The 72,089-nt window shown below is 37.7% G+C and overlaps 1 protein-coding gene across 1 annotated transcript; it reads left to right on the forward strand.

Annotated features, from left to right (window-relative positions):
• Window positions 1-632: 632 nt before the first annotated feature.
• On the forward strand, window positions 633-40,597 carry LOC128224835 (lysosomal thioesterase PPT2-like). The gene is made up of 9 exons (XM_052934914.1): window positions 633-819; window positions 2,332-2,485; window positions 13,690-13,782; window positions 14,263-14,317; window positions 19,231-19,283; window positions 21,042-21,125; window positions 21,300-21,384; window positions 28,877-28,931; window positions 40,120-40,597. Exons 1-9 carry the CDS (start codon window positions 658-660, stop codon window positions 40,261-40,263), a joined length of 885 nt encoding a protein of 294 aa, XP_052790874.1. The 5' UTR covers window positions 633-657; the 3' UTR covers window positions 40,264-40,597.
• Window positions 40,598-72,089: the final 31,492 nt, after the last annotated feature.

A 72,089-nucleotide genomic window follows, 5' to 3' on the forward strand; every position in this document is an offset into this window, starting at 1 on the left:
ATTTTAAAACAAAAAATATGTTTCCTATTTTACAAAAAATAAATGAAAATGTATATGTGCGTGTATGATCATGTGAATCGAAGGCAAGCTATCAGTTATACTATCAGCCGTGATGACCGTATTTGAAATAAATGAAATCACTGATAACAACATTCACAATTGATTACTGTATACTGCTAGTCAATAAAAACGCAACTCTTAAATACAACGTATTAGTGACATGAGGTTATTATATCCTAATTTACCTTGATAAAATTGAAAATGAACATAGTTTAAAGCTAATTTGATATACGCTCGACTACGTTTCCAGTGTAGTTAAAGGACAATACAAGGGCAATAAGAAGGTTTTCCAGGTGAGTGTTTAAACTGTGACCTGAGCGGCGGACCGTTTAACATCATCGCGCGTCACGTTCTAGTTCATACATGACTTCAAAATGCACCAACAGTCATGGTGTATGATAAATCTATAGTCCACTGTTAATATATCAGATACTGAATGTAATTTTGCCAACTTAAACGAAGCCCGCCAATAACTGACCAGGCCTTTAAATTGTGGTGCGTTACATTGACCTGTCGGTTTACATATCGCTGTTCATTATTGTGAATCTTAGCTTGATAGTGGTGTAGCCTGAACTCATATTTATTCATTATTTATTAATGAACATGTATTCATTCACTCTTCTGGTACGCGTGCTTTTCATTGCAACGTTGTTATTTCACATACCATCAACGTGTCACGCATACAAGCCGATACTTTACATGCATGGAATACTTGCCACCTCTTCTGAAGGCGACATGCTTAAAGGCTGGATTGTACAGGTAGGCGTATATATGTGTGCACATATATAATAAATATACTGTGTATAAGTGTGAACAAATAGTATGTGCTTGTTAAATACTTCGTAACTGTACATGAAAAAGGAATATAGGTTTCCTTACCAACCCTTCAAATAAAAATGGTATTATGACGTTGGCGTCTTCTTTGCATTCATCGATATGTGCAAAATATTTGGAAATCAAATAGAAAAGTAGTTCAGTTTAAGAAATAACCTTATAAGAACGTTCTATTTTCACCTAATTAAACAAGATCAATGAACATAAACTGCACCTGTATAAAATAAAACGGTTTCGAGAAATTCAACTTTTCCTATCATGCTAACGTTTTAGATAATCGGGTCCAAAAGTCAGTTTGTGCTTAGTATACATTTCAAATCTAAATATTTATGTACCTAAAAGAAACAATATTTCGGTACCTTATCATCGTCGAATACCCCCGATACACTACTGCGCCATGCGTCGTTGCGTACAGTGGGCGATTTGGCTAGAGAATTCGCGTAATCACAAATCAAGCAGTTTTATCGGTTCCGTAATGAAATGACATGAAATGAAACCTCTCCGGAAATTTAAATGAGCACAGAAACTCATTCTCATGTTTCCCTTTAAGTGTAATCTGGCGAAAGCTCGAATTAAAGTCGCTCCGCCTGAAAACTACAAATATTAAACAAGCTACTTAGACCCCTCGCCTGCAGATACAAATAACAGTACAGGATTATTGGAGTGTATTTAATTGTAACATGCGATTTCATTGACAGGAGAGCTGTATCCCCTTCCTCATGGTTATGCATATAGATAATATTTTGTCAGTCATTTTTAACAGAAGAAAGTACCGTGGTTGCCGATCATAGTACCGTAATATACTTCTTGAAATAGTTTAAGGACCACAGTTTGTTATCTGTATATCTTATATAGTGCCAAAAGCAATCAATTCGTTTCAGTAAAATTATATAGAATTAATGTTCACTTTTAAAATTCAGAAAAACCGCTAGTATAGAGACTTCCGCGACAAAGACTTTGATGATAATGTTGACATCATGATGGATGATGATGTATGATGATGATGATGATGATGATGATGACGATGACGATGACGATGACGACGACGACGACGACGACGATGACGATGACGATGACGATGATGACGATGACGACGACGACGACGACGACGACGATGACGATGATGTATGATGATGATGATGATGATGTATGATGATGATGATGATGACGACGATGACGATGACGATGACGATGACGACGACGACGACGACGACGACGATGATGATGTATGATGATGTATGATGATGATGATGATGATGATGATGATGATGTATGATGATGATGATGATGATGATGATGATGATGATGATGATGATGATGATGATGATGAGTGGTAGATAGAAATCATGACATGGTATATGTTTATTTTATATATTTACAATTATGATATATGAATTTACCTTTAATAACGTAACGTTTGTCGTCATACATTTTCAGGACCAGCCTGGCACGGAAGTGTTGAGCATAAACGCGTACAATGGCGCGGACAGCGTGGTCAATATTATGGAGCAGATTCAGGTTGTAGGCCGCCAGATGAAGACATTCATGGACAAACATTCGGGAGGCGTCAACATGATCTGCTTCTCACAAGGCACGATATCTTTTCCTTATGGTTTGGTTTGATTCCTGTTAAAGTGACCCGATATGCATCTACGAGCATATCCACAATAAACCTCCCAGCCACAGTTATAACACCTGATGTGGTGATTATGTAGTCATGTCTACTAGTTTAATCTCAAAATTACAAATAATAATAACAACACATATGAGATGTGGCCCCTCATTGCTACCGTTTAAAACACTCAGACAAGAGCAATGTTTTCCTACTTTATTCTACTGTTTCCAAAACTCGGACGGAAGGTGTTATTCCCTACATAATTTTGCCCTCTTAAGTGCGCCGATGAGTGGTTTGTCTCCACATGCTTTTTTCACCGTTTAAAAAACGCGGCTATATATGTCTCCCCCTTCAATTCCAATCGTTAAAGTACTCGAACGAGAAAAATGTTTTCCTACATAATTTAGAAGTTTACAATTCCAAAATGGGAATTATGTCTCCCTTTGTTATTTTCCCTATAAAGTACGCAGATGGGAAGTATGTCTCTGCCTATAATTGTACTGTTTCAATAACTCAGAAGGAAGGTATGTCTGTCCCTATTATTTTACCGTTTCATTAACTCAGAGGGGAGGTGTGTCTCTCCCTTTTATTGTACCGTTTCATTAACTCGGAGAGGAGGTGTGTCTCTCCCTATTATTGTACCGTTTCATTAACTCGGAAGGGAGGTATGTCTCTCCCTATAATTGTACCGTTTCATTAACTCGGAGGGGAGGTATGTCTGTCCCTATTATTGTACCGTTTCATTAACTCGGAGGGGAGGTGTGTCTGTCCCTATTATTGTACCGTTTCATTAACTCGGAGGGGAGGTATGTCTGTCCCTATTATTGTACCGTTTCATTAACTCGGAGGGGAGGTGTGTCTCTCCCTATTATTGTACCGTTTCATTAACTCGGAGGGGAGGTGTGTCTGTCCCTATTATTGTACCGTTTCATTAACTCGGAGGGGAGGTGTGTCTCTCCCTATTATTATACCGTTTCATTAACTCGGAGGGGAGGTGTGTCTGTCCCTATTATTGTACCGTTTCATTAACTCGGAGGGGAAGTATGTCTGTCCCTATTATTACACCGTTTCATTAACTCGGAGGGGAGGTATGTCTGTCCCTATTATTGTACCGTTTCATTAACTCGGAGGGGAGGTATGTCTGTCCCTATTATTATACCGTTTCATTAACTCGGAGGGGAGGTATGTCTGTCCCTATTATTATACCGTTTCATTAACTCGGAGGGGAGGTATGTCTGTCCCTATTATTATACCGTTTCATTAACTCGGAGGGGAGGTGTGTCTCTCCGTGATATTGTACCGTTTCATTAACTCGGAGAGGAGGTGTGTCTCTCCGTATTATTGTACCGTTTCATTAACTCGGAGGGGAGGTGTGTCTCTCCCTATTATTGTACCGTTTCATTAACTCGGAGGGGAGGTGTGTCCCTCCCTATTATTGAACTCGGAGGGGAGGTGTGTCTGTCCCTATTATTGTACCGTTTCATTAACTCGCAGGGGAGGTGTGTCTCTCCCTATTATTATACTGTTTCATTAAATCGGAGGGGAGGTATGTCTCTCCCTATTATTGTACCGTTTCATTAACTCGGAGGGGAGGTGTGTCTCTCCGTATTATTGTACCGTTTTATTAACTCGGAGGGGAGGTGTGTCTCTCCCTATTATTGTACCGTTTCATTAACTCGGAGGGGAGGTGTGTCTCTCCCTATTATTGTACCGTTTCATTAACTCGGAGGGGAGGTGTGTCTCTCCGTATTATTGTACCGTATATTAACTCGGAGGGGAGGTGTGTCTCTCCCTATGATTGTGCCGTTCAAGTAACTCGGAGGGGAGGTATGTCCTCTCTATTATTTTACTGTTTCAATAACTCGGAGGGGAGGTATGTCTCTCCCTATTATTGTACCGTTTCATTAACTCGGAGGGGAGGTATGTCTCTCCCTATTATTATATCTCTCCCTATTATTTTACCGTTTTATTAAGTCGGAAGGGGGGTGTGTCTCTGCCTATTATTGTACCGTTTCATTAACTCGGAGGGGAGGTGTGTCTCTCCCTATTATTGTACCGTTTCATTATCTCGGAGGGGAGGTGTGTCTCTCCCTATTATTGTACCGTTTCATTAACTCGGAGGGGAGGTGTGTCTCCCTATTATTTTATCGTTTCAATAATCGAAGCGGAGGTATGTCTCTCCCTATGAATGTGCCGTTCAAGTAACTCAGAGAGGAGGTATTTCTCTCCCTTATATTTTACCGTTTCAATAACTAGAAGGGGAAGTATGTGTCTCCCGTAACTCGGAGGGGAAGTATGTCTCTTCCTAAAATTGTATCGTTTTATTAACTCGGAGGGGAGGTATTCCTCTCCCTACTATTGCACCGTTTCATTAACACGGAGGGGAGTTATGTCTCTCTCTATTATTGTATCGTTTTGTAACTCGGATGAGAGGTATTTCTCTCCCAATATTTTCCCTTTTCATTAACTCGGAGGGGAGGTATGTCTCTCCCTATTATTGTACCGTTTCATTAACTCGGAGGGGAGGTATGTCTCTCCCTATTATTGTACCGTTTGATTAAGTCGGAGGGGAGGTGTGTCTCTCCCTATTATTGAAACGTTTCATTAAGTTGGAGGTGAGGTATGTCTATCCCTATTATTGTACCGTTTCATTAAGTCGGAGGGGAGGTATGTCTCTCCCTATTATTGAACCGTTTCATTAACTCGGAGGGGAGGTATGTCTCTCTCTATTATTGTACCGTTTCATTAACTCGGAGGGGAGGTATGTCTCTCCCTATTATTGTACCGTTTTATTAAGTCGGAGAGGAGGTATATCTCTCCCTATTATTATACCGTTTCATTAACTCGGAGGGGAGGTGTGTCTCTCCCTATTATTGAAACGTTTCATTAAGTCGGAGGGGAGGTATGTCTCTCCCTATTATTGTACCGTTTCATTAAGTCTGAGGGGAGGTATGTCTCTCCCTATTATTGTACCGTTTCATTAAGTCGGAGGGGGGGGGGGAGGTTGCCTCTCCCTATTATTGTACCGTTTCATTAAGTTGGAGGGGAGGTATGTCTCTCCCTATTATTGTACTGTTTCATTAACTTGGAGGGGAGGTATGTTTCTCCCTATTATTGTACCGTTTCATTAACTCGGAGGGGAGGTATGTCTCTCCCTATTATTGTACCGTTTCATTAAGTCGGAAGGGGGGTGTGTCTCTGCCTATTATTGTACCGTTTCATTAACTCGGAGGGGAGGTGTGTCTCTCCCTATTATTGTACCGTTACATTAACTCGGAGGGGAGGTGTGTCTCTCCCTATTATTGTACCGTTTCATTAACTCGGAGGGGAGGTGTGTCTCTCACTATTATTGTACCGTTTCATTAAGTCGGAGGGGAGGTATGTCTCTCCCTATTATTTTACCGTTTCATTAAGTCGGAGGGGAGGTATGTCTCTCCCTATTATTGTACCGTTTCATTAAGTCGGAGGGGGGATGTCTCTTCCTATTATTTTACCGTTTCATTAAGTCGGAGGGGAGGTATGTCTCTCCCTATTAATGTACCGTTTCATTAAGTCGGAGGGGAGGTATGTCTCTCCCTATTATTGTACCGTTTCATTAAGTCGGAGGGGAGGTGTGTCTCTCCATATTATTGTACTGTTTTGTAACTCGGATGAGAGGTATGTGTCTCCCAATTTTGTACCTTTTCGTGAACTCGGAGGGGAGGTATGTCTCTCCCTATTATTGAAACGTTTCATTAACTCGGAGGGGAGGTATGTCTCTCCCTATTATTGTACCGTTTCATTAAGTCGGAAGGGAGGTGTGTCTCTGCCTATTATTGTACCGTTTCATTAACTCGGAGGGGAGGTGTGTCTCTCCCTATTATTGTACCGTTTCATTAACTCGGAGGGGAGGTGTGTCTCTCCCTATTATTGTCCCGTTTCATTAACTCGGAGGGGAGGTGTGTCTCTCACTATTATTTTACCGTTTCATTAACTCGGAGGGGAGGTATGTCTCTCCCTATTATTTTACCGTTTCATTAACTCGGAGGGGAGGTATGTTTCTCACTATTATTTTACCGTTTCATTAAGTCGGAGGGGAGGTATGTCTCTCCCTATTATTTTACCGTTTCATTAAGTCGGAGGGGAGGTATGTCTCTCCCTATTATTGTACCGTTTCATTAAGTCGGAGGGGGGATGACTCTCCCTATTATTTTACCGTTTCATTAAGTCGGAGGGGAGGTATTCTCTCCCTATTATTTTACCGTTTCATTAACTCGGAGGGGAGGTATGACTCTCCCTATTATTTTACCGTTTCATTAACTCGGAGGGGAGGTATATCTCTCACTATTATTTTACCGTTTCATTAAATCGGAGGGGAGGTATGTCTCTCCCTATTATTGTACCGTTTCATTAACTCGGATGGGAGGTATTTCTCTTCCTATTATTGTACCGTTTCATTAACTCGGAGGGGAGGTATATCTCTCCCTATTATTTTACCGTTTCATTAACTCGGAGGGGAGGTGTGTCTCTCCCTATTATTGAAATGTTTCATTAAGTCGGAGGGGAGGTATGTCTCTCCCTATTATTGTACCGTTTCATTAAGTCTGAGGGGAGTTATGTCTCTCCCTATTATTATACCGTTTCATTAAGTCGGAGGGGGGGGGGAGGTTGCCTCTCCCTATTATTGTACCGTTTCATTAAGTTGGAGGGGAGGTATGTCTCTCCCTATTATTGTACTGTTTCATTAACTTGGAGGGGAGGTATGTCTCTCCCTATTATTGTACCGTTTCATTAACTCGGAGGGGAGGTATGTCTCTCCCTATTATTGTACCGTTTCATTCAGTCGGAAGGGGGGTGTGTCTCTGCCTATTATTGTACCGTTTCATTATCTCGGAGGGGAGGTGTGTCTCTCCCTATTATTGTACCGTTTCATTAACTCGGAGGGGAGGTGTGTTTCTCCCTATTATTGTACCGTTTCATTAACTCGGAGGGGAGGTGTGTCTCTCACTATTATTTTACCGTTTCATTATCTCGGAGGGGAGGTATGTCTGTCCCTATAATTGCACCGTTTCATTAACTCGGAGGGGAGGTATGTCTCTCACTATTATTTTACCGTTTCATTAAGTCGGAGGGGAGGTATGTCTCTCCCTATTATTTTACCGTTTCATTAAGTCGGAGGGGAGGTATGTCTCTCCCTATTATTGTACCGTTTCATTAAGTCGGAGGGGGGATGTCTCTTCCTATTATTTTACCGTTTCATTAAGTCGGAGGGGAGGTATGTCTCTCCCTATTATTGTACCGTTTCATTAAGTCGGAGGGGAGGTATGTCTCTCCCTATTATTGTACCGTTTCATTAAGTCGGAGGGGAGGTGTTTCTCTCCCTATTATTGTACTGTTTTGTAACTCGGATGAGAGGTATGTGTCTCCCAATTTTGTACCTTTTCTTGAACTCGGAGGGGAGGTATGTCTCTCCCTATTATTGTACCGTTTCATTAACTCGGAGGGGAGGTATGTCTCTCCCTATTATTGTACCGTTTCATTAAGTCGGAAGGGAGGTGTGTCTCTGCCTATTATTGTACTGTTTCATTAACTCGGAGGGGAGGTGTGTCTCTCCCTATTATTGTACCGTTTCATTAAGTCGGAGTGGAGGTGTGTCTCTCCTTATTATTGTACCGTTTCATTAACTCGGAGGGGAAGTGTGTCTCTCACTATTATTTTACCATTTCATTAACTCGGGGGGGGGGTTGTCTCTCCCTAGTATTTGACCGTTTCATTAACTCGGAGGGGAGGTATGTCTCTCACTATTATTTTACCGTTTCATTAAGTCGGAGGGGAGGTATGTCTCTCCCTATTATTTTACCGTTTCATTAAGTCGGAGGGGAGGTATGTCTCTCCCTATTATTGTACCGTTTCATTAAGTCGGAGGGGGGATGACTCTCCCTATTATTTTACCGTTTCATTAAGTCGGAGGGGAGGTATGTCTCTCCCTATTATTGTACCGTTTCATTAAGTCGGAGGGGGGATGTCTCTTCCTATTATTTTACCGTTTCATTAAGTCGGAGGGGAGGTATGTCTCTCCCTATTATTGTACCGTTTCATTAAGTCGGAGGGGAGGTATGTCTCTCCCTATTATTGTACCGTTTCATTAACTCGGAGGGGAGGTATGTCTCTCACTATTATTTTACCGTTTCATTAAGTCGGAGGGGAGGTATGTCTCTCCCTATTATTGTACCGTTTCATTAACTCGGATGGGAGGTATTTCTCTTCCTATTATTGTACCGTTTCATTAACTCGGAGGGGAGGTATGTCTCTCCCTATTATTTTACCGTTTCATTAAGTCGGAGGAGAGGTGTGTCTCTCCCTATTATTGAAACGTTTCATTAAGTCGGAGGGGAGGTATGTCTCTCCCTATTATTGTACCGTTTCATTAACTCGGAGGGGAGGTGTGTCTCTCCCTATTATTGTACCGTTTCATTAACTCGGAGGGGAGGTGTGTCTCTCCCTATTATTGTACCGTTTCATTAACTCGGAGGGGAGGTGTGTCTCTCCCTATTATTGTACCGTTTCAATTACTCGGAGGGGAGGTATGTCTCTCCCTATTATTGTACCGTTTCAATTACTCGGAGGGGAGGTATGTCTCTCCCTATTATTGTACCGTTTCAATTACTCGGAGGGGAGGTGTGTCTCTCCCTATTATTGAAGCGTTTCATTAAGTCGGAGGGGTGGTATGTCTCTCCCTATTATTGTACCGTTTCATTAACTCGGAGGGGAGGTGTGTCTCTCCCTATTATTTTACCGTTTCATTAACTCGGAGGGGAGGTGTGTCTCTCCCTATTATTGTACAGTTTTATTAACTCGGAGGGGAGGTGTGTCCCTCCCTATTATTGAAACATTTCATTAAGTCGGAGGGGAGGTATGTCTCTCACTATTATTTTACCGTTTCATTAACTCGACGCGGAGGTATGTCTCTGCCTATGATTGTGCCGTTGAAGTAACTCGGAGGGGAGGTATGTCCTCTCTATTATTTTACCGTTTCAATAACTAGGAGGGGAGGCATGTGTCTCCCTATTATTTTATCGTTTCAATAATCGAAGGGGAGGTATGTCTCTCCCTATGATTGTGCCGTTCAAGTAACTCGGAGAGGAGGTATTTCTCTCCCTTATATTTTACCGTTTCAATAACTACGAGGGGAAGTATGTGTCTCCCGTAACTCGGAGGGGAAGTATGTCTCTTCCTAAAATTGTACCGTTTTATTCACTCGGAGGGGAGGTATTTCTCTCCCTACTATTGTACCGTTTCATTAACACGGAGGGGAGTTATGTCTCTCCCTATTATTGTACAGTGTTGTAACTCGGATGAGAGGTATGGCTCTCCCAATTTTTTACCTTTTCATTAACTCGGAGGGGAGGTATGTCTCTCCCTATTATTGTACCGTTCCATTAAGTCGGAGGGGAGGTATGTCTCTCCCTATTATTGTACCGTTTCATTAAGTCGGAGGGGGGAGGGTTGTCTCTCCCTATTATTTTACCGTTTCGTTAAGTCGGAGGGGAGGTATGTCTCTCCCTATTATTGTACCGTTTGATTAAGTCGGATGGGAGGTATGTCTCTCCCTATTATTTTACCGTTTCATTAACTCGGAGGGGAAGTATGTCTCTTTCTATTATTGTACCGTTTGATTAAGTCGGAGGGGAGGTATGTCTCTCCCTATTATTGTACCGTTTCATTAAGTCGGAGGGGTGGTATGTCTCTCCCTATTATTGTACCGTTTCATTAAGTCGGAGTCGAGTTGTGTCTCTCCCTATTATTTTACCGTTTCATTAACTCGGAGGGGAGGTGTCTCTCCCTATTATTGTACCGTTTCATTAACTCGGAGGGGAGGTGTGTCTCTCCCTATTATTGTACCGTTTCGATTACTCGGAGGGGAGGTATGTCTCTCCCTATTATTGTACCGTTTCATTAACTCGGAGGGGAGGTATGTCTCTCCCTTTTATTGTACCGTTTCATTAACTCGGAGGGGAGGTGTGTCTTTCCCTATTATTGAAACGTTTCATTAAGTTGGAGGTGAGGTATGTCTATCCCTATTATTGTACCGTTTCATTAAGTCGGAGGGGAGGTATGTCTCTCCCTATTATTGTACCGTTTCATTAACTCGGAGGGGGGGGGGTATGTCTCTCCCTATTATTGTACCGTTTCATTAACTCGGAGGGGAGGTATGTCTCTCCCTATTATTGTACCGTTTCATTAACTCGGAGGGGAGGTGTGTCTCTCCCTATTATTGAAACGTTTCATTAAGTCGGAGGGGAGGTATGTCTCTCCCTATAATTGTACCGTTTCATTAACTCGGAGGGGAGGTATGTCTGTCCCTATTGTTGTACCGTTTCATTAACTCGGAGGGGAGGTATGTCTCTCCCTATTATTGTACCGTTTCATTAACTCGGAGGGGAGGTGTGTCTGTCCCTATTATTGTACCGTTTCATTAACTCGGAGGGGAGGTATGTCTCTCCCTATTATTGTACCGTTTCATTAACTCGGAGGGGAGGTGTGTCTCTCCCAATTATTGTACCGTTTCCTTAACTCGGAGGGGAGGTGTGTCTCTCCCTATTATTGTACCGTTTCATTAACTCGGAGGGGAGGTGTGTCTCTCCCTATTATTGTACCGTTTCAATTACTCGGTTGGGAGGTATGTCTCTCCCTATTATTGTACCGTTTCAATTACTCGGAGGGGAGGTGTGTCTCTCCCTATTATTGAAGCGTTTCATTAAGTCGGAGGGGTGGTATGTCTCTCCCTATTATTGTACGGTTATATACCGTTTCATTAACTCGGAGGGGAGGTGTGTCTCTCCCTATTATTGTACAGTTTTATTAACTCGGAGGGGAGGTGTGTCCCTCCCTATTATTGAAACATTTCATTAAGTCGGAGGGGAGGTATGTCTCTCACTATTATTTTACCGTTTCATTAACTCGACGCGGAGGTATGTCTCTGCCTATGATTGTGCCGTTGAAGTAACTCGGAGGGGAGGTATGTCCTCTCTATTATTTTACCGTTTCAATAACTAGGAGGGGAGGCATGTGTCTCCCTATTATTTTATCGTTTCAATAATCGAAGGGGATGTATGTCTCTCCCTATGATTGTGCCGTTCAAGTAACTCGGAGAGGAGGTATTTCTCTCCCTTATATTTTACCGTTTCAATAACTAGGAGGGGAAGTATGTGCCTCCCGTTACTCGGAGGGGAAGTATGTCTCTTCCTAAAATTGTACCGTTTTATTCACTCGGAGGGGAGGTATTTCTCTCCCTACTATTGTACCGTTTCATTAACACGGAGGGGAGTTATGTCTCTCCCTATTATTGTACAGTGTTGTAACTCGGATGAGAGGTATGGCTCTCCCAATTTTTTACCTTTTCATTAACTCGGAGGGGAGGTATGTCTCTCCCTATTATTGTACCGTTCCATTAAGTCGGAGGGGAGGTATGTCTCTCCCTATTATTGTACCGTTTCATTAAGTCGGAGGGGGGAGGGTTGTCTCTCCCTATTATTTTACCGTTTCGTTAAGTCGGAGGGGAGGTATGTCTCTCCCTATTATTGTACCGTTTGATTAAGTCGGATGGGAGGTATGTCTCTCCCTATTATTTTACCGTTTCATTAACTCGGAGGGGAGGTGTGTCTCTCCCTATTATTGTACCGTTTGATTAAGTCGGAGGGGAGGTATGTCTCTCCCTATTATTGTACCGTTTCATTAAGTCGGAGGGGAGGTATGTCTCTCCCTATTATTGTACCGTTTCATTAAGTCGGAGTCGAGTTGTGTCTCTCCCTATTATTTTACCGTTTCATTAACTCGGAGGGGAGGTGTGTCTCTCCCTATTATTGTACCGTGTCATTAACTCGGAGGGGAGGTGTGTCTCTCCCTATTATTGTACCGTTTCAATTACTCGGAGGGGAGGTATGTCTCTCCCTATTATTGTACCGTTTCATTAACTCGGAGGGGAGGTATGTCTCTCCCTTTTATTGTACCGTTTCATTAACTCGGAGGGGAGGTGTGTCTCTCCCTATTATTGAAACGTTTCATTAAGTTGGAGGTGAGGTATGTCTATCCCTATTATTGTACCGTTTCATTAAGTCGGAGGGGAGGTATGCCTCTCCCTATTATTGTACCGTTTCATTAACTCGGACGGGGGGTATGTCTCTCCCTATTATTGTACCGTTTCATTAACTCGGAGGGGAGGTATGTCTCTCCCTATTATTGTAACGTTTCATTAACTCGGAGGGGAGGTATATCTCTCCCTATTATTTTACCGTTTCATTAACTCGGAGGGGAGGTGTGTCTCTCCCTATTATTGAAACGTTTCATTAAGTCGGAGGGGAGGTGTGTCTCTCCCTATTATTGTACCGTTTCATTAACTCGGAGGGGAGGTATGTCTCTTCCTATTATTGTACCGTTTCATTAACTCGGAGGGGAGGTGTGTCTCTCCCTATTATTGAAACGTTTCATTAAGTCGGAGGGGAGGTATGTCTCTCCCTATTATAGTACCGTTTCAATTACTCAGAGGGGAGGTATGTCTCTCCCCATTATTGTACCGTTTCAGTAACTCGGAGGGGATGTATGTCTCTCCCTATTATTGTACCGTTTAAGAAACTCAGAGGGGGGGGGGGGGTTGTCTCTCCCTAGTATTTTACCGTTTAAGTAACTCGAATGGGAGGTATGTCTCTCCCCATTATTGTACCGTTTAAATAACTCGGAGGGTAGGTATGTGTCTCGCTATGATTGTGCCGGTTTAGTAACTCGGAGGGGAGGTATGTCTCTCCCTTTTATTATACTGTTCTCTTTTATTATACTGTTTCTCGTTTCATTCTACCGTTTAAAATACTGGGATGGGAAGTATGTCTCGCTACATATTTCTGTCGTTTAAAGTAATGGGATGGGAGGAATGTCTCGCCCTATTCTTATGATTTCACCACTCAAAATTCCTCACATAAATCACTTAGAGTGGTGGTATTTCCACCAGTTGCCTGCATATTTAGGTAACCGGAGAGGAAGTACCTCGTTCACAAGGGAATGTTGGTATATATGGCACCTCTAGTTAATTATTCCTCAGATTGCAAATTCATACTGGGTAGTGTGCCATGTATTGCATCATTTTCACGTTTAGGAGATTGAAGTGGTAAGTCTATTGACTATAACTACTTTCCCGTTACTGGTTCCAGGCGGTGTGATATGTCGCGGCGTTTTGGAGCAGCTGGTCCATAACGTTGATACGTTCATCTCCGTCAGTTCACCGCAGGCCGGCCAGTTTGGAGGTAGGAGTTTTAGTCAACACTTCGGTGGCATACAGGTTACATACGTGTTATTTTTATTTCGTTAAAACTTAGTAACCCGTTTAAACCACGTACGTATCTCAGAATCGAATATCAAAAATCGTTGGTGCCTCAGATCAGCCGTCCTGCGTCTAAGTTTGTTTATGTACCATTTCTAGGCGCTTCTGATTAACCCTTTAAGATAAAGAATAACACCTATGTTGCCACTGTACAACACTGTGTACAGGAACTATCAAGCCAATAGCTAAAAAAGGCGATTTTTTGACGTGGAATTAAGAGTTAATAATGTAAGTTATTTGACCACAACGTACGATATCACATGGAACTCAACCTTTTTTACGTAAATCAAGACGTACGGTATCTAAAATTTTATGATTTTATCTAAAAGTGGTCCTCTTCCCCTTTTTAACAGAGGTTCTGAATACAGTTTGACATCTTGAATGAATATTATCTCGATTGCAGATACCACATACCTGAAATATCTATTTCCACATCTTTTACGGGACGAAGTTTATAAGTAAGTTTGATTTTTGATTATTCAAACATTATATAAGAATAAAGGAATTCATTGTCCTTTTCTCAATAGGTTCATTATGAAATTTAAAGCAATTAAGTCTTATTCGTCTTTAAGGTGCAATGTTGAAATATTTCCCAAGGAGGCATTGTTTTCATTTAGAGGCAGACATTAACACGGTCATTGTTAGATCTCCAGACACAGATCGCTTGGGCTTAGCGCAAAACGGTTGTAACTGATTTTTTTGGTAAAAGTGATATTTTCATATTTATAACATATTTTACAAGCTTCCATAATATCCCAAACAAATAGCTTTGTTATCTAAGGATAAATGTATATAAAGCCATATTTGTCAAAAGGTTGTATCTGAAAATGGCAATTTATTTTTGTGCAAAACGGTTGTAACTGCACTTACAACTGTTTTGCACAGAAAACTTTCAGTCAATAAACCATTGAGATGGGATGTTACTCCAATATCATGATTACATCATGATTATTTAACATTGTTTTTGAGACGAGACACTCAAATTGATGAAAAATGGTTTCTTTTTAAAAAACACTTCCAATAAAATGAAAAAAATGCATGTTTTAACATCACTATTACGAACAATATCTGATAATTTATTCCTTTAGTCCTATTTATTCATCTTTATTAATAATTTTATGATATACCTTCCATAAGTTAAAAAAGCAATATATTTAGGAAAAAGAATTGAAAATTTGATTAGGAAAGTGAATTTAAGTTTAAAACTTTAAAATTAAATATCCCTTCTAAGAATATAGTTTTCCATGTAAAGTTCGGACATGATTTTAAAACAGGAAAAGAATGTTTTTTTTACAAGAATAGTGTTTCTCTTCGAAATTTTTATTTGTTAATATTTATTATTTATTAATATTTCATGGGCATTTCATGGTAAAATGAGTTTGCATGTTGAAATTTCATATTTTGGCAATATTGACATGTTTCGTACACAGAATCATAACTTTTATAAACTTATGAAAAACAAAGGCAATTGATCTAATGATTATTATATAGGTACGTCATGAATGGTGAAAACACAAATTAATTCCCCTACCATTTCAAGAAAAATGTTATATACTTTAACTGAATATTTTGTATCCTATAACATGCTTTATTTCCAGCGGAAAACTTTATCCAATGGAAGCTATTAAAAACTTATTAAAACCGATTTATTACTTTTCTTAACACTCTCCTAGACAAAAATAAATTTCTTCTTTCCTTTTGTTCATGTGCTATTCATGAGCTTTCGCTTGGTTGAATGATCTTCAACTTCAAAAAAGTATATCTATTGAAGTCATTTCGACATTCATGAGCTCTGAAGTTTGAATTTGTGCTGATGTGAACTAAATCTCATGGATGAAATTCTGATGTTCATGAGCTATATAGTTTAAAGCCATTGTGGTGTTTATGACTAGCGAAGATCTAGTGAAGTCATTTTGATTTTCAACAACTCTTGTGTACGAAGTCATGCTGATGATTTTGACTAGTAAGAAATAGATCTTTTGATCATTTGGATTTTGATGAACTCTGTAGTCGAGTTCATGCTGATGTTTATAAATTTCTGAGAAGTAGCCAGTTGTATGTAAAGTAATTCTGATATTCATGAGCTATACAGTTTGAAGTCATGCTGGTGTGTTTATGACTAGCGAAGAAGTAACTCAGTTTAAGTCATTTTGGTATTCATAAGCTATGTCAGTTAAGCCATGCTGGTGTTTTTGACTGGCTAGGCAGTGTGAATAGTTGCAAGTCCTAGAAAGCAGGTGGTGTCATCATTGTCATGCTGGTTACTACTGGTCACTTCTACAAGTCCTAGAAAGCAGGTGGTGTCATCATTGTCATGCTGGTTACTACTGGTCACTACTACAAGTCCTAGAAAGCAGGTGGTGTCATCATTGTCATGCTGGTTACTACTGGTCACTACTACACGTAACTACTGGATAAGAAATAGATAGAAATCAGATAAGGTGGAAATCATTCTAATATTCATGAGCTAAGTAAAAGGAAATCATGCTGGGGTAAATGATTTGTTTATAGTAGATGGAAAGTATTCTGATATTCATGAGCCAAGTAGATGGAAACCATGCTGGTGTTAATGATTTGTTTAAGAGTAGATGAAAAGTATTCTGATATGCATATGCAAAGTAGATGGAAATCATGCTGGGGTTCATGATTTGTTTAAGAGTAGATGAAAAGTATTCTGATATTCATGAGACTAGTAGTTGGAAATCATGCTCGGGTTCATGAGTTGTTTAAGAGTAGATAGAAGACATTTTGATATTCCTGAGCCTAGTATATGGAAATTATTCTGATATTCATGAGCCAAGTAGATGGAAAACATGCTGGGGTTAATGATTTGTTTATTATAAGTAGATGATAATTGTTCTGATATTCATGGGCCAAGTAGATGGAATATATGCAGCGGTTATTTTTTGTTTAAAATAGATGGAAAGTATTCTGATATTTATGAGCCAAGTAGATGGAAATCAGGCCGGGGTTAATGATTTGTTTCGAGAAGATAGAAGAAATTTTGATATTCGTGAGCCAGGTAGAATGTAAATGTGTTGGGGGTTAATAATTTGTTTAAGAGTAGATGGAAGTTATTCTGATATTCATGAGCCAAGAAGATGAAATCATTCTAACGTTAATAATTTGTTTAGAGTAGATGTAAATCATACTGGGGTTAATGACTTAATTAGAGGAGATGAAAGGCATTCTGATTATCATGAGCCAAGATGATGGAAATTGTACTAGGGTTAACGCTTTGTTTAGAGTACTAGATGGAAGTCATTCTGATATTCATGAGCTGACATTCAAATTGTGCTGGGGTTGATGATTTGTTTAAGAGTAGATGGAAAGTAATCTGATATTCATAAGCCAAGTAGATATAAATCTTGCTAGGGTTAATAATTTCTTTTGAGTAGATGGAAGTAATTCTGATATTCATGAGCCATGTCAATGGATATCATGTTGGTGTTAATGGTTTGTTTAAAGTAGATTGAAGTCATTCTGATTATCATGAGCCAAGTAGAAGGAAGTCATGCTGGTGTGAACGGCTTGTTATGTGAAGATCAATAAAAGTCGTTATTATACTTATGAGCCAAATAGATGGAAATCATGCAGGTTAATGATGTTTAGTGAAGATGGAACGTATTCTGATATTCATGAGCCAAAGTTGATGGAAATCAGGCTGGGATTAAGGATTTGTTAAGAGTAGATGAAAAGTTTCTGATATTCATGGGCGAAGGAGATGGAATTTGTGCTGAGTAAAAGAGTACTGGAAGATGGAAGTCCGATATTTCTGAGCTTAAGAAATATCTTTCCCCTTAAATGATTTCATCGCGATACGATTTTTTGTTACCGAATTTGGTCATTGTCAATTTTAAAATAGCTTTCATTTACTATCTATAATTTTGCTAAATAATTATTTAAATTTCAAGTTCTTGTATATTTTGTACACTATGGTGGTCATTATAAGAGCTGATGTCAATAGTATGCTATGGTGATTTGTAAAAATGTTTCTTGACATCATTTTAACTTAAAAACTAGAAATAGGAACTATACATACATATCTTAATTAATAAGTTAATGAAATTGCTATTCACTTCACCATTGTAATAACAAAATTCTGTTATTCATCATTTACAGTTTGAAATTAAGGCTATTATTAACTTAAAATATGATGTTCAAGATAATTGCCGTATATATTGTTGTTGTTTAAATAAAATAATCATTTAATTGTTTTTCATATACAATAATTCAATTGTTTTTCATATATAATAAATATGATATTAAACTAAAATTGTACCCAAACCCCTGGTTGTGTTTAGTATATTAACAAAACTATACATAGAATAAATAAGAACAACTCAATTAAAAAAAAAAAAAAAAAAAAAAAATCATGGCTTTTATCATCAGTTGATGTATTTAAGTATAATTTACATGGCAAGTAATAAGTGGTGTTTAAAAGTCAATTATATTAAAGCTATCAAAGAAATTTTAATAAAAAAGATTCAATTACAACCATTTTGCGCAAAATGTATTTAGAAATATCTTTAATTTTTTAGGCAAAACAGTTGTAACTGACTGTTACAACCCTTTTGCGCAAAAATAAATTTAGAAAATTCCTCATTTTTTTTGTGCAAAATGGTTGTAACTGACTGTTTTACAAATATCTCTTTAGAAATTGACTGCAAGGTGTTATTGTGATTTATTGATGAAAAGTACACAAAATTAAAACTTTAGTTAAAAAACAAAGTGAAAATGATAGGAACTTGGAAAATAAATCAGTTTTTATGCTCTCCTGAACAATTTTTTTTAAATGTCAGTTACAACAGTTTTGCGCTAAGCCCGCGATGTCGTCGTGATACATATAGTTATATATATGAACATGTCACGTATCTAAACTTAAAAAATATAATATAATAAAATTTAATGAAGGCAAAAAATTTATATAAATTGAATACAAAATAATAATTATGTTTATTATGCTCATCATGTGCTATATGCTTTTCGGTAGTTTATAGAGATTTATCAGTGAGATACAATTTATATTTTACTATATTAAACAGTGAACACATTCATTTGCCATTGCCGAGTAACTGTATTTAATTTTTTGCCTGCGAGCGGAATTTCAACATCATAACGTTACCTTTGCTGGTCGTTTCTAAGAAATACAATTTACTATTACTCTATAATATATTTTTTAACCTAATATAATGAAACTTTTTTGTTTGTTTCAGTAGCAATATATTTCATCTCCTGATAAACGTATCTTACACTCTCGGAATATACTTACAATCTTAGAGAAAAGAGAGTCCGTAAATCTTCAACTTCCACATTATTTACATACTATGTTTATTATTAACCAACTTTGTATACGAACTTCTGCTTACAGAGTGGCCTACTCGAACTTCGGACAAAACATATCAGTTGGAAATTACTGGAATGGTAATTATTCTTTTTGGAGCATAAAAGTGTTTGTAAATTTTCTTTGTCTATATCGTTGAACATGACATTTTCCATATAATAGACTTGTATTTGATGCACTTTGGTTTGCCTCACATGCGAAAAGGCCCTTGAGGCCAAGAAAACCTAAAACATTTTAGACATAACAATCGTAGACACTGTAATTGAAAAAACCTTAACAATTGCCTCCATGTGTTTCCTTTCCCTTTAATGAGTACGTGTTATTTATCCGTTTCGAAGTTCTCACCGCCAAACTCCATGTCCCCTTTCCCTCCAACGAGTATGTGTTATTTACCCGTTACGAAGTTTTCATCGCCACCCTCCATGTGTCTCCTTTCCCTTCAATGAATACGAGTTATTTACCCGCTACGAAGTTCTCACCACCACCTCCATGTGTCTCATTTTCCTTCAATGAGTATATGTTATATACCCGTTATGAAGTTCTCACCGCCAACATCCATTTGTCTCCATTCCCTCCCATGAGTATGTGTTATTTACCCTTACGCAGTTCTCACCGCCACCTCTGTGTGTCTCCTTTTCCTTCAATGAAAAAGTGTTATTTACCTGTTACAAATTTCTCACCGCCATCTCAATGTCTCTCTTTTCCACCGACAACATCTATGTGTCCCCTTTCCCTTCAAAGAATATGTGTTATTTACCCGCTACGAAGTTCTCACCGCCACCACGAAGTTCTAACCGCATCCTCTATGTCTCTCTTTTCCATCGACAACCCCCATATGTCCCCTTTCCCTTCAAAGAGTATGCGTTATTTACCCGTTACGAAGTTCTAACCGCATCCTCCATGTCTCTCTTTTCCACCGACAACCTCCATATGTCCCCCTTTCCTTCAAAGAGTATGCGTTATTTACCCGTTACGAAGTTCTAACCGCATCCTCCATGTCTCTCTTTTCCATCGACAACCTCCATATGTCCCCCTTCCCTTCAAAGAGTATGCGTTATTAAACCCGTTACGAAGTTCTAACCGCATCCTCCATGGCTCTCTTTTCCACCGACAACCTCCATATGTCCCCCTTCCCTTCAAAGAGTATGCGTTATTTACCCGTTACGATGTTCTCACCGCCACCTCCCTGTCTCTCTTTTCCACCGACAACCTACAGGTGTCTCCTTTTCCTTCAGTGAGTATGTGTTCTTTACCCGTTACCAAGTTCTCACCGCCATCATCCATTTGTCCCTTTTCTCTTCAGAGTAATTATTTCTTACCCGTTATGAAGTTTTCCCCGCCACCTATATGTTTCTCGGTTCCCTTCAATGAGTTCTCACCGCCACAGGTGAACACATCCTAGTGTGCATATTTTAGCCTCCTTGTTTTCCTCTTCCATATCAAGGTGCGCTTTCCCTGAATATCCATATTATATTTACAAATAGTAACTCGTATATTGGCGTTTGACGTTGTGTTTATATTTGTTGCCCTTTATAGTTTCTAATTAAACCTTCGTTCACTCATTATAATATCGTTTTGCTGCAGTTTACTTTTAATGGTTTGTTTTTATTTTGCTTTTAAATCAAACTAATACAATAGTAATACACATAGTAATGCTAACAATAGTCCGATGCAGAATGCGCCGGTATGTTGGACTTTGCTTGAACTAGCGTTAGCTAGTTATTTAGACCCGAAAATATATTCTGCAATTATTCCTTGATTTATGCACTAGCATGATGTAGGTTTGCGAATATATTCCGACATAACCTCTTCGTCAAACTATAATTGGCTTATTTCAGACCCGCGACACCAGGACATGTACCTAGAGTGGAGCAGATTTCTCGCTGTCGTTAACAATCAGTCAGTTAACCCACTAAGTCAAGGTCAGTAAAAAAAGCGCTCCTTGACCTTTTAATTAAGCTAGTATTGTTTAAAAAAATACATACACATCTTTTTCAAACAGCATTTTCAATTAATATTTGTTTTTATTCTGCAGTAAAAAATGCAGCATTAAGATGGTTGGAAACAATAATTTCATATACATGCGATTATTTCAGACTTTAAGAGCAATTTTCTCCGCCTAAATCGGTTGGTAATGATAGGAGGTCCAGATGATGGAGTTATCACGCCTTGGCAGTCCAGGTGAGGTACATTACGTCGAAATGTTATTTTACGCCATGACAGTACAGGTGATATATCTGTGGACCCAATGACAGCGTCAACACACAGTGGCTGTCCATGTGAATTAATAAGGTTAACATGACGAGGTTATCGAGCAATGGCAGTCCAAGCGAATTATAAGTAGTCGATATGATGGAAGTGTATCCCACTCATGATAAAAAGATCCAAATATTGGACCATGCTAGAAATCATTATCTTGCTCGCGGGCAAAGGAAAAATGACCTGAATGAAACTTTTCTCATTTCATTTCAAGCGATGAGTACATTTCTACCTCGTTTCCGCCTAAAATCCTGAACTTTGTTCATGAAATATACTTGTTATCGCGCATTGGCAGTCCAAATGAAATAACGCAGGTCATAACAATGAGGTATCACACCTTGGTAGTCCATATGAGGTATAACCATTCAAGATGACAGAGCATTCGCGCATGACATTCGTCGTGACGCTTGTTAGGTCTGGGTGACAACGTTATCGTGATATGGATTTACAGGTGACTTACATAATGCCAAGATGATCAAGTTACGCTCAATAGCAGTCCATGTGTGGTATACGAGACGAAGGTGGCAGGGATGTTCTGCCTCGTTAGTCCAAGTATGGTATAGGAGGTGTACATTGCAGGGAAGTTCTGCCTCGGTTGTCAAAGTGTGGTATAGGAGGTGCAGGTGACCGGGATGTTCTGCCTCGTTAGTCCAAATGTGGTAAAAGAGGTGCAGGTGACAGAGATGTTCTGCCTCTGTAGTCCGAGTGTGGTAAAAGAGGTGCAGGTGACAGGGATGGTCTGCCTCGGTAGTCAAAGTATGGTATAGGAGGTGCAGGTGACCGGGTTGTTCTGCCTAGATAGTCCAAGTGGGGTTAAAGCGATGCAGGCGGCAGAGATTTTCTGCCTCGGTAGTCCAAGTATGGTTTAAGAGGTGCAGGCGGCAGGGATAGTATGTTTTGTTATTCCAAGTATGGTATAGGAGGTGCAGGCCGCAGGACTGTTCTCCCTCGTCAGTCCAAGTGCGGCATAAGAGGTGCAGATCATAAGGATGTTCTGCCTCGGTAGTCCAAGTGTGATATAGAAGGTAAGGTTGCAGGGATGTTCTTCCTCGTTAGTCCAAGTGTAATATAGGAGGATTAGGCGGCGGGGATGTTGTGCCTCGGTAGTCCAAATGTGGTATAAGATATGCAGGTGGCAGGGATGTTCAACCTCGGTAGTCCAAGTGTGGTATAAGAGGTGAAGGTAGCAAGTTTGTTCGGCTGCGATAGTCAAAGTGTGGTATAGTTAATGCAGGTGACAGGGTTGTTCTGCCTCGGTAGTACAAGTTTGGTATAGGTGATGTAGGTGGCATGGTTGTTTTAACTCGGAAGTCAAAGTGTGGTATACGACGTGCAAGTTTGCAGGGATGTGCTGCCTAGTTAGTCCAAGCGTGGTATAGGAGGTGCAGGTGGCAATGTTTTTGTGCCTCGGTAGTCCAAGTGTGGTATAGGAGGTGCAGGTCGCAGAGATGTTTTGCCTCGGTAGTCCAAGTGTGGTTTAGAAAGTGCAGCCAACAGGGATGTTCTGCTGCGGAGTCAAAATGGTGTATAGGAGATGCATGTGACAGAGTTGTTCTGTCTGAGTAGTCCAAGTGCAGTATAAGAGTGGCAGATGACAGGGGTGTTCCGCCTAAGTAAATAATGTGTGGTATAGGAGGTGCCGGTTGCAGGGATGTTCTGCCTCCGTATTACTTGTTGTATAGGAGGTGCAGGTGGCAAAGTTGTTCTGTCGCGGTAGTCAAAGTGTGGTATAGGATGTGCAGGTTGCTATGTTGTTCTGCCTCTTTAGTCAGTGTGGTATAGGATGTGCAGGTGGCAAGGTTGTTTTGCCTAAGTAGTCCAAGTGCGGTATATGAGGTGCATGTGACCGGGTTGTTCTGTCTAGATATTCCAAGTGTGGTTTAGGAGGTGCAGATGGCAATGTTACTTTGCCTCGGTAGTCCAAATGGGGTATAGGAGGTGCAGGCGGCAGGGGTGTTCTGCATCTGTATTCCAAAACTGGTACAGGAGGTGCCGGTGGCAATGTCGTTCTGGCTCGGTAGTCCAAGTGTGGTATATGAGGTGCAGGCGACAATGTTGTTCTACCTAGGTAGCGCAAGTACGGTATAAGATATGCACGGGGCAGGTTTGTTCAACATCTGCAGTCCCAGTGCGGTATAGGAATCGCAGGTGGCAATGTTGTTATGCCTCGGTAGTCCAAGTGCGGTATAAGAGGTGCAGGCGGCAGGGTTGTTCAACATCTGCATTCCAAGAGTGCTATAGGAGGTGCAGGTGTCCTGCCTCGGTGGTCCAAGTGTGGTATAGGAGGAGCAGGCTGCAGGGATGTTTTGCCGCGGTAGTCCAAGTGTTGCATAGGAGGTGCAGGCGGCAATGTTGTTCTGCCTCATCAGTCCTAGTGTGGTATAAGAGGTGCATGTTGCAGTGATGATTTGCCTCGGTAGTCCAAGTGTGGTAAAAGAGTCGCAGGTGAAAGGGTTGTTCTGCCTCGTTAGTCCAAGTGTGGTTTAGGAGGTGAAGGTTACAGGGATGTTTTACCTCGGTATTCCAAGTGTAGTATAGGAGGTGCAGGTGACAGGGTTGTTCTGCCGCGGCAGTCCAAGTGTGGTTTAGGAGGTGAAGGTTGCAGGGATGTTCTGCCGCGGTAGTCCAAGTGTGGTATAAGAGGTGCAGGTGGCAATGTTGTTCTGCCTCGGTAGTCCAAGTGTAGTATAGGAGGTGCAGTGGGGAAGGGATGTTCTGCCTCGGTAGTCCAAGTGCGGTATAGGAGGTGCAGGTGGCAGGGATGTTTAACATCTACATTCCAAGTGCAGTATAGGAGGTGCAGGTGGCAATGTTGTTCTGCCTCGTTAGTCAAAGTGTAGTATAGGAGGTGCAGGTTGCAGGAATGTTCTGCCTCGTTAGTCCAGGTGCGGTATAGGAGGTGCATGTTACAGGGAAGTTTTGCCTCAGTTGTCAAAGTGTGGTAAAAGAGGTACAGGTGACAGGGTTGTTCTGACTCGTTAATCCAAGTGTGGTATAGGAGGTGTAGGTTGCAGGGATGTTTTGTCTCGGTGTTCCAAGTGTAGTATAGGAGGTACATGGGGCAGGGATGTTCTGCCTCGGTAGTCCGAGTGCGGTGTAAGACGTGCAGATGACAGGTATGTTCTGCCTAAGTAGTCCAAGTGCGGTATAGGAGGTGCAGGTCGCAGAGGTGTTCTTCCTCGCTAGTCCAAGTGCGATGTAAGACGTGCAGATGACAGGGATGTTCTGCCTAAGTAGTCCAAGTGTGGTATAGGAGGTGCAGGTTGCAGGGATGTTCTGCCTCGGTAGTACTTGTAGTTTAGGAGATGCAGGTGATGGAGTTATCGCATCTTGCTAGTCCAATTCATGTTAATGAGGTCAAAATCACAGACTTATTATAGTTTAGCAGTCTAGTCTACGTATCGAATGTCCATTTCATTCCGTTATGAAATGACTTACAATGCAATTTTAAGTTTAAAATCGTCATACCAATGGTGTACTTCGGCATCGATTATGTATTGCGGTGTTGAAATCGCTCATATGTTGAATGCACTTCCATGCAAACATTACATTTTTTTTTCATCATTCATTGCAGTTTTACAAGTTTTCAGCAACGTGAAATGGTTTGTTGATTTTTGGTCACCTCGCCTATTTTAAAGGTTTTGTATAGGGCGTCCAAATGAGTGTCCACACTTTTGCGGCCTTGCATTCCAGGTGAGATATATCTGGTCTAGATGACAGGGTAACCACGCCCCAGCATTGCAGATTACGTACTGGAGATTCAGCCAACGTGGTAATTTTCTTTATGAGTACTCTCTTAAAAGTATGAGTTGAGTTAAATGGTTTCGAGTTATTGACAAACCAGGATGGAAATTGAAAAATGCCATTTATTTAATTTAAATGACGTATATCGTTACCAACGAACAATAAACATGGCCGTAACAAAGTTAGAGGTAAATAAAACGCCCTCCAAGAGAACATATCAAATAAAACAAAATGCATTATGTAAGACAAATGTTAAGATGACAGTATAGCAAAGGTAAGATAACATTATAGCAAAAAGTAAATATATAATAGGAAAATAATATGAACGCAAACTGGTATGGCGTATAAGCGAAAATGGAAAGGACCTTATTAGGTATGATACGGTAAAAACACACTGACCTATATTTTGGGTGAGGTAGGGTGGGAATAAAAGCTTACTGCGTAAATCGGGTTTGCATAAATTATCTGTGAAATTATTGCGTTGTGATATCAGCGAGATGAGACGGTTAAATAATACTATCAAAATTGGAAGCTCGGTACTAATAATTTACTGCGTAATGAGTTATATCCCTTGAAAGTATCATAAATAAATTTATTTCTTTATAGGCAATAAATTAAATTTTGGTAGTCCATGTGATGTTTATGAGGTCGAGGTGACATTGTTTTTTCGACCTTGGAGTCCAGGTCTGAATAGGAGGTTAAGATGTCTAAGTGATCGCGCCTTGGTAGATAAGGTTTAGTTTAGCAGTTCCACATGACATACTTCTAACATCTATGGAGTGCGGGTTAGGTGACAGGGTTATCAGGCATTAAAGTCCATGTTAGGCATAAGAAGTCCAGTTGGCAGTGTGTTCACACCTTTGAAGTCCAGGTCATGTATATGAGGTCCTGAAAATATACTAATTATGCCTTCGAAGTTCAAATCAGGTATACAAGCTCGTGATTATTGATCACCGCGCTAGCGGCGGATCCCTATTCTAGAGGTAAGACACTTGACTGCCAATACAGTGGTCGCATGTTCGATTTCCCGCCGAACCACTAAAATAATAATCTTCTTTCGGAAGGAACGTTAAATGGGAGGGGGGGGGGGGGGTCCAGTGTGACAGTGCTATACACTGATGTACGTTAAAGTATCAGGGTAGCTTTAACCAGAGTTACATTTTCTCTGTGTACTATGCTCCAAAATACTAAAATGACGACCAATCTTATCAAAGCACTTGCTGAAAGGGCAAGGTCCGAGGGCGAATATAAATAAGCGTACACACCAGCGTTTGCAATCCACTTGCGGATTAGGGGGCCCTAATGACAGAGGTAAACACGCCTTGGCAGTCCCGTAGAAGCTAAATAGGTCCAAATCACATAGTGATCACGTCGTGGTGGTGGAGGCCATGTATGATCGCACCCTCGCAGTCAAGGTTGGGTATGGAGGTCAAGGTGACAGATATATTGTGCTCACGCCTTGGCAGTTCAGATAATGTGAAGAAGGTCCAGATAGCAGAGTTATCACGCCATATGCAACGCAGTACGTGGTAAATTACACTAGCTCTTATTACATTTAGGCTCCGTGGTTTATTAACGTATCCTGTGTAAAGCAACCACACGAGCAATACAACTTGTCTGACTTAAGATGTTCTGAGTATTCAGTTGTATACAAGTAATACCCTCAAAGCTTAACTCCAAGCGAGGGAGCCATCCGTACCATTTTTATAATCGTCTTTGATATGATCAGGGGGTTCAATGTGTTTTGTGTTTGCCGTATTTTAAGTGAGAAAATTGTGTGAAGCCGAATAAAATGGAGGTGTTCGAAGATAATTCCCTCTCTTAAAATTCCGCAAACACGTTGGACCCCCTGTATGACGCGGTCTAGTATTGAACCCGGAACACCCCGACCCAGACGCAGTCATTCTACCGACGTGCTCTTACTCGTATACTTTACTAAAGATCAGAAACTTAGAAAATCGTAGGTCGAAAACCCTATTCATTTATATGACCTATCAACTCACAGATTCTCATTGACCCAGAGCTAAAAGTGTATGTTTTTTTCTGCTATTTTCTCTATGTAGTGTAAAAAAGGTCAGTAAGCCCACTAGGGTAACTACATATTCCAGTAGAAGTTCACGTGGTGTTTCGAAAACAATTTGATCATGTGTGTGAACACACACTTAACATGAACACAAAATGGAAACAACTGTCGGAGGTCAAACCAATTACTATCGCTTACAATCAAATACTAGTACCAACGAAAAACAATCAATATTTTGTCATTTGTCAATACTTGGTGACGGATTTATCGCACCTTGCCAATTCAGATCTTGTGTAAGATGTCAAAATGACAGACGTTTCATAGTTAAGCAGTCCAAGCTTTTATTCGTATATTCGACCATTTTCAGTCGATTATTCGCGAATGTTCAACTGCAAACCAGTCAGTAGTTGGGGGTTCAGATTATGTCTATATGTATGGTTTTAAAGGGCACATATTGGAAAATTAATCGCCAAATGTTTCTTTATGCATGTACACATATGTCTCTTTGCGACAAACACTGTATAAAATTACTTTTTCTCGTATATTTGCCAGTCGGACATTCGACCATTTCCAGTCGAATAATCGACTGGAAATGGTCGAATATCCGACTGGCGAATATACCAATAAAAGAGAAACTAGCAGGTAGTTGAATATTCGATTCCTCAACTGGCAACTGGTAAGTAGTTGAATATTAGAATCCCCAACTACCAACTACCTTCCAACTTTACCGTCATTATTTTATTTTATGTGTTGTGAATACTTATAATAAAGATGGTTGAATAAAATGACTTACATTTACGATAGAGTAAGGATTTGTTTTATTTAAAAGCGTGTTTAAACTAGTAAAGATGTAACAGGCCGACGTTTTCGTAAAGAAAGTTCTGATCGACTTGTTGGAGGAAGGTTCAGATATATTGTACAGGGACTATTTGTGTCCATTTGTGGCTTAAACAATCATAACACAGTGTATCGTCTATATATATGTATTCATTCGTTCTTTCACAATGGTGATGATAACAAGTCACAAGTCAACATACTGAAAATAAACAATGGAATAGTAGTGAGTACATAACTAATGTGTCTAGAGCTAAAATGATAAAAGAGAAAAATATGACCTAACAAATATATATGTCTCTCAGTCTTCTCTGCTCTCAACCCCAAGACCGTGTTGTCAATGTTCTATTAAACTGCAAACCAACAGATTATGAACGTGTGCAAAATGTGCAACAAATAGAAGAACAAGTAGTTTACCAGAACCACGAAAATATATGACTTACTTCAAAAATACAAAGATTCCAATACACTCATTTCACCAAATACAGACTTAAACAATTGAGAGTTAATACATACCAGATCACATTATACTTAGAATCCAATCTTAAAAATGTAAAAAGACAAGTTGTCTGTCTTAATGATAATTTGAACTCCGAAATCTAAGTGCGTGAAAAAATGCTAATTTCACAACATCTTATTATTTTAAGGCAATAGTCCAAACGGCAAATTGGCAATGGGTTACAAAGATATAGCATATTATATGTATTCTTTACGTGACTAGTTACTGCTTGAATATTTGAACACACTTCCATAGGAAAGCTCATAGGAGGGTTGGCTTCTGGCGATATCTAAATGTGCCTAATTATATTACAGCCACTTTGGATTCTTCGACGCCAACTTGAATGTCATCGAGATGGAAAACCAGCCGGTAAGTATATTCTGATACATTCTGCCTGGATAATTGACAAAGTACCTATGCATGTAAATGTTTAGTATTTATGCATTAAAATACATATTGCCGTAGTTGTATCTCAGTCATTTTACATAATAAGTTACAATTGGAGAATTTTATATAGTAATTATCACATTATAATATTAATATGACAGTATATAGTCCTAATAGCCAGTTTCTGAAGTAACCTTTTCCTGCATGTGGGTACAGTATCTTGGGAGATAAAATCTCCCACCTCAGATAAGTAGATCAATTAATTTAACCATGCTATAAATTCGTACCTTGCCCACGGGCGAAGATAAAATATCCGTATGAACTCCTTTTTAATGGCCACCACATTGTAATTACCTCCATTGTTGAAGACTGTCGTCTATAGCATCATGGAAACCTTGTCTTATGGCACGCTAATTAATTATTTCTCGCTTCAAATGTTATCATAAAACAGTTTCCACACACCTTTCAGGAAATAATACTTTACTCTCCTTAGAGACCGGTTTGACTATTAACTTAATGTGAATCACTGCGCGCACATTCATGACAACCACGATTTATCGCAAATCCATTTACAGGCAATTACTTTTACTAAGCACAAAAGAGTTCCAGCAAAAATACATTTTAACTTAATTTTGTTTAACTGGGGTGAGTGAAAAAGTATCTTCCATAGCCGCTCGTGTAAGATAGGTTCATCCCGACTCTCGCGCAGTGTTTTGCGGAAACTCGGTAAACCTCGTTTCCGCATATCACCCTACGCTCGGGTCGGAATGAACCTATCTTACACTCTCGGCCATGGGAGAGACATTCCATGGGAGATACTTATAGTCTCCCTTGTAGTCCGGGGCTATGCCATTTTTAAGCTGTAGGGCGCTAGGCCTGCAGGCTTTTATAACCTATCTCGAAAATCGCATCGGCAGATCGAAAAATATCTTTAACTTTTGGCGCGCACGGGCGTATCAACCCCAGCGCGGTTAAAACTGCGGTGGTCACCAACCTAATTTACATTAACATTTAAATCGAAAATTATTAGTAAGCAATCTACTCTTATAGCTTCGGACTGCGTTCTGCATATTAATTAGCTTGCTAAAAATAGCGCTGTAATGAGTTTTCAATGTATGTTATGCGGCTAATATAGTTCGAATAAGCTGCGTTTTGCATAATATAACGCAATTGAAATTTTACAAAAAACAAAACAAAATTATTTTAATATTGACGAGTTACAGAACGCAATATAATAAGCAGAACCCACAACTAGTTTCAAAATGAACGCGTACCGAATCAAATAGATACATATATTATTATATACCTGTGTTTAGATTTTGCTTCGGCCGATGACCGATAATATCTACATGTACATTGTAGATAAGAATAGTATGAGGGTTTTCGCATTTGAACAGGTTTATTCCCCGGAGATAAAATCTGAGAAGTCGTAAAAATCCGTAAAACATATGGATCGTATTATGATGCAATTAAAGTTGATTAGGCATAAAATATCAATTCATAATGTTTCAAATTATAATACCTCATTAAATCTTATAATCAGGTTTTTTGGTGAATGTAGTTCATTCATTGTTTTTTTTATATTTCAAATTGCCTAAATCTGCTATTATTTGTCTTTTTATTGCGATTGTTAGTTTTTACTTGTGTTTATAAAATGTTTTACTTTTCAAATCAAATCGCGTCAAGCGTAAACAGGCCATCGATCTGCTATAATTTGTGTCATATTCATGTAATGGGGAATGAAACGGAAAGAATGTGCTTATTTCTCAGTTTTTCTCAGTAATTTCAGTCCAATATCTTGAGCATGTAGTACAATGCATATGCATATTTTTTTTTTTTAAATGATATAAATCTGTTCATTTTGTCCACGAGTAACATGTGTTGAGGGCTTTATTAAGACACATGTACATCACACATACAGAGAATAAATATATAGTATGTGGGTGATTCGATCCAGAGGTATTTGGCGTTGTAGAAAGAAGCATTAAACATAAACCTAATCAATATGTCAAAGGCATTTTTTGGGATGCTTTTAGTTTAGCTGGCATACCCTGGTAGTAAATTAAATACGCCTTAGTCCAGTTTGAAGTGTAGAGTAGATTTTACTATCCGTGGCAGTGCATTGTTTAGGAAACCAAAGCTCCAGATTATAAGTATCTTCCATGGCCGAGAGTGTAAGATAGGTTCATTCCGACCCGAGCGTAGGGTGTTTTGCGCCCTGCGCGATGGTCGGGATGAACCTATCTTACACGAGCGGCTATGGTAGATGCTTTTTCTCCCAGTTTAACAAAATTAAGTTAAAATGTATTTTTTGCCGGAACTCTTTTGTGCTTAGTGAAAATAATTGCGTGTGGATATGGAATAATTCGTGGTTGTCATGGGTATTCGCGCAGTGATTCAGAGTATGTAAATGGACTGATCTGTCTTTAAATAGATCTAAGAAGAGTGAAGCATTATTTCTTGAAAGGTGCGTGGAAACTGTTTTCTGGTGACATTTGAAGCGAGAAATAATTAACTCGCGTTCTAATTATTGCCACAAGACAAGGTTTCCATGATGCTCTACAGACGACAGTCTTCAACAAGGGAGGTAATTACAATGTGGTAACCATTAAAAGAAGTTTTCACGAAGGAAATTATAAGCCAGCATATACTATCTTTAGATATCTTTGTTCATAATTATGTTTTACAATAACATGAATATACTCACAACTGATACAGTCTGGCTGGAAAGTTGACATGGTACCGGTGTGTATATACTGATACAGTCAGGCTGGATAGTTGACACCGTACCGGTATGTTTATACTGATACAGTCAGGCTGGATAGTTTACACCGTACCGGTGTGTATATACTGATACAGTCAGGCTGGATAGTTTACACCGTACCGGTGTGTATATACTGATACAGTCAGGCTGGATAGTTTACACCGTACCGGTATGTATATACTGATACAGTCTGGCTGGAAAGTTTACACCGTACCGGTGTGTATATACTGAAACAGTCTGGCTGGATAGTTGACACCGTACCGGTGTGTATATACTGAAACAGTCAGGCTGGATAGTTGACACCGTACCGGTGTGTATATACTGAAACAGTCAGGCTGGATAGTTGACACCGTACCGGTGTGTATATACTGAAACAGTCAGGCTGTATAGTTGACACCGTACCGGTGTGTATATACTGAAACAGTCAGGCTGGATAGTTGACACCGTACCGGTGTGTATATACGGATACAGTCAGGCTGGATAGTTGACACCGTACCGGTGTGTATATACTGATACAGTCAGGCTGGATAGTTGACACCGTACCGGTGTGTATGTACTGATACAGACTGGCTGGAAAGTTGACACCGTACCGGCATGTATTATTAGTTACACTGGTAGTAGCTGGGGGGGGGGGGAGAGTGATATACACCCCCAGTGGTTTCATACCATGTGGGAGCGAAGCTCGAGCGTGGTATGAAACCACTGGGGGTGTATATCACATACTCCCCAGCTACTAACAGTGTAATGAATATATCTCACCGAGTACCTTTAATAATAAGATTATATTAAGATATAATGTATTTGTTATGAAAGTATTCAATGACGCTTAAATATTGTCTCAAAATTGTATTTTAAGAAAAACAAAAAGTTTATTTGGAATAAATACAATAACAATGTAAATATATATTTTCTCAGTAAGGTTACATTAAATGATAACCGTACAAGAAAGATGTATAACAGTCAATAAATGTAATAATAAGAAAAACAACAACAGTTAACTGTTTTTAACACTTATTTTTTAACAATTTCTTGAAGGTAACCCCTCAGCACATTTGCAGATTTCTTGTTGCATCGAAGCATCTCTTCTGAATTTAGTTTTAACTTTTTATCGACAGATTCGTCACTTGTTGTGCTTGTTAACCGTTTTTAGTCGCCATCTTGTAACCACTGACTCATGTAAACAGTCGGTTACACTCAACAGATTGCTTGAATAAAATGGATATTCAATATAAGTGAAAAGAAAAGCCGAGAGAGCAGTTACAATTTTTTCGGCCGCTATTTTGTCTTTTTGCGGAGTATGAAAGTTACAGGGGTGGTATGAAACATACTGGAAATTACGGGGGGGGGGGGGTATGGATGATACACGTCGTGCACGTGACCGCTCTAGGCCAATTGGATAGCCTCATTCATGTAGGAGGTGAGATATATGCTGATACAGTCTGGCTGTATCATTTCAATCAATATATACATATCGGTAGTGTGTCAACTATCACTGATACAGTCTGGCTGGATAATTGACACAGTACTGGTATGTATCAATTCAATCAATATATACATATCGGTACTGTGTCAACTATCAATGATACAGTCTGGCTGGATAATTGACACAGTACTGGTATGTATCAATTCAATCAATATATACATATCGGTACTGTGTCGACTATCAATGATACAGTCTGGCTGGATAGTTGACACAGTACTGGTATGTATACATTGATACAGTCTGGCTGGAAAGTTGATACTGTATCGGTACCTATCATGTCACTTGCCAACAAATCAGTCCAATAACAAGGTGAAAAATTTAGTTTATGAACATAGTAGACCACGTAATGTTTATCTACAGTCAGGTGGTCATTTGACCGCTTAAATGAACTTCAATTTTGCAATGTCAGAGGAAAAGCATAAATAACTTTTTAGTATTTTATCAATAGTCCGCCAACAACCGACCTCAACAATCACTCGCACATAAAGTCCCACCACTTTGCATAATAATGACACAGGCAAAAAAGGCCAGAAAGTCTACATGCTATGTAAAAATCTTACCCCACCTGCAAATGCTGAAAGCAGTGCAGCACTCAACGATAGTTAATTCCATTTCTGTAGTGAATTAAAAAAATCTCTTTGTCGGTGCAGTTCTGAATCTCCAACACTACCAACTAAATTAAATCAATTGAACATATGGCGATTGTTTGTAAACACTCGTGATCTTGAACCATGACCTTCTATACTGTAGTAATTTCTGTAGTAACATTTGCAGCCCAAGTATTCTGGAAATTTGTCTGCAAGGCTGTTTCGATGATTACTTAAGTTCGAATATGGGTCATCTGGGGTCAAAAATAGGGCAACGAGCCCAAATATGTAAAAACCTCAGTTTCACTCTAGAGGTAACATTTTCAGCCCAAATATCCTAGAAATTTGTTAGAAAGGTTCAATGATTTCTAGCTCAAGTTCGAATATGGGTCATATGGGGTCAAACACTTTGTCACAGAGCCCAACTATGGAAAATCCTTGTTAATACCATAGAAGTTACATTTGCAGCCCAAATATCCTAGAAATTTGTAAGAAAGGTTGTTTTGATTATTTTTAGCTTAAGCTTGAATATTGATCATCTGGGGTCAAAAACTAGGTCACAGAACTAAAATTTGAAAAAAACGTTTTTAACACTCTGAAGGTAACATTTTCAGCCCAAATATCCTGGAAATTTGTTAGAAAGATGGTTAGATGAATTCTAGCTGAATGGGTCATCTAGGGTCAAAAACTAGGTCGCAGAGCTAAAATATAGAAAAAAAAACCTTGTTAACACTCTAGAGGTAACATTTTGAGCCCAAATATCCTGATAATTTGTCATAAATGTTGTTTTGATGATTTATAGCTCAAGTTCGAATATGGGTCATCTTGGGTCAAAAACTAGGTCACAGAATCCAAATGTTAACACTTTCGAGGGTAACATTTTCAGCCAAAATATCCTAGAAATTTGTCTGAAAGGCTGTTTCGATGATTTCTAGCTTAAGTTCGAATATGGGTCATCTGGGGTCAAAAATATGTCAACGAGCCTAAATATGGAAAAACTTTGTTTACATTCTAGAGGTAATATTTTCAGCCCAAATATCCTGGAAATTTGTCAGGAAGGTTGTTTTGATAATTTTTAAGGCACGTTCGAATATGGGTCATCTGTTTTTGTATTGTTATTTTTCTAGTTTTAAAATAATTGAAGGTACCAACTTCAAACTTCATAAACTTATTCACAGTAAATTGTGATTTTTTGAAGAGTTATATAAATCCAACCTATACTGTAAGAGATATGCCCTTTGTATCTTTTTAAACAAATACATATTTTCATGAGTTTAAAAAAACCCCCGGACATATAACAGTTCCACCTATGGTGTATGGAAGGGCAGACAAACACCAACCAGTATGTATTCCGATGAATTACTTTTGAACTCTTTGTCGAATCATGACCAAATTTGGTCAGAATGTGTATGAACGTGTTTGATAATTATCAAAATTGCTGTAGTTACCCGAGAGTTATTGCGCTTTATTTATAGAAATAAACTAAAATTGCTCTTGTTCTATCAACTGTTTAAGCATTTGTCCAATCATCACAACATTTGGTGAGAAATTGAATGGGCATAATACATCAGATAAGCCAAATTCCCGTTATTGGACTTTAATTAGCACAAAGTTTAACTCAGGTGAGCGATTTAGGGCCATCTTGGCCCTCTTGTGTAAAGATCCCTTTCGGCTCACCAGATAAACTCCTCCATCCACGGCACTGACATAGTATTCTCTATGTACATATTAAAGATGATTTTCCGCTGCCTGCTGGACCATGAATCAAACAACTGTGCCCTTTATCGGCCAATTCGATGGCTTTAAGTTGATCATCGTAAAATTTCATGATTGGTACTTAAAAGACATCAAAACATGTTTGTGCTTGGTATGCTTAGAATTGTTTTTAATTGACAATGCCAAAAACACGAGATATTTTGCGGAATATGTCAACAACGATCCAATCGAAAACAAGGTCAACTTCACTTCAGGGCCAATCAGCCAGGCGCTCGCAAAGAAAAATGGCCGTTATCGACAGAAAGTAATTAGCGGAAAGTTGTTTTGACTGACTTTGGATGATAAACACAAGAAAGGTTGTTTTTTATCGATGCATTAACCAAACTTTGTTGGTATATGTTTGGAACAGTCGATGAATAGTCGCTATATGCCACCTGTGCATGATCTTGACTCTGATCACACTGTTTTACGTTGGATTCTATAAACTTTTCCGACCTTTGAAAATCGCACTGACAGCATTAATTATTTGTTCGATTTCTTTTTGATTTGAAAAAAGAAGTGTCAAGTGCTGTATATCATTACCAAGGTTATGGATGGAGCTTATCAAAAATGTACAGTATGTTTAGATTCCGACGGTTGTGTAAAAGAACACATAGATCAAAATTGACTTACCTGATTTTGGGCACCGTCCTTTCTTTAATGATAGTATAAGTGACCAGGTCTTTGTCCGAAATCGTTGTTTTTTGTCATTTGTTGTTTGTGGTTATATAATGACTTTAATATATCATTTTAGACTAAACACTGAGTCAAATTCCTGTGCTTTTTCATTGACATTTCAGAATAGAAAAAGTCCGTTTTCGCAGTCACAAGACCGCCTGACTGTAGATAAACATCACGTGGTCTTCTATCTTAATACACCAAAATTTACACAGCACCTTCTTTTTGGACCGATTTATAGCATATTTTCAGTGGTTTGTATAAAATCTGCCTACATCCCTTTGCATATTTCCGGGGGGATTATATACTTGAACTATGCTTAGGTTAAGAACGGTATATACTTGTAGAGACGGTGCAATTGTTGGGGGATATTGTAGTAACTATTGTGATGCCTGCAGAACAGTCCTGTCATTGTCACTGTCACCTTCAAATGCCTTGGTGGTGTTGTTACTGACATTTATTCATCCTCATCTGATTAAAACACGCTTCCTCTGAAAAAAAACACGCTTCCTCTGAAAATGCATCATATTTTGTTAAAGTAACAAATGCATTAGTCGGTTATCGTGATCATTTCTCCTCTTTAGGTAATTTTAAAGGTTGGCATAGTCAACCTGCCTTTTCTTAAGTGTGAAATAGCCTAAATCACCTGCTTTTATCGATCTTATTTCATTAACAGATGTATCATAAATTAATTTGCTTCACAAAAAAATATATAAATGCACACCATCCTGACAAACTGATTGTAACTAACATAGTATGAACAAGTTCAATATAAATGGTTACATTGGGGCGTCAAGACATACCTCCCCTATGATCGCCTTTATTCCTCAATTTCAGAGTCTCAATTTGCAGTTGTCTGCTCTCTGCAACTTTGATCTTTTCACAATAAACGATACTGTAAATTAAAATGTGTCAATTATGTATCATAATTGATAACAAAATGTCCTTTTTAAATTTGTCTACAATGGAAGCAAATAAATTAATCGTTCAAACCCAACCAAATCAGCAATGAAATACTTTGCCTTTGTGTGCACATGCTACCTAAATGAAGATTTTAATCAAACTCATAAAACAACAAAGAGAACTAGTCACGAAAATATATTACACGAATTCCTTTTCAACATATTTACTCGAAATAAAAGTATTTATATTACTTTCGAGAATAAAACTATAGATTAACAGAATAGTACTTAACAATTCCTTATATTCATGCGCTCAACAACGATTCAAACAGTACTTAGCATTGATAAAAACCAAAAGTAAGATTTGACTTTCATCTACTCTTTGAAATGGCACAAATACCGCGGTGAATATAAAACTAAATAATTTCTTAGATAAAAATCAAATAAGCATGAACTGAATCTTTTAATTACAGAATCAATAACAGATAACCATATAAACTTAAATTGGTTTTATTATTTAATGATAATGAATTTAAATAATTATTAATCGCCAGGGGAATGAACTGCTAGTGAAAGTTGCAACATATGCATTGCTCTCCCTTGAAGCAAGACCGAGTATACATCGGGCCAATATCGGACCGATATTGACATATTTATAAAAAAAGTTTTTTGTCCCATAAAAAATAAAAGCTATTGTTGATGTTATTATGTTAAACATTCATATTTAAATATATAGTATTATTACACATACAATGTTTCAGCCAATATGCCCATATCGGGCCGATGTCGGCAAACACTGGCCGATATACCGATATTCAGCCGACATCGGCCCAATATGGGCATGCTTGCTAGGATGTTCACCCTTCGCCAATAATATGATATTTTATCCCTGCTAAAATGTACATATCCACCACCTCTGAAAGTAAAATCCACCCTTGTTAATAAGTACGAAACCATTAGGTGTTGCTTAGTATATATCCAAACCCCGTCTAAAAAGGTGACATCCACACTTAGTAGAAATACTCATTGTCAATAAAGAAATCTCCATGTCTTTATTAAAGAGTATATATCCATCACCTGCCAAAACAGAGATAAGAACGCCATGTCAAAATGGTGATATCAATTTTTGACATGAATACATATCAATCCTCTTGGAAAAGGGGAGATACGAAAGCCCTGTTAAAATGGTGAAATACAAACCTTGGTATCAGGAAAATATCACCCCTATCAAAATGTAGATATCAAAGACATTGTGAAACAGTAGATATCCATCTCAATCTCAAAGGAGATATCCAACCCCTGTCGAAAAGGAAATATAAACCTTCTGTCAAAAAAGTATCCACCCGTTGCCAACAGTAGATGTCCACACCTTATCAAAAAGAAAATAACCACCCCTTGGCAAGAAGTACCAATCCACCCTTCTTAAGCAGTAGATTTCCAACTCTTATCAAAAGAGACATATAGAATCCCTGTCAATTATTCGATAGCATCTAACACTTGTCAGGAAGTAAAAATCTACACCACCTGTCAAAAGTTTTTAAGGAGATATTAATCCCCTTTCAAAGAGATATCGAAGACCTTGTCTAACAGTAGATATCCACCTCAGTCAGAAAGGAGTTATCTTCACACCACATTCAGACAAAAAGAGAAATCCAACCTTATAAAATACAAATCCTTCTATCAAAATGGATATATCACCCCATGTCAAAAAGTAGATATCAATTTCAGAGAAAAATATTGGTTTTTCTATTTTCAAGCTTAACGACAAAATCCTTTATATAGAAACATTCATAATGAAATTGCTTAACACACGGTGTGCGAATAGATGGCAAAAATGTTTTCCCAACCAATATGTTCCTCTAAACAGTTCAATAATAGAAAAGGTTCATATACTTCTTTGTTAAGACTTTCAATGGGGTAAGGATTAAACCTCAAATAGCTAATGATAAGCAAGATCATCATTGTTCAATGTAAATGTTATTCGATATTGAATGGAAATATTGTTAGAATTTTGTGACATCAAATGTGTATGGAATTAGATATAAATATATTTGCAAAAAGCTACAGAAACATGCTCAGTAGCAAAACGTTTAAACATAAACCCGGTTTAGTGGCAATGGGCAACGCCAAAGACATAGAACACAAATTCACAAACAAGAAACATAGAGCAGCACACAACTCTACAAACAGCACAGTGCATAAATACTAACGTTTCCCAGGTTAAACAGATATTACTGGCTCCCTTCGGCATGAAATGTATTTTCGTAATAAGAGATGAGTAATAAATTTTGTATTAATCACCTGTAAAATAACATTGTTTTTAGAAATTTCTATACATGGGGTCGTTTTCCTACATCTCGAGGGTCAGAAATTCTGTATTGAAAACTCACTCCCAGGCCGTCATTTAGAATATAAGGAGAGAATATATATCATTTTTGAATTATCTTTTTCTATTGGAAGTGCCAGTATATGATTAATTTCATCACATAATAATAATAAACATTATTTTAGAATTATCATTAACTCAGTTGTTAAAAAATGTAAAAATGTTTTTATTTTCAAATGGGTTATAGAACTATAAAATCATTATATGACCGGTTTATCTGTTTTGATTACCTTTCACATGTATTATAAATGCAGGAAGCAATTTGTCTGAAAGTGAGTTTAACACTATTATGTACTTCAGTTACTCTGGTTTTCCTCGTGTCCTCGTAAACGTTTATGTAATATGAACTTTGTTGAAATTATTTAAACAAATTACATAATTGTTCGTGGTAAATTTATCACGGAAAGAATCCCACAGTGCAAAATTATTAAAAGTAAAAAAACAAACAAACTAAAAGTAATGAAGCATTATATGTTTTGGCCTTTCCCACCCACTTTGTATAGTGGTTGGCCATTAAACATAGTAACTTGGCAATACTATGGACAACAACGGCAGCATATTGATATGTATGCAGATACAACTGATGAGAAGGATTTGTTTGTGCGTATTTTCCAGTGGTATATTGATGATTGGTTCGGACTGCGGACGTTGGCTGGACGGGGCGGGCTGGTGACGCACGTGGTACCTGGGGTGTCCCACAGACACTGGATCACCAACCACACCGTCTATAGGCGATACATACTCCCATACCTCCAATAAACATACAGATAAATCCACTGGTTATTTCTGTATGATTAAAATCTTGATCAAATGATTAGTTATTTTTATTACTCAGTTGTCACAGAGAAGAAAACTACACCTGTCAATAAAAAATATATTCACCACCTGTCAAAAATATATATTTACTCTTGTAGATAAATACGCCATGTAGTGGTATCTGATATGCTATGCATGCTCTGATAGGCTCCGCCTACCAGCTAGTAGTCAACGAATAACATTTACTGCATTATATTTATGTATTTCAAGAATCATGGTTTGTTGTTGTAAAACTGGTGTAGAGAATAAGCCTATTAAAGAAATCCCGTTTCTGTTACTTTATGTTCTTATTATACATATCACAGAACATAACACACCCCTTCAAAAAATGTACACAACCCATGACGATAAGAATATATTCTGCCCTTGTCAAAAAGAAGATATCCACCTCCTGTCAAAAGATAGATATAAACCCCTTGCGGAAAACGAAATATCCACCCCTTGACAAAAAGGAGATATTAATGCCTTGTCGTAAAGCAATATCAATATTGTCAGTAAAGAGATATCAACCCCCTGTCAAAAGTAGATATCCAAGACCTTGGAAAACACTTTGAAACATTAAATATCCACCTCAGTCAAAAATGAGTTATCACCCCTGTGCAGATATCCACCCCCAGTCAAATAGAAGATATTCATCCATTGTCATAAAGGAAAAACCTACCCCTTGTAAAAATAAGATATCCTCTCCTTGACAAAAGTTGAAATCCACATTTTGACAAAAAGGAAGCAATGCGGCCCATATCAATAAGGAGACATGCTCTCCTTATCAAACAAATGATATCCACTCTTAATAAAAAGAACGTCAGAATAGGAGAAACAGCAGTATAGGTCGAACTAGGAACAACAGTGGTGTATGTATATAAATATGAGCAATACAAAACACAAAAATAGGAGTTTCAGTAGATGTCGAAAAATGGTAAAAGCAATACACGTTCTAATTGAAGTTAAGTATAAATAGGGGGACAGCAGTACACGCCAAAATAGGAGCAACAGCAGTAGACATCCAAAATAGGAGCAACAGCAGTAGACATCCGAAATAGGAGCAACAACAGTAGACGCCAAAATAGGAGCAACAGCAGTAGACATCCAAAATAGGAACAACAACAGCAGACGCCAAAATAGGAGCAACAGCAGTAGACATCCAAAATAGGAGCAACAGCAGTAGACATCCGAAATAGGAGCAACAACAGTTGACGCCAAAATAGGAGCAACAGCAGTAGACATCCAAAATAGGAGCAACAGCAGTAGACATCCAAAATAGGAGCAACAGCAGTAGACATCCGAAATAGGAGCAACAGCAGTAGACATCCAAAATAGGAGCAACAGCAGTAGATATCCAAAATAGGAGCAACAGCAGTAGACATCCAAAATAGGAGCAACAGCAGTAGACATCAAAAATAGGAGCAACAGCAGTATATATCCAAAATAGGAGCAACAGCAGTAGACTTGCAGAATAGGAGCAACAGCAGTAGACGTCCAAAATAGGAGTAACAGCAGTAGACATCCAAAATAGGAGCAACAGCAGTAAACATCCAAAATAGGAGCAACAGCAGTAGACATCCAAAATGGGAGCAACAGCAGTAGACATCCAAAATAGGAACAACAACAGTAGACGCCAAAATAGGAGCAACAGCAGTAGACATCCAAAATAGGAACAACAACAGTAGACGCCAAAATAGGAGCAACAGCAGTAGACGCCAAAATAGGAGCAACAGCAGTAGACATCCAAAATAGGAGCAACAACAGTAGACATCCAAAATAGGAGCAACAGCAGTAGACATCCAAAATAGGAACAACAACAGTAGACGCCAAAATAGGAGCAACAGCAGTAGACATCCAAAATAGGAACAACAACAGTAGACATCCAAAATAGGAACAACAACAGTAGACATCCAAAATAGGAACAACAACAGTAGACGCCAAAATAGGAGCAACAACAGTAGACGCCAAAATAGGAACAACAACAGTAGACATCCAAAATAGGAACAAAAACAGTAGACGCCAAAATAGGAACAACAACAGTAGACATCCAAAATAGGAACAACAACAGTAGACATCCAAAATAGGAACAACAACAGTAGACATCCAAAATAGGAACAACAACAGTAGACATCCAAAATAGGAACAACAACAGTAGACATCCAAAATAGGAACAACAACAGTAGACGCCAAAATAGGAACAACAACAGTAGACGCCAAAATAGGAGCAACAGCAGTAGACATCCAAAATAGGAGCAACATAAGTAGACGTCGAAATAAGAGCAACAAGAGTAAACGTCAAAATAGGAGCAACAATAGAAAACGTGAAAATCAGAGCAACAGCAGTAGACGTCCAAAATAGGAGCAACAACAGTATAAGTGGACATATGTATAACAGCAGTAAACGTCAACGTAGTAACAACAGCACTATTCGTGGATATATGAATAACAGCAGAAGACATCAAAATAGTAACAACAGCAGTATACATGGATATATTAATAACAGCAGGGGACGTCAAAATAGTAACAACAGCAGTGAACGTGGAGATATGAATAGCAGTAGTAGACGTCAAATAGTAACAACAGCAGTATACGTGGATATATGAATAACAGCAGTAGACGTCAAAATAGTTACAACAGCAGTATATGTGGATATATGAATAACAGCAGGGGACGTCAAAATAGTAACAACAGCAGTGAACGTGGAGATATGAATAGCAGTAGTAGACGTCAAATAGTAACAACAGCAGTGTACGTGGATATATGAATAACAGTAGGAGACGTCAAAATAGTAACAACAGCAGTATACGTGGATATATGAATAACAGCAGTAGACGTCAAAATAGTTACAACAGCAGTGTACGTGGATATATGAATAACAGCAGTAGACGTCAACGCAGTAACAACAGCAGTATACGTGGATATATGAATAAAGGCAGTAGACGCCAAAATAGTTACATCAGCAGTGTACGTGGATATGTGAATAACAGTAGTAGACGCCAAAATAGTTACAACAGCAATATACGTGAATATATGAATAACAGTAGTAGACGCCAAAATAGTTACATCAGCAGTGTACGTGGATATATGAATAACAGTAGTAGACGCCAAAATAGTTACATCAGCAGTATACGTGGATATATGAATAACAGTAGGAGACGTCAAAATAGTAACAACAGCAGTATACGTGGATATATGAATAACAGTAGTAGACGCAAAAATAGTTATATCAGCAGTGTACGTGGATATGTGAATTACAGTAGTAGACGCCAAAATAGTTACAACAGCAATATACGTGGATATATGAATAACAGTAGGAGACGTCAAAATAGTAACAACAGCAGTATACGTGGATATATGAATAAAGGCAGTAGACGCCAAAATAGTTACATCAGCAGTGTACGTGGATATATGAATAACAGCAGTAGACGTCAACGCAGTAACAACAGCAGTATAAGTGGACATATGAATAAAGGCAGTAGACGCCAAAATAGTTACAACAGCAGTATACGTGGATATATGAATAACAGCAGTAGACGCCAAAATAGTTACATCAGCAGTGTACGTGGATATATGAATAACAGCAGTGGACGCCAAAATAGTTACAACAGCAGTATACGTGGATATATGAATAAAGGCAGTAGACGCCAAAATAGTTACAACAGCAGTATACGTGGATATATGAATAACAGCAGTAGATGCCAAAATAGTTACATCAGCAGTGTACGTGGATATATGAATAACAGCAGTGGACGCCAAAATAGTTACAACAGCAGTATACGTGGATATGTGAATAACAGCAGGAGACGTCAACGCAGGAACAACATCAGTATACGTGGACATATAAATAACAGCAGTAAACATCAAAATAGAAACAACAGCAGTGTACGTGGATATATGAATAAAGGCAGTAGATGCCAAAATAGTAACAACATCAGTATACGTGGATATATGAATAACAGCAGGAGACGTCAAAATAGTTACCAAATCAGTATACGTGGATATATGAATAACAGCAGGAGACGTCAAAATAGTTACAACAGCAGTATACGTGGATATATGAATAACAGCAGAAGACGTCACAATAGTTACAACAACAGTATACGTGGATATATGAATAACAGCAGGAGACGTCAAAATAGTTACATCAGCAGTATACTTGGATATATGAATAACAGCAGTAGACGTCAAAATAGTTACATCAGCAGTATACGTGGATATATGAATAACAGCAGAAGACGCCACAATAGTTACAACAGCAATATACGTGGATATATGAATAACAGCAGGAGACGTCAAAATAGTAACATCAGCAGTATACGTGGATATATGAATAACAGCAGGAGACGTCAAAATAGTAACATCAGCAGTGTACGTGGATATATGAATAACAGCAGGAGACGTCAAAATAGTAACAACAGCAGTATACGTGGATATATGAATAACAGCAGTACACGCCACAATAGTTACAACAGCAATATACGTGGGTATATGAATAACAGCAGGAGACGTCAAAATAGTAACATCAGCAGTATACGTGGATATATGAATAACAGTAGTAGAAGTAAAATAGTTACAACAGCAGTATACGTGGATATATGAATAACAGCAGTAGACGCCAAAATAGTTACATCAGCAGTGTACGTGGATATATGAATAACAGCAGTGGACGCCAAAATAGTTACAACAGCAGTATACGTGGATATGTGAATAACAGCAGGAGACGTCAACGCAGGAACAGCATCAGTATACGTGGACATATAAATAACAGCAGTAAACATCAAAATAGAAACAACAGCAGTGTACGTGGATATATGAATAAAGGCAGTAGATGCCAAAATAGTAACAACATCAGTATACGTGGATATATGAATAACAGCAGGAGACGTCAAAATAGTTACCAAATCAGTATACGTGGATATATGAATAACAGCGGGAGACGTCAAAATAGTAACATCAGCAGTATACGTGGATATATGAATAACAGCAGGAGACGTCAAAATAGTAACATCAGCAGTGTACGTGGATATATGAATAACAGCAGGAGACGTCAAAATAGTTACAACAGCAGTATACGTGGATATATGAATAACAGCAGTAGACGCCACAATAGTTACAACAGCAATATACGTGGATATATGAATAACAGCAGGAGACGTCAAAATAGTAACATCAGCAGTATACGTGGATATATGAATAACAGTAGTAGAAGTAAAATAGTAACAACAGCAGTATACGTGGATATATGAATAACAGTAGTAGACGCCACAATAGTTACAACAGCAGTATACGTGGATATATGAATAACAGCAGGAGACGTCAAAATAGTTACATCAGCAGTATACGTGGATATATGAATAACAGCAGTAGACGCCACAATAGTTACAACAGCAGTATACGTGGATATATGAATAACAGCAGTAGACGCCACAATAGTTACAACAGCAATATACGTGGATATATGAATAACAGCAGGAGACGTCAAAATAGTAACATCAGCAGTATACGTGGATATATGAATACCAGTAGTAGAAGTAAAATAGTAACAACAGCAGTATACGTGGATATATGAATAACAGTAGTAGACGCCACAATAGTTACAACAGCAGTATACGTGGATATATGAATAACAGCAGGAGACGTCAAAATAGTTACATCAGCAGTATACGTGGATATATGAATAACAGCAGTAGACGCCACAATAGTTACAACAGCAGTATACGTGGATATATGAATAACAGCAGTAGACGTCAAAATAGTTACAACAGCAGTATACGTGGATATATGAATAACAGCAGTAGACGCCACAATAGTTACAACAGCAGTATACGTGGATATATGAATAACAGCAGGAGACGTCAAAATAGTTACAACAGCAGTATACGTGGATATATGAACAACAGCAGTAGACGCCACAATAGTTACAACAGCAATATACGTGGATATATGAATAACAGCAGGAGACGTCAAAATAGTAACATCAGCAGTATACGTGGATATATGAATAACAGTAGTAGAAGTAAAATAGTAACAACAGCAGTACACGTGGACATATAAGTAGACGTTAAAATAGTGTAATGAGCTAGCTCTGGCCCTACGTGTATTACAGTTTTGGGCCCCGTTTCAATAATATATCCTAGTCGTAAAATTACGCTGGCGTAAATATTTAGTTACAATCATTTTTACGGGCGTATCAATAATTGAACAATATTTTCTTAGGATAGTCTTATTGAAACGCAATTTACGCCAAAAACGAAATTACGTCAGAAAGTTACGATCTTTATTGAAACGGGGTCCTAGGGCGGACTTCAGGCTTACATACGGATGCTAAGTCACAAACGATAAAAGCCGTTAGAATATTGATTCAGTTTACTATGTACACATCAACATGAAAACATGTATGGCAAAATCGTCGTTTGGGAAATGTTGCAATTGTTTATGACTAAAGCAGTTCTATTTTCCTGTCAACTAAATACTAAAACAGTCATCCACCACCCCCCCTCAAATTGATAAAATGTTAATAAAACTTTAGCAAAATCTGACAAATAACTAAAACGTTGTAAAACAGTTACACTTATTATTTAACCAATGTTCTTTAATATTTCTTGATTCTTTTATGCTTTGAAAATATGCAGAGATGTAAAACGCAGGCTTCCGCCACAAAAGAAAACTGGAAAACTCCTAAGCAAAAATCTACGCTCCTGATGCAGACTACTGCATCGACTTGTAGATCGACACAAAAAAGCGCATCGACTACAGCTGATCGACCTAGGAAAGTGCGATCGATCGCTTAAAATTGAATCGACTAGTAAACTTTGATCGGTCTAAAGATAGTAGAGCTGGAAACATGGCGATTAGAATAGTTATGCTAGAATATACATTTTCGCCTTAAGTTTTCAAGCAAAGCAAGATCACAATACAAGGTAAAAATTAACAACCTCTCGAGACTAAACTTAAAGTTATAGCAACCTTAGTAAAAAGGATGTGACGTAAAAGTCAAAAATCAATGAAACAAGATGCCTGACTGACTGAGATATTGCAATAAAACAGATAAATATTACGTGAAATTCCTAATGTTTTTAAAAGTTAGGAGCTTATGAAACAAAGTAATATCAGTCTGTTACACAATTTAGCTATTTAAGTTCATTGAATGTTCTAAATCAGAATAGATGTTGGATTAGCAGGAAATTGTAAATGAAATGCCGTGTTGGGTAATTCTACAAAGTTAACTCAATAATTAGGTTTAAAATTTAGATACCCAATCGCGGACAACAACAAACTTTACATGACAACTGTGAGTTTGATTATAACACTTTCACTTAATATATATGTGTGCAGAGTCAACACATCGGGACAGATCATCACCCCTGCCTTTAAAGGGCTAGCTTCTGCTGCCCGTTTAACAATCAAGCGAGAGTTTTTATAACTATATGGAACTGTAAATTTATAATAATAATGATTGTTAATATCGTTAATGCATTTTTGGCTTCGTCACAACCCTTTTTATGTTTTTTCTTTGCCGTCAGGGACCATCGAAGAACGTGAACGTCGGTATATCTGACGTCCCGAAGTTGATAGGGGAAGTCCCTCCTTGCACTGGCGAGACATCCCTCGTCATTGTGGCGGTGGTCTGCATGGGCCTCATCCTGGCATGATCATATGCGTATACCTGGGATAAGGCTGGGCTTAGTGGAAAATGATTGGCCTGCAATGTAGGACGGGGGACCCCTGGTAAGGTGAGACTGAACGCTGACCCGGTCATCCCCTGGATCCGCTACAGCTGTCATAGCCCGTCTATACCCCATTCTCAGTCGCCGGGGTCAGCTCATTCATTGGTTGTGCCCAATCATCCCCAACAAAAATAGGGCTACTCGACTGGACTAGGATTTGGTTAACGTCGGCCCATTCTTGTTAACTTCATCCACATGCCGCTTATATAGCAGCGTCTTGAAATACAGGCACCTAAACCGGCACAGGATGAAGTGGACCCATGAAGTCTAGCGCCAGCAAGTCAAATGGTGAGCCAACCCCTATATGTCTCATGGGTGCTCTGGCCGTCTTTTGAGGTCGCTTGTCTGTCCACAGACGTCACAGGAGCCGACATATAGCTTAACGTCCATTTTGACGTTATACCAGTGAAAGGCCTTAAGCAACTTGACATTGGTGGCTTTTAGGTTACACACCACCATTGTTATTCCCTATATAATTCAATGTAAAATTATAATTTTTAGACAACATTTAAAGGCATTTCGAGCGAATGCAGGCTATGATAACCACATATATTCCTAAAGTACACATTTTAAATTACCTTTTAAGCCAATAAAGGGGGGGGGGGTCAAGTTATTCCTAAGAAAAATCACTCCACTTGAAAAACAAACTCTAAAAATTGCACCGTCCGCCATGACAGTTCTTCCAAAATGACCTTTCAACTATAGGGCAGCGGTTTATGCTTTAATCTCTACTCTCAATGATAAATCAAGCAAGAATAGATACTTGAGGTTTAAAAGTTTGAGGAATAATGATATTTTTGATTTACAGTGTATTGAGGATGTGAAAACATGTCTATCAATCATAAGAACATTTTTTTTATTATTGAGAATTTTCCACACAACGGAAGTACATATGACGTAATGGTGTCGTCATTCCTATAACTAAACCCGTCCCTGCATTTTTTTATGAAAAACACTTTCAATTAGTTCTTCATACATAAATACACCCAAAACTAGCTCAATCTGATAGTCTGTGTCAGGTTTTCCAGTTTCACTGCCTGTCACCCCAGTGCCTGTGCGTCTGTATTTTCTAAGGCGTTTTGGCCCAAAATGCCATTCTTTGAGGTTTTTCAATTGGACCTTGACTCAAATGGCATTCTAAGCATCAAATGGGACAGTTCTTCACATCTTTGCACACATTTCAAGTTCTCGCAGTCAAATGTTCACCAAATTTGGACATTTTCAGTGCTCGTAAGATTGCAGACGACTCATTTTGTTTTAAAAAATAGGCGAAAGTTGTGAAAACCAGGAAATAGCATATTTTGATCAACCGGACAAGATAAATGTATGTAATGGTGAAAAATTACCAGAAATAGCGAAATTCAATACATTTCTTACCAAAAATAACACTTTTTAAACGAAGCAGTTTGGTCCCTTTAGGTCACACACCACCATTGTTATTCCCTATATAATTCAATATAAAATTATAATTTTAGACAACATTTAAAGGCATTTCGAGCGAATGCAGGTTATGATAACCACATATATTCCTAAAGTACAAGCTTTAAATTACCTTTTAATCCAATTAAAAGGGGGGGGGTCAAGTTATTCCTAAGAAAAATCACTCCACTTGAAAAACAAACTCTAAAAATTGCACCGTCCGCCATGACAGTTCTTCCAAAATGACCTTTCAACTATAGGGCATCGGTTTATGCTTTAATCTCTACTCGCAATGATAAATCAAGCAAGACTAGATACTTAAGGTTTAAAAGTTTGAGGAATAATGATATTTTTGATTTACAGTGTATTGAGCATGTGAAAACATGTCTATCAATCATAAGAACATTTTTTTTTATTATTGAGAATTTTCCACACAACGGAAGTACAAATGACGTAATGGTGTCGTCATTCCTATAACTAAACCAGTCCCTGCATTTTTTTATGAAAAACACTTTCAATTAGTTCTTCATACATAAATACACCCAAAACTAGCTCAATCTGATAGTCTGTGTCAGGTTTTCCAGTTTCACTGCCTGCCACCCAAGTGCCTGTGCGTCTGTATTTTCTAAGGCGTTTTGGCCCAAAATGCCATTCTTTGAGGTTTTCAAACTGAACCTTGACTCAAATGGCATCCTAAGAATCAAACGTGGCAGTTCTACACATCTTTGCACACATTTCAAGTTCTCGCAGTCAAATGTTCACCAAATTTGGACATTTTCAGTGCTCGTAAGATTGCAGACGACTCATTTTGTTTTAAAAAATAGGCGAAAGTTGTGAAAACCAGGAAATAGCATATTTTGATCAACCGGACAAGATAAATGCATGTAATGGTGAAAATTTGCCAGAAATAGCGAAATTCAATACATTTCTTACCAAAAATAACACTTTTTAAACAAAGCAGTTTGGTCCCTTTTAGGTCACACACCACCATTGTTATTCCCTATATAATTCAATATAAAATTATAATTTTAGACAACATTTAAAGGCATTTCGAGCGAATGCAGGCTATGATAACCACATATATTCCTAAAGTACAAGCTTTAAATTACCTTTTAATCCAATAAAAAGGGGGGGGGGGGGGTCAAGTTATTCCTAAGAAAAATCACTCCACTTGAAAAACAAACTCTAAAAATTGCACCGTCCGCCATGACAGTTCTTCCAAAATGACCTTTCAACTATAGGGCATCGGTTTATGCTTTAATCTCTACTCTCAATGATAAATCAAGCAAGAATAGATACTTAAGGTTTAAAAGTTTGAGGAATAATGATATTTTTGATTTACAGTGTATTGAGCATGTGAAAACATGTCTATCAATCATAAGAACATTTTTTTTTATTATTGAGAATTTTCCACACAACGGAAGTACAAATGACGTAATGGTGTCGTCATTCCTATAACTAAACCCGTCCCTGCATTTTTTTATGAAAAACACTTTCAATTAGTTCTTCATATATAAATACACCCAAAACTAGCTCAATCTGATAGTCTGTGTCAGGTTTTCCAGTTTCACTGCCTGTCACCCAAGTGCCTGTGCGTCTGTATTTTCTAAGGCGTTTTGGCCCAAAATGCCATTCTTTGAGGTTTTTCAACTGAACCTTGACTCAAATGGCATTCTTAGAATCAAACGTGGCAGTTCTACACATCTTTGCACACATTTCAAGTTCTCGCAGTCAAATGTTCACCAAATTTGGACATTTTCAGTGCTCGTAAGATTGCAGACGACTCATTTAAAAAAAGAAATAGGCGAAAGTTGTGAAAACCAGGAAATAGCATATTTTGATCAACCGGAAAAGAAGTTTGAGGAATAATAATATTTTTGATTTACAGTGTATTGAGCATGTGAAAACATGTCTATCAATCATAAGAACATTTTTTTTATTATTGAGAATTTTCCACACAACGGAAGTACAAATGACGTAATGGTGTCGTCATTCCTATAACTAAACCCGTCCCTGCATTTTTTTTTATGAAAAACACTTTCAATTAGTTCTTCATACATAAATACACCCAAAGCTAGCTCAATCTGATAGTCTGTGTCAGGTTTTCCAGTTTCACTGCCTGTCACCCAAGTGCCTGTGCGTCTGTATTTTCTAACGCGTTTTGGCCCAAAATGCCATTCTTTGAGGTTTTTCAACTGAATCTTTACTCAAATGGCATTCTAAGAATCAAACGTGGCAGTTCTACACATCTTTACACACATTTCAAGTTCTCGCAATCAAATGTTCACCAACTTTGGACATTTTCAGTGCTCGTAAGATTGCAGACGACTCATTTTTTAAAAAAAAAAAAATAGGCGAAAGTTGTGAAAACCAGGAAATAGCATATTTTGATCAACCGGACAAGATAAATGCATGTAATGGTGAAAATTTGCCAGAAATAGTGAAATTGAATACATTTCTTACCAAAAATAACACTTTTTAAACAAAGCAGTTTGGTCCCTTTTAGCTTACACACCACCATTGTTATCCACTATATAATTCAATGTATAATTATAATATTTATACAACATTTAAAGGCATTTCGAGCGAATGCAGGCTATGATAACCACATATATTCCTAAAGTACAAGCTTTAAATTACCTTTTAAGCCAATAAAGGGGGGGGGGGGTCAAGTTATTCCTAAGAAAAATCACTCCACTTGAAAAACAAACTCTAAAAATTGCACCGTCCGCCATGACAGTTCTTCCAAAATGACCTTTCAACTATAGGGCATCGGTTTATGCTTTAATCTCTACTCTCAATGATAAATCAAGCAAGAATAGATACTTAAGGTATAAAAATTTGGGGATTAATAATATTTTTGATTTACAGTGTATTGAGGATGTGAAAACATGTCTATCAATCATAAGAACATTTTTTTATTATTGAGAATTTTCCACACAACGGAAGTACATATAACGTAATGGTGTCGTCATTCCTTTGATACCCATATGGCCGCCATTGACTGCGTCGTGAACAAGGCGCATCACATTGTTTTTCAGGCTGTGTGGTAATACTAGCTGAGGTCGTTCATCCGGGTTCTGAGACCTGAAGACAACACCGTCTTGCAACGTCAGGCTGTCCCAGATCACCCAGTAGTGCCGGGACTCCGGACATGCATGGCATCAGATAAGGGTTTCGTGCCCTCCAGTAGATCGCGATAAACTATCCCGATGCTACTATCCTGCAGTTGTAGCTTGGCAATTGCGCTTGCCTTATATCAGTCAAGCCAGTTGAGTAGACCCGACCATTTCCTAGTTGCCTGCGATTGCTCTGCTCCGATTGCTCTTACAATTTCCGCACCTTTAACACTAATAGCTACCTTACTTCCGCCCGCTTCCTCATCCGGTCTGGGATTTAGGTCTCTGTTTCTGTTTCTGTTAGGCCCTGCACTTCCGGCAGCACCGGCGTCTGGCTGGATGGCGGAGTCGATCCTCTCAGGTACTTCATTCTTTTTGGCGGTCACTCCGAGGGCGCCCAACACACGAGATCCGCCCACTATTTACATTTCCAGAATGGTCCGCACTTCAGTGTGTCGACCGCTGCGCAAGTGCAGTCCCTTGGCGTTGGACACCTGGAAAGTTCGTCGCAGTGGCCCTGCAGTCAAACTGGTCGGTACTCTATCTCGAAGTTGTAGGAGGCTGGTATCGCCAACCACCTAGCATCATTGCTGCTGGGCTCTCTTAACTGAATCAGCCATCCCAATGATTGGTGGTCAGTTTGCACCCGAAACTTCCGCCCAAGAAGGTAGTATTGCACGAAATAGACGACAGCCAGCAGCTCCTTTTTCCGTGACGCAGTAGTTGCGTTCGGCTTTGTTCAGACCGCGACTGGCGTATGCTATAATGCGTTCGCGGCCTTCTTGTATCTGTGTCAGGACACCGCCTATGCCGACCCCTGAGGCGTCGAAGTCCAGGAGAAAGTGTCCCGCGTCGCCCCGGGGGTACCTCATGAACTCAGGGCTTATCAGACACTGCTTCAGCTGGTAAAAAACCTCCTCGCAGGCGTCGCACCAGATATATGGCTTGTCGAGCTTGGTTAGATCCGACAGGGGACATGCCATCTTCTTGAAGTCCTTTATGAAGCGTCTGTAATATGACCCCGTTGACCCCAGGCGGCGATCATGGCAATGTTCAGAGGATCGGGCTTGACACCCTTGTCGGACACAACGTGTCCGAGAAAGGTGACCTCTGTCTAGAGTAGCTGGCATTTCTCTGGTTTCAGCTTTAGCCCAACAGTTGAGATGCGGTCTATGACCTCCGACCTCCGCATCGGAAGTACTCTTCCAGATGACCCATTTCTGCAACAGGTCCTCGATAGCATTTTTCTCCTCGTCGGCGTACGCTAAGGGTACACTCCTAGGCCGCTGTTTGACAGGCCCGGCGCCACCTGTATCGATCTCGTGTTCTACTAGGTCAGCTAGAGCAATGTCCCATTCATGTCGCGAGAAAACCAGCTAGCACCTCCCGTTGGTAAAAATCCCTACCCGTCGCCACCTTATGGAACAGCGCATGCAAATGCTCCGGGATCTTACTTACATCGGACCGGAAGCCAGGCGTGCTCGCCTGGGCATCCATCGACTTGCTTACCTGTACCAGCCTTACATTGCTCACATTACTGTCCTCGTCAGACGTTTCCATGTCGGAGAGGACACTTACCACGCGCTCGATGCGATCAGCATGTGCAATCTCGGCGTCCTGTTTCAGTGTTGCTTCCTTAAGGAGCGGGTTCAAAACCCTCGCCTTACATGTGGTCGCGCCATTGATATTTACGAGAGTCGCAGCCATCAAGAGCGTGTACCTTTCTTGGAAGGAGTTTGCCATATTATCGAGGTCGTCTTCTTCTGTTCTCTTCACGTAGACGTCAATCACAGCTTCCGACCGTGCTGGCACGCACACGTCCTCTGCTATACTACCACTTTCCTTTCCCTTTGTTGTTTTACCCTCCGCAGGCACGGGATCTCCTGACCGTTTAACACTGTAACTGTCCTGCTCAACACCATGTCCGCCGGACCACCGTCGCCCCCTGAAAAAATGTTAAACCCGAGCAGCGCCTCATCTTCGATTTCCGCCACAGCAAGCTCCTTCTCCAGTAAACACGGTTACCAGAGCAACGTAGTCATAAAGTACGTCTGCAGTCAACTGTGAAAAAACAGACTCACCCGCCTGTCCCTCCATTTTGGGCAGTAAGTTGTCCAAAGGCTCCTCGTGGTCCCAGCCGTACCTATCTGCAATGGTTTTAAACTTAGATAGCCATGCAGCCCAATTTTCCTTTCCTGTTTACGTAGGGAGCTTTACTTGTGACTGGCTGGAGCCTCCGGCCCTTCCTTTCCGCCTAGCTGGGTCATAATGAAGTGCATATTGGTGACGCAGTACCCCGCCGCCGCTATATTCACCTTCAGCGTAGTGTGTTCCATGAGGTACTTAGTCTATGCTCTTATTCTGCTGAACACGGAACGGGTCATACTGTCCCCGGTTGTTGTTATCGCCAGCTCGGTAGTGTAGACTAGGGGGTGACCTTTCGGTACTGTCGCACTGTTGGGCACGGTTTACGTTGTACTGTCCCCTGCGTGCGTAGCCACTGGTCGGTTGCTTGATCCGCGCCCCTGAAATGCTGGACTCTGTGCGAGTTATTCCGGTCGGAGTGCCAGGCCGGGGCCGCCGTTCGTCGCTCAACATCCGGTACCGCCAAGCTAGCGTGTCCGCAGGTACGGCCGATACTCTGTGTTTCTTTCATACATCGAAGTGGGGTAACCACCTCGCGAAGAGCGCCCTCCATGTCCGTAATCATCGCTCTCATGTCCTACTGTGTGTTGCCGTCGATCGCGCTGTCTGTGTCGGGTGACCCCGCGTCACGGCAAAGTGCCTGGTCGGTACTCTCATAGACAAGTGTCAAGTTCAAGACCAATATTTTATTTAGCAAACAAAATATTGAACTTGAACTTGACTTTTCAATATTTATGTTTAACCTTTTTGCTACTGAGCTTGTTTCTGTAGCTTTTTGCATAAATATTGCAAGTGGGTTCGAATCACTAGACCGGCAATAAATTAACACCGATCCCACTTCTTCAAACTGTTGTGGGCTAGCTCTGGCCCTACGCGTATTACAGTTCTGGGGCGGAGTTAAGGCTGACATACGGGTGATAAGTCACAAACGATAATAACCGTTAAAATATTTATTTAGTTTACTATGTAAAAATCAACATAAAAACATGTATGGTTAAATCGTCGTTTTGAGAAATGTTGTAATTGTTTATGACTAAAGCAGTTCTATTTCCCTGTCAACCAATAACAGTCATCCACCAACCGCCTAAAATTGATAAAATGTTAATAAAACTTTAGCAAAATCTGACAAATTACTAAAACGTTGTAAAATAGTTCCGCTTATTATTTAACCAATGTTCTTTAATATTTCTTGATTCTTTTATGCTATAATTACTTTGAAAAAATGCCGAGATGTAAAACGCGACTAAAGAAAACTGGAAGCTCCTGAGCAAAAAAAAACTACGCTCCTTATATACGCCTGATGCAGACTACTGTATCGACTTGTAGATCGACACCAAAAAAGCGCATCGACTATTTAAAGCTGATCGATCTAGGAAAATGCGATCGATGGCTTAAAATTGACTTAACTAGTAAAACTAGTCGGTCTAAAAATAGAAGCGCTGGATATATGGCGATTAGAATAGTTATGCTAGAATATACATTTTCGCCTAAAGTTTTCAGGGCTAAAGCAAAGCAAAATTACAATACAAGGTAAAAAATTAACAACCTCTAGAGTTTAAACTTCGCGGTAACAGCAACCTTAGTATAAAGGATGTGATGTAAATGTCAAAAGTCAATGAAATAAGATGGCTGACTGACTGAGATATTGCATTAAGTTTCTATGAAACAGACAAAATTACGTGAAATTACTCATGTTTTTAAAAGTCAGGAGTGTATAAAACAAAGTAATATCAGTCTGTTAAACAATAAAGCTAAGTTGCTTGCATGTTCTTAATCGGAATATACGTTGGATTAGCAGGAAACAGTAAGTGAAATGCCGGGTGGGGTTATTCAACAAAGTAAACTCGTGTCTATAATTGGGTTCAAAATTTAGTTAATCCATCGCGGTCAACAACAAATTTAACATGACAAATGTGAGGACTTTGATTATAACACTTTCACTTAATATATATGTGTAGTCAGAGTCACGACACCGTGGTACATCAATAGTAACATCAGCAGTACACGTGGACATATGAATAACAGCAGTAGACATCAAAATAGGATAAACAGCAGTACACGTGGACATATGAATAACAGCAGTAGACATCAAAATAGGATAAACAGCAGTACACGTGGACATATGAATAACAGCAGTAGACATCAAAATAGGATAAACAGCAGTACACGTGGACATATGAATAACAGCAGTAGACATCAAAATAGGATAAACAGCAGTATACGTGGACATATGAATAACAGCAGTAGACATCAAAATAGGATAAACAGCAGTACACGTGGACATATGAATAACAGCAGTAGACATCAAAATAGGATAAACAGCAGTATACGTGGACATATGAATAACAGCAGTAGACATCAAAATAGGATAAACAGCAGTACACGTGGACATATGAATAACAGCAGTAGACATCAAAATAGGATAAACAGCAGTACACGTGGACATATGAATAACAGCAGTAGACATCAAAATAGGATAAACAGCAGTATACGTGGACATATGAATAACAGCAGTAGACATCAAAATAGGATAAACAGCAGTATACGTGGACATATGAATAACAGCAGTAGACATCAAAATAGGATAAACAGCAGTACACGTGGACATATGAATAACAGCAGTAGACATCAAAATAGGATAAACAGCAGTACACGTGGACATATGAATAACAGCAGTAGACATCAAAATAGGATAAACAGCAGTATACGTGGACATATGAATAACAGCAGTAGACATCAAAATAGGATAAACAGCAGTATACGTGGACATATGAATAACAGCAGTAGACATCAAAATAGGATAAACAGCAGTATACGTGGATATATGAATATCAGCAGGAGAAATCAAAATAGGATAAACAGCAGTATACGTGGACATATGAATAACAGCAGGAGAAATCAAAATAGGATAAACAGCAGTACACGTGGACATATGAATAACAGCAGTAGACATCAAAATAGGATAAACAGCAGTATACGTGGATATATGAATATCAGCGGAGAAATCAAAAGAGTAACAACAGCAGTATACGTTGACACGTGAATAACAGCAGGAGACGTTAAAGTAGGATAAACAGCAGTGTTCATCGAAGTAGGAGAAACAGTAGATATCTAAATGAATACAACAGCTATTTACGTCTAAATGGATGTAACAGCAATAGACGTTTACATAAGAAAACAAGAGAAGTTTACGTAATGAGCCATTAAACAACAACAACAACAGCAACAAGGACAACAACAACAGAGGCAGCAACAACATCAACAATAACAGCCATCAACAAAACCACCACCACCACCAAAAGCAGCAACTTAAGCAACAACGGCAATAACAACAATACCAATAATAACAACAACAAATTATTACTGCAACTATTATTTCTTTTACTTGAACATTAGCGTCGAAGATGATAAGGTTGATGCCCGTTCTAATGCTGCTGACGCGGCACTGCAGAACTATACGCTTTTGAACGTCGCTGCCTTCGTCACCTCCGAAATACATACGGGCTATAAAATGACATAACGATTTGACGACGTGTTTTATATAAACATATTTTGTTAGCGACAAGTTTACGTGTTTGCTGGTGATTCTTCAATGTTTTACGTTATCTCCCTTTTTATTCTATTGTTTTTTAAAGGATATGAAAGAATATTTCATAAACAAAGATTGTTATTACTAGAAAAATATTGAAGTCGATTAAAGCTTAGTGTAAGTTCATAGAGGACGAAGGTAATGCTTTTTTGAATGAGGTCGATTAAGAAATGTGTGTATTAGCAATTCTTGCCAAATGATCATATCTTGGAATTTTGTCAACACCTTGGGGTTCGTCAGTTACTTATATATCTTCTCTTACTAGATCAATAGATTGCAGGTCTAAAACTCTGTCAGGGTGACTAATTTGTTCTAATACTTCAGTTACTGGCTTGTTCTAATTTAAACCAAGTCTCTCCACCATTGCGGTGTGTAAACATTTCATATTTCAACAAAAACGATGGTGATGACGTTTATGATGATGATGGCTGTGGGGATGATGATGGTGGGGTTGTTGTGATTGTGGTGAAGATGATCGTGGTTGTGATAATGTTGTTGATTATGATTAAGCATTATACTGTCATTTTTTGAAAAAAAAATACGGGAAAAGAATGCAGGGAAATTGGTCAAATTGGTCAAATTAAAGGTAATATTGAGTTGAGTCAAAATTGAAAGTTGAAAATAAATTATTACTCCCCTTGGAGTGTTACATCTACATTTTCTTGGTTACAAATCACTTGTGCATAAAATACACAATCAATGAAAGAAATACGTCCATGATGACCCCTTATCAGTCATCTGAGTCCTCTTGTTCAAGTGCCCAAAATTAATGTGTTGAATTTTTTGGAAACAATATAATCTTCAAAAGTTTTATTTTCGTTGCCCTGGTAACAAGAGGTATACGCTGATGACCTAGACATTAGTAAATTTCACAATCGCACAATTACCAGTGGTTCTGGACAAGGAAATAATTCCTAGCTCATCTGAGCACTAAAAGCACATGTGCACTCTCACAGATTGACCATTGAGACAACTTTCCTTTTTTGTCATGGAATTAATAAATATTTTTGTAAGTATCTGGAAATCAAATAAATAAGACAAAATATCATATTTCAATTTTTGATATATTCTTTCGAAATTTGAAGTTGTTGGCTGAAAGCGTTACTATTCAAGGAAAATTAGTTTTTTGGCACGAAATAACAATTTCGAAAATACAAAAACTGTGATTTCATTCTTCGTAAACACACTTATACAATGGCTTTCCAGTCATTAACGCATAATTTTGCTCATTCTTAGATCAAAAATAAAAAAGGTTGTCAAAACGATTCGTGATAGTGCAGCTTTAAAGTTGCATCACAAAAATTTGATTCATCATTGTAATCATTAATAAACATACCTCACTGTATAACAATTACCAAGACTAAGTTCGCTCCAAGTAATACCTCTAAAATGCTTCCAACAACTTGACAAAAACGCGATGCTAACTGCAATTGAGTAGGACACGAATGTTAGAAGAAAATCATAAAAAAGTAAGTAGATAACGAATGCATATTTAAAACAAAACAAAGCATGTAAACAATGTACGTCTTTGAAATTTGTTCGATGGATATAATAAATTTACAACGCATTCCAGACACAGATTGGAATAAACATAGAGGGTCATTATTTAGGCCGTTCTACAGGTATTTTCACAAGGAACAATCTACCGTGTGGTTTACCAAGACAGTCCAAAAATAAATAATGCTAATAAACCGTTAAACATTTCGTGTTTAGCATAAATTTAGACATCAAATCGCATCGGCAGATTGACATAACCTTTTTAAACTTTGGCGAATTAATTCGCGCACGGGCGTACCAACCACAACGCGGTTAGAACAGCGGTGGTCAACGACTTAATTTACATTTACATCGAAAATAAGTAAGCCATCTGCTTTAATAGCTAGTGACTACGTTCTGCATATATTGTTTGCTAAAAGTAGCGCTGTGTTGTTTTTCTTTCTTTTTTTTAATTTGGATTTATTCAACAATATGTATGCATTTTACATAACATAGTATGACATTACATGATACCAATTTATAAGCATGCTTTAAGAATGCAGTTATTTACGAATATTTTTTTAGATACTATGAATTTAAAAAGAAATCTAAACCAAAATTGACTGGAAAAAAATGAAAACATAAAATCACATTGCATGCATGTAAATGATCTAATTGTCCATTTCGACACATTGTTTTATTCATTTGTACAAACAACTTTTGAAAAAGTGTAGTTAAAAAACAAACAAATTTCTTACAATTGCCCAATTACTTTTAAATTTATCTGAGATATTTGTATTTTTATAAATGTTCCATGCTAGCTGTAGGCTATTTCTGAAACCAATTACTGTTGTAACATATTTTTTTCTTTTACACAGAAAAATAAGTTTCTTATATTCTTATAAAAGTATATCAAATTTAAAGTTATTATTCCCAGCAATACAAACATACTGTTTATGACAACACTTGGGTCATTTGTATTCAACTTTTGTATCATATCCTGCAATACCGGCTGTATTTTATTGCAATCCAAAAATAGATGTAAACGGCATTCACAAAAGGAGCAATTATCATCTTCAACTAGATTCATTTTATATAATAATGAATTATTGGTAATATTCTATGAAGAATTCTTAATTGCAACAATTGAATATAAGAATCCTTTATACACTTAAATACACAAATATAGACATTTTTCCAATCAACACAGACATTATCATATTGTAACAGCCATTTGTGTTGACTTGTTTGAATTTTATTATTATCAGTAAAGATTTTGTAAAGAAACATTTTTTTGTCAAAATTGTGTTAATAAAAAAGTTCATACATGGGTTACTACATTCTACAAAGTTAAAGACATTGAACACAAGATTAGAATGCCTTATATACACTTTTATTGCAGAAATAATCCATTATAGTGTAAAATGTTGATTTTCTTATCAATTATTGCTTCAATTTCCAATACGCTATACAGATTTCCATTGGCATCAAAAACATCTTTCACACAAAGTAATCCCTTATTGTAAAGTGTATGAATAAATACATAGTTTCCATTAACAAAATAGTGGTTATAAAATAATGGCATATGCATCAATTGATTAACATTGTCTATGCAAAACCTATCTATATATAACATAAATGCATTTATTACATCTTTCTAGAATGTTTTTGACATCTTTTGACAAATGATTTCACTTGTTTTTTACCACAATTCAACATTTTATTTACATCAAATAATACAGACATTAATTTGAAACATTTACTACTACCATTCAATATACAATTTCTTATCCTTTTTAATTTTAAGCTATAAATATAACTAGTAATATCAATCATATTAATACCACCTTCTGGAAAATCTTTTATGGAAATGTTACTCTTAATTTTTGCTTTTCCATTCCACACAAACTCAAAAAATAAATCGTTTAGCTTTTTAACGAAATCATTTGTTGGATGAGGTAAACTAATGAAAAGGCGTGTAAATTATGGTAGTAAAAGTGACTGAATTACCGTAAGTCCATTTGATTTAAATCTACAACAAAATGTAACCCAAGCAATTTGAATCTAGAATCGCCACATGAAAATTTAAATTTAGTTTTTATGGACCGTGATGAGTATTTCAGTGGTCCTATCCAAACTAATTTAGTTTTATCATAATTAACTTTTAGCCCTGATGGTTGTGAAAGAACAAATCTACTACCTGTTTCACTGTTTCCTCAGTACCATCTAACAGATGAGATGTTTCATCAGCAAATTGTGAGATCTTATACTCCTCACCATCAATTACAATACCCTTTACAGTTTGGTTGTTTCTTATCATAATTGCCAGAATTTCTGAACATAAAATAAACAAATATGGAGAAATAGGGTCCTCTTGTCTACATCCTCTTCCTATCTTTACAACTCAGAAAGGTGTCCATTTAATTGTTTCGAAACTTCAGTATTATACATAAAAAATATTATCCATTTTTTAAACATACAATCAAATTTGAACAGAGACAAAGGTTTTTCAATGAAATATGGAGTCAAAATCAATCAGCATTATTAGGCCAGGACCTTTCTTATCATCGCATGTTTTCATAATATCATACAACAATCTTGTGTTTTCACTTACATGTCGACCTTTTATGAATCCTGTTTGACTGGATTGAGGATTAACATTAAGCTATCTAAAACATTTTTCAATCTGTTGGCTATACTTCCTGAAGTTATCTTGTAAATAACATTTAAAAGAGTAATAGGTCTCCAATTCTTCAAAAACTGTTTAGGCTTACCGTCTTTGGTGTACATACAATTGTTCCCGATATGATATTTCTAGAAAATGAATTAGACAAAAAGGCACGATTTATTGCTCTTAAAATAATTTTTCCAATATCTTTCCAAAACATTTTATAAAATTTTACTGTGTTCAATCTATGTTGTGCGGTTAATATAGTTCGAATAAGCTGCGTTTTGCGTATTATAACGCAATTAAAATTATACAAAAAGCAATTATTTTAAAATCTGTGAGTTACAGGACGCAATATAAAAAGCAGAATCCGCAAAAAGTTTCAAAATGAACGCGTATTGAATCAAATAGATACATGTACTATATACCTGTGTTAAGATTTTGCTGCGGCCGATGACCGATACTATCTACATGTACATTGTAGTTAAGAATATAATCTTGGTCATCGCAATCGAACAGGTTTATTCCCGGAAATAAACTCTGAGAGCTCGTTAAACCCGGAAAAATTATGGATCGTATTATGATGCCCATTCTCAAATTCTATGCATGCTTGGCATTCCATAATCAGAATGAGGCTTAGATGGGTTAAATGTAAACAAAGATTCCAGTCATAATAGCCATGGCTGCCACAGGTGATAGCAGTGATCTGAATTTAGGAAAAAACTATAAAATATCAAACTATTTCTGTTGTGTTTCTTTTTGTAACTCTAATGACTCTAATATGACTAATTTGCGAACTTTCATAAAATTGCAATAGTAGAAGGAATATATATGCAAAAAGCTACAGAAACATGCTCAGTAGCAAAAGTTTAAACATAAACCCGGTTTAGTGGCAATGGGCAAACGCCAAAGACATAGAGCACAAAATCACAAACAAGAAACATAGAACAGCACAAAACTGTACAAACAGCACAGTGCATAATATATATATATATATATATATATATATATATATATATATATATTGATATGTTTATCAAGAAGTGCTAGGTACCGCCTTGGTACGGTCAGTAAAATGTAAATTTACTGGGGGTTTCAACCAGTTTATGTGCACAAACCTCACTCTTATCCCAACAATTCCAAGATAAAACACAAAAGGTAAATCTTATCAAAGTATGCATTAACTTGAGGAAACTTATCAATAAAACAAATAATAATAAAAAACGAAAAGGTAAACCCCAAGTACTTCAATGATTAGAGATCCCAACTCTATCTGTAGACGGAGGGAAACAATTCAGAGCACCTAATGCAAATACTTTTCAAAGATACGATGCAGTCATCGTTAGAAACCAAAAACATCACACACAGTCTGCCTTATAAAATAAAAGGTTTAAAACTGTGTGATCATAGAGTTTCATAATAAAAAGCATCATTGTACTAAAACTGGAAAACAAATAAAGAAAGACATTATTTAAAATAAACGCGACTTGTATATGCTATTTTCTCCTTCCAAATGATTTGAAAACGTAAAATATTTGAAGAAAAATAAGTCACAGCCAAAACACTCGGAGTCAGTCAACACGTGTACGCCAAAAAGGGTAAAACGTAAAAAATGGATTGCCAAAATCAGGAGAGACAAAGGGCCTATGTTTCAGGTACCGTATGTTTAATATACATAATTATTATCGTATATTTAATCAAACAAGCAGTAGCATGTATGATGTTCTTTCATCTGATTCAAATTACGTTTCACTTTGATATTAAAAAAGTTTCCTTTCTAAAATGGTTTCTGGTGTGTTATAATTGAAAAAGAATCGAATACAGTACCGTAAATGTTCTTATAACAACACTTAGTTTTATATTTATGGTATATTTTAGATTTCTTAAACAACAGTGGTTTGCTCAAAACGCTTCACCAAAGATGATTATACTGGTTGGACTCCAAACAGAAGACATGTAATGCCAGATGCTGTTCCCAATATTTTTGACTGGCAGAAGAAGACACCAAAGCGGAGAGAGCTTAAGAGGGATGATACTAGCACCACATGAGACAACATCAAAACAGTAAGAACATCACCAGCATATTCTAATATATATATAAGATATCATATAGGAAACCTTGATATGAAATGTTTAAGTTAAGAATAGAACAATATTAAACATATGACTTTTCCTTTAGAGACAAAAAAGCAGCACCAATGACATATTTGAAGAACATCCCTAAACAAGTGCAATGTTCACAGCTATTCAATTGCATGTCGACTACTATGAAGAGGAAACGGACAATTGAAAGAACAATTACAAAACAAAAAAGAAGAGTGTGTCAATTTAAAAAAAAGATATATCATGCAAATACATATAATTTGTTCCCTATAATTGACACAGTTGATAATTTTGTATTTTTAACATACGCATATATTTAAATAAAAGAAGTGAAAAGAATGTATCCACTTTGCCTTTCACATTATCCCAAAGATCTCGGTTAAGATATAAGGTTTCTTTATGGTCATTCTTACACCTTACAAAAAATCACACCACGCCATTAAGTCCTGTCACTGCCGACTGAGAAAGGCTTAAAAACTCTGCCACATGAGGTGCACTTGATGACGGGATCAAAACCAGTTTTGTTGTCAATATCTACCTACAAAAGCAACAGAAAGGAAATTGTAAAAATAAAGAATTGTACTTAATATGCTCTTAATTTATGCATAATTAAGTTATCAAGAAAATAATTACTGTTGTTTTATAAAGAATAGTTCAAGACTTATAACAAATAAAAAAGTGCAGTGCACCTGACTAGTGTATGACACTTCATTCTTTCGTTGAGTCGTCTGACATTTAGCTGACACTCTGCAACCAGACTCTGTTTGGTGAACTGTAAAGGGTATTTTAATTAGATGTAGTATGGTACCATACTTCTTTAGAATTATGTGGGACTGAGAAAAGCTCAGAAACCTTAACAACAGGTCAGTTTGACTCCTAGTGACCAACTGTGTATAAACGTTTGTTTCAGAGACATGCATCTAGCTTGATATTGTACTTTACAATAGGCTAAGTCCTTCCTATAGACAACAACCCTTAATAACTGTAAGCATCATTAGCTGAATGTACTGGCCTAACAATTGAGTGGTCGGGAGAAACTATAAATGCTTTAGATATGGTTTATTTTCTGATAGTATCAGGACTATGTAAACAGAGTATGGCAATTTAGGTTACTGTACATGTACTTCAATCATATGAATAAAACGTATAGTCTTACCTTTCAAATAATGAGTCTATCTCTCACTGTTAAACTTGTAACCTTGGTTTATGGATTTATTACCAGATAAAAACTTGTTTTCTTTTTATAATACTCAACAAAAGATATATTGATTTGTGGAATGAGACTAACATCTTTATCGCTATAGCTGGCCATGTTGGCCTATCAGCTCTGTTTACATCTGACCCATCTAAGCCTCGTTCTGAGTTGGTTCATACATTATTCATGAGAGCTTATTGAGAAGGGTCTATAAATGCTTTAATGTTTTATGATGATATTTTTTTTTTGAATAAACAAATAACACTTCATTTTATCCCACAATCAGTTTTTGGTGAATGTAGTTCATTTAAAAGTATATGTTCTGTATTTTAAATTGCCTTAATCGGCTCTTACTTGATTTTTTATTTAGATTGTTAGTTTGTACTTGTGTTTGTAAAATATGTGTCGCATAAAACCATTCTCTTGTTTTAGTAGATACTAACAACATTTAACCATTACTAAATGCATATTATACACTTAGTCTTCATATCAAACCGCGTAAAGGTTGACAGGCTATCGACCTGCTACAATTTGTTTCATTATAAATCACGTAATGCCGAATGAAACGGAAAGTGTGTGAATATTTCTCAGTTTGTCTAAGTAATATCAGTCCAATATTTTGAGCATGTAGCATAATGCATATGCATATTTATAAACCACTGATACAAATCTGTTCATTTTGTCTACAAGTGACATATGTTGAGGGATTTATTAAGATACATGTACATCAAACTTACAGGGAATAAATAGTATGTGGGTGATTCGATCCAGAGGTATTTGGCGTTGTAGAAAGAATCCTTAAACATAATACTAATTGATAAGATCAATGCATTTTGTTCGACCATCTTGTTTAGCTGGCATATCCTGGTAGTACATTAATTACGCCTCAGTCAAGATTGAAGTGTAGAGTAGATTTTACTAAAAATGCCTAAATGCTTTATCTGTGACAGTGCATTGTTTATGAAACCAAAGCTCCAGATGAGGTTTTATAAGATATTGATAATTACTTCATACCTTATAAGAAACTATTTGGCGTATTCCACATTACAAGTGAGTTACACTACATGATCTAATTGAGAACTTACTCTAAAAGTTTTCGCGAATGGAATTATATTATGCGCGAGCATATACTATTTTTAGATGTTTATGTTTATAATAATGTTTTACAATTAAAACACTATACTCACAAACAGTTGCAGCCGAAAGCCATTCAACGCTTTAAGCGCTTTTATTGATTGTATGTTAGGAAAATATTAAAATCTCGTTATAAGGTTATGGAACACCTAGGACGCTGTGGCCCATGTTTATGAAAGTCTGGGACGCTGTGGCCCATGTTTATGAAAGTCTGGGACGCTGTGGCCCATGTTTATGAAAGTCTGGGACGCTGTGGCCCATGTTTATGAAAGTCTGGGATGCTGTGGCCCATGTTTATGAAAGTCTGGGACGCTGTGGCCCATGTTTATGAAAGTCCTAGGCCTATAGTTATCATACTTGATTGCTTTATTTATTGCAATATGCTTTATTTTCATTGTAAAACATCATTATGTTGACTTAAATTTGAGAACGATAATTAATGGTTTAGTTAATGTATGAATAACTTTGCATGTTCTTAACCCCTTTTAGCATGTTATTTCGTGTTTTGTGCTTTATTCTTGTTCAGTTTAGGTCAGGTATTGAAAGTAACTGAACGAGTTGTCCAGCTGTCTAGAAGGTCAATGCCGAACCCTGAGCAGATCAAATCTCATGCGATTCCAAATAATCAATTTGGTAATGGTTTATATCATAACATAACAAAATAATGATATTAGTTTTAAAGAAAATGTTAGTGTTTAGACTTAGTGTATGTGGAATCAAATATCATAAGTAAATTCATGCACTAAATGAAACATAATTTATAGTTCTCATTGATAAAACAAATACTCGCAAGTACACGTTGATTTTAGACTAGCGGCTTTGATGGAGTGGGCAGGAAAATTGCATGTTCATCCAATGCAAAAACCGTTTGTTTATTCAAAGTAAATAAAGCAATCCCCACACCCAGGAACTGCAGTATGGTTTGGCAAGCTGAGGTGCCATAATGACTTGAGTTCAAAGTTGTTTCAATTCCAGCCACATATAGATATCAGAAGTATTGAAACACTGTTCAAGCAAAACACAATTAACTTCTTTTACGAAACTAAAGCTTTGTTAAATAAGCATGACCGGGTGTAAAGTAGCTACCCAATGTACTGCAAACCTGATACATGTTTCCTGGGGATTTGAACAAATAATAAATACTCCAAACATCACGGTACCATTTAATTCGGAGTGATAGAAAAGAAAGCTACTGGATTTTATTTTCAACGTCTTCTTTCTGTATGACACGTTGGACTGTAGCTTTCGGGGCAGTTACAGAAGACAATACAAGAATGGCAAACCCTGTGTAGTAATTGAGCCATCTGATACAGATTAAGACGGAAAAAAATAATTCTTTACTTTTCCAAACTAGTTCCTCGGCATTTTGTATGCAGACTTACATACGTGTGTAGTAGTCCTTTACAAAGATTGTTCAAAGTATGACCGTGTGGTCTAAAGCTGCCCTGCCAAAGGGTGACAGGTTTTCTATTTATAATATAATTACATATTTGAAAATATATGAAACTGCAAATCATATAATTAAGTGGCCCTTTACAGAGCTCGTTTAAATTACGAAGATTGGTTTGAATCTGGGAGCCCCACGTTGTTTTATATACTTAAATACTTATAGCTTTAAAATTGTTATTTTCCGAATCCGCAAGGCAAAGACTTATTTGTATATACATGTAGCCTTATATATTTAGTGGCTATATACTAAGATTGTTCAAATTCTGTCACTGTGGGTTCTTGTGTTTTTATACTGATGTAGTGTTTGAAAACCTTTTAGACTGTAACCACTAGGTGTCTTCCCTTTTCACCCTTCTACATGTAGTATGTCACCTCCTGTAGTAGTGTAAACTATCTATAAACCAATGACTTGCCACGTATGACTTCTTTAGCAACAACTTTCTCCTTTTACATGCAGCAACCTCCATAACAAGTGGCTTCCCAAGCAATCACATATCATTTTCATTAACCACCTTCTCACTATGCAACCATTGATTTCTTTAGGAACTAATGACTTGCTTCGCAACCATGTTTTTCCATAGAAACCACTTATCTATTAGCAACTAATAACTTACTTGGCAACCATTGACTTTTACTAAGTCGCTTATTCCTTTTAAGTAACTGCCTAAGCAACCTCTTTTTGGCTACTACTTACATCCATAGCAACCATAGACTTACTCTTTAGCAACCAATGACCTCCATGGCAACCATTGACTTTCTTAGCCACCACTTTCTTCTTCAGTACATTATGCCTTCCTTTGCAACCAACGATTTCCTTAGCAACTATTGACTTCCTTAGTGGCAACTTACATCCATAGCAGCCATGACTTTCCAAGCAAGATCACCAGTGTTACAAATGACAACGTTTGCAACTACGTTCATTCATACTTACCATCATCTCCTGAGCAATACCTAACTTTTAAGCATTTCAAACACGTCCTTGGCAACCAAGATTACCTAACAAACTTCATGCATTCATAGCAACCAATGATTTAGTTTAGAACATTGTAAATGTCAACTTTCAAAGTTTCATTACATTGTTTTTATTAAAGAAACGTGTCTGTCAGTTTAATAAACGCATTACCGCATTCATCACTCTAAGTTCTTTGATGTATGCATGTGTTTTGAGATATGTGAAACTAATGCAATAACATACATACATAAGAATGCTTATTGTTTGGAAATAAACTGCTATGTATGCTTTGGTTATCATTCGTCAGTCGTGTAAAGTTATTTGGTATTCGTCTGATTTTAAGGCATTGAGTATTCAAAAGAACTGCGGTTTGTATCCAGCCCCCTTAACGAGGCTTTTACCTTTTTTATATGCAGCTCGCACGCATTTTCGGTGTCATGTTCAATATGGCCCCTTCAACAGTTCTCCCTTATTTTGTGAGCCAGTTTTTTTAAGTGCTTAGAACACAGTTGTCAATGTGTATCTAAATATATGAACTCGGTTTAAGTTTAATTAACATAATTTTAAAATAAGTTTCTCCTTTTATTAACCTATAACGGCACCGTAATCGGTCCATTGTTGCCGATTACCACTGAATTTTTATTTTTAACTCGCTGCTGCACTGCCTATCATTTTTGTTACGATATCAGTCATATCATATGGAAGAAAATATTCATAGCTTTATATCGGTGTACAACCTGCACTGGAGTCCAAATATTGATGATTTTCATTTGACATTTTTGGCTCGCCGTTTCGATACCATTTTTTATAATGGTATTTTGATTGAAATGAAAGGTAACTTTTCTAGCTTTAAATCGGTAAAAATGCAATATTTAATTCTTAAGTTATGCAGATTTTCGTGAATGTACACCTGTATTCACTCGATTGGGCACCGCTGTAAATCACTATGCGCGCGTTGATATCGATCAAATCAAATCAAAAAGAGAAACAATATTACGGTTTGAAAGTAGCAGACATTTATTAACGGCTAATGCAAATTCGTTAAATTGCTTCTATTTATATATACTTTTAGCCTTATTTTGCGGTTATGTCTGTGTATTTACATTTAGTTCTAAACGCAAAAAGCTAATACTCTCTTATCAGTATTATTGTAATGTTAAAATGACAGGACAGATTCCACATACTTGAAACGCGAAATCAATGCTGCTCTCCGATAGCGGAGGTTTCAAATATAGTCAGCAGTCACCATTTGGAGAACGACGGATAACCAATACAGGGGTAAATAGCTGCTTCATTCTTGTTCCTTCGATATCAAGTCTTTGAAGGGTTATTTCGTTTTGTTATGAAGATATATTTTTGCAAAGTTAATGTTTATGAAACTCATCTATTGAAATCTCATAATTATGGTTACTTAAAGTATATAATAAAAGAAATAAAAAGTATTATTACGTCACAGCGCGTGACTCATCTGGCATGGGATTTTCCAGCACGGCTGACGTCACCGGAAATGCCTATCCGGTGTGCTAGAAATCAGCTGTATATTTTAATCAAAAACCCAATTTTATGACGTCAGCGGTCCATATAATATTTTCACCGGTCCGGACCTCGCCAAAAAATAATATGGACCGCTGACGTCATATAATATGGACCGCTGACGTCATAAAAATGGTGAGTACGACTTGCGATTTTCACAACGGCGAACAATTTTTACAAGTAAACATTAATTGCTTTTTTCAATGAAATACATTAATAGCGCTTTCAAAATATTAAATAATAATATGAAATTTTCGGTATAATATAAGGAATATAACACACGACTTCGGGCCAGATGGCATTATAAGGACCGGCCAGTCAGATATTTTACGAGTCGTCATATAATGCTCACTTTCAGGAAATTTGTTTGTAAGCGAGCCTTTGACGAGAATGTGAATGTTTCAAACTATTATAGTAAATTTGAAGCATTCTCTTGTAGACTATGAGCGGAAAAGGGTTTTGCCCCGTAGGGGGAATTTTGTAGACCACGATATTATGAAAGTGTGTCATCTTACGAACATTTTAAGACATGTTTACGCCTTTGCCGTTGGGGCGATTGGAAACTAAAGTTCGTTATAAAACATTTTTAAACTTTCGAACATAGCTTTCCCTTGTAAAATAATGACGGTTTATAAAAAAAGTGTATAAAACTGTTTTAATTCAATAAATATGACGTTATTTTACCCACTAATAGTTTTTCAGCTAAAAACAAAGATGTTTCATGGCTCACAATACTGTAGTTTACGTTATTCCAAAACTTGCAATATTTTATGATGAAAAACAATCATCAAAATAAACTTCATCGATTCTATGAGAAATCTTTAATTAGACATTAAACTCCAGACAGTACTGATGAATACGACATAATGTCAAGTTAAAGTGTCATAATATAAAGACATTTATATTACGTAACATCATCAGAAAAGAGTGTTGGCTGTTTATACATATTAAACAAATAATGCCTACAATGAGCATTTATCGTTATTTTGCAATACTTTCTATACAGTGATATTGTTTATGGCACAAAAGCAAATTACAAATATAATTTAGAAAAACAATCACATTTTCTGATGAATGTGCATGTAGAACACGTTACTTTGTCAAAAATACGTTACATACAATTTCTTAAGTAAACAGGACTAGATTTACTAATTTCTCACCTTTCACATCACAATTATAATCTGTTATACAAGATTAAATTGCAAACACAAAATGAACGATCATAACATCATTAAATTTAAATCAAAGATATGTCACAAAAATACTAATCTGCTTATA

The sequence above is a fragment of the Mya arenaria genome, chromosome 17 (genome assembly GCF_026914265.1).
Source record: "Mya arenaria isolate MELC-2E11 chromosome 17, ASM2691426v1".
Taxonomy (NCBI): Eukaryota; Metazoa; Mollusca; class Bivalvia; order Myida; family Myidae; genus Mya; species Mya arenaria.

Bases quoted from the DNA above. Each gene is read 5' to 3' on its own strand.
- LOC128224835 (XM_052934914.1), top strand. From the start codon at position 658: ATGAACATGTATTCATTCACTCTTCTGGTACGCGTGCTTTTCATTGCA. The intron at 820-2,331 runs GTAGGCGTATAT...ATACATTTTCAG, and splicing joins TTAAAGGCTGGATTGTACAG to GACCAGCCTGGCACGGAAGT. The intron at 19,284-21,041 runs GTAATTATTCTT...GGCTTATTTCAG, and splicing joins AGTTGGAAATTACTGGAATG to ACCCGCGACACCAGGACATG.